The sequence below is a fragment of the Acromyrmex echinatior genome, chromosome 10, assembly GCF_024713525.1.
Source record: "Acromyrmex echinatior isolate Ae372 chromosome 10, ASM2471352v2, whole genome shotgun sequence".
NCBI classification, from domain to species: domain Eukaryota; kingdom Metazoa; phylum Arthropoda; class Insecta; order Hymenoptera; family Formicidae; genus Acromyrmex; species Acromyrmex echinatior.
Genome location: NC_141861.1, coordinates 3220515 through 3292603, shown reverse-complemented (window position 1 = coordinate 3292603; position 72089 = coordinate 3220515). Strand labels below are relative to the sequence as shown.

The 72089-nt window shown below is 37.2% G+C and overlaps 2 protein-coding genes across 6 annotated transcripts; one reads left to right on the top strand and one right to left on the bottom strand.

Moving 5' to 3' along the window:
• The first annotated feature begins 18751 nt into the window (after positions 1-18751).
• Positions 18752-47914, top strand: da (transcription factor daughterless). Of its 5 annotated transcripts, none has more exons than XM_087410535.1 (13): positions 18752-19237; positions 32833-32914; positions 35980-36116; positions 38512-38796; positions 39090-39248; positions 39980-40039; positions 40593-40736; positions 40842-40959; positions 42306-42459; positions 42777-42866; positions 45972-46117; positions 46207-46361; positions 46442-47914. In XM_087410535.1, exons 1-13 carry the CDS (start codon positions 18767-18769, stop codon positions 46484-46486), a joined length of 2046 nt encoding a protein of 681 aa, XP_087266661.1. In that variant the 5' UTR covers positions 18752-18766; the 3' UTR covers positions 46487-47914. The 5 variants fall into 5 exon arrangements, with proteins under 5 accessions (XP_087266661.1, XP_087266662.1, XP_087266660.1 ...); XM_087410536.1 differs by having other exon boundaries at positions 40584-40736; positions 42321-42459; XM_087410534.1 differs by having other exon boundaries at positions 40584-40736; positions 42780-42866.
• Positions 47915-50918: 3004 nt separating this feature from the next.
• On the bottom strand, positions 50919-60191 carry LOC105143673 (ATP-binding cassette sub-family G member 1). The gene is made up of 2 exons (XM_011052127.2): positions 59554-60191; positions 50919-55910 (listed from the first exon to the last, which is right to left on the bottom strand). The coding sequence occupies exon 2, from the start codon at positions 55115-55117 to the stop codon at positions 53324-53326; it is 1794 nt and encodes a 597-aa protein (XP_011050429.2). The 5' UTR covers positions 55118-55910; positions 59554-60191; the 3' UTR covers positions 50919-53323.
• Between the last annotated feature and the right edge of the window lie 11898 nt (positions 60192-72089).

Genomic DNA, 72089 nt, shown 5'->3' with positions numbered 1-72089 from the left:
GGCTAACGATACGAACGCTTTCTCTCTCTCTCTCTCTCTCTCTCCCTCTCTCGTATGCGCGCGTTATCCAATAATGCATATTAACCGTAAAATTGTTCGCGTTGTTTTAAGCTGTACAACGTAGTCGCGAGATTTCTCTTCATCGTCCAATCGCAATGAACGGCTAATGCGCTTCCTCTGCATACCGGCTTACCACTCGGCGCGTAAAACGCTTTAGCGAGCACGATCGCGAAAAGTGTGCGAATACGCAGCCACATCCAGTCTGCTACGAGGATCAAAAGATGGCGAGGAGTACTGAACTGTAAGATATTTATCTCGTGCCCACACGCGCCTCGTAAATTCGCGCGTCGCTGAACTTTTATACTTCGCCTTTAATACACTTTACGCCGCACGGACGGCCTCACCTCACCTTACTCTATCCTTACCTCGTCTTATCTTAGCGATTGGAACCGGTATAATTCCGAGACCGATTTTCGACGCTATTTACGTGGAATAATGCATTTCACACCGATCGCACCACGTTTCCGTTATCACGGAATAAATATAGCGTTTATTTATGGGTCTCAATAGCATTTAAATCGGGATTCACTGAAATTATGCAGGAATGAATTTCGCTGTCGAACATAAATTTACATTAACGCGAACTTTATCATATCCCATTTATATTTTGCGATAATTATATGGATTTACAAGGATTTAAATGTTAATACGCGTTTCAAATACGTGTTCAGTATGTAACTCGGTGAATTTTTGTGGGAAAATCAGTTTAGTCGAAGGTGTCACTTTTTCTTTGATTAACAGCGTGACATTCTTTAATATGCACTCGTTTTCCATAATTGTTGTCATCATTCTGGGCATTATTGTTTACCGCGCGAGCGAGTTTCTTCGTCGAAAAAGCGTCTTGTGCACACGACGATAGCGAAATAGCCATTAATTACCGAGAGTCGGCACTGGCCTTCTAATTAGCTCGGAAACCCGGTTTTGCTTTCGTCCCCCTGTAACCCGCGACTGCACCGCCCTTTTCTTCGGCGTTTCCTCGAACTTGTTAATTTATGAATGAGCGAACTGCGGAGTTAACGAGCAACGAAAATAAAAGTTGCGAGCGACGAGTGAAGTATAGTTGCGCCAGACACATTTTAATCATGTCTTCTTCCTTCTTTTCTTCGATTTCTTCTTTTCCGCAAGGTCACATCGCGAACGAGGAAACATCTTTCATATTTTTTTGCAGTTGTACTTTTGTATTTTTCGAAATGTCTTCGCGTTCAGGCAAACATACGCGACAACATTTTTCACGGGAGAACTACATCATTTTCACTGAAGGGTTATTTATTATATATACTTGCTCACTTTCTTACGAGTACTAGCAAATATTATTTGTATCGAGCAGAAAATTACATCTCAAGAAATAAGAATGATCGGCACCAAAACGGATTGTCAGATAACAATAAGACGGTAGGGCGAGTAAGGCAATTTCCGACACCGTGTATAATGCTCCTGCGGGGGTGCGTTGCGTCGTGGTGATCGGCTTTGTGTCCCGTTCCCTTCTAGAAGAAAAAGCTTTTTTTCATGCTCCTTCTACTACCCTCTCGACCCACCTCATCCTGTTTCAATCTAAATCCGCTTCGACGCGTATAATTCTATCGACCGATCAAATAATTGAAACGCTTTAATTCTCGGCTATGCACCCCCGCGTCACTCGCTCTGTGCCCCGCAGCATCTTTATCCACCCTATACATCTCGAAGGGTGGTACCAATTTCGTAGTTTTTCAAGGTTGAGGGCGATGAGGTCCGTCATTATTGCTAAACTTTTCAAATTGGAATTGTAACGGGGATGAAGCGATAATAATTACTTCTTTATTGTGTTGCTGAAAAGTAAAACTTCATAATTCATTTATAAAAAATAAATTAATCAATTTCTTTTCCTGGTCAAATTTATAATCAATTAACTCGAAATGTATTCTTAACAAACACTTGTTTCACCTTTAAAGGGCGGCTATTTTTAAAATCTTACAGCTTTTCTCCGGAGTGAGTTATAATTCATTATTTTTCATTATATTCCTCGCCTCAAAATATGACACTTTCTCTGTAGAGATTAAGTATTAATTAACTTTAAGATTAAGTAACCTTAAAGTATTTTGTTATCACGCACATGGAAGCAAATACATTTATTAAATAAAATGAGGATATTAATGCGTACGAACGTAAAGGGAAAGTAGAAGTCCCTGAATTTACCGACACTCTGTTTTCAATTAACATCTCTGTGTTGTCGGTTACGCAGGAAAGATCGGCGAGAAACGTCGACGTCACTCCAATGAAAGAAAGCAGGGACGAGAAGGTTGGAAAGGGGGAAGCGGTAATGACGCGTATTTCAATCCCGAGGGCGCCGTGGCCCTTCGGTAGAGGCGGCAGTTTTCGGGGGTGAACCTACCCCCTGCCCGTATCCACGAAGTATACAGTACATCGAGCGTGTAACGTCCTACTGTCAGCCCACCCTATACCGACCTCTACACACACGCACACACGCACGGAACACGCGCTCGCCCCGAGTGGGGGTCTGCCCTATGATTTGTAGCAGTGCTATAATGCCTCTAGCCAGCACCCTCTGCTTCACCCCCTCTCGCCCCCCCTCCCCCTGTTCCAGTCGTAACGCTTCCCACCCTCATCCTCCACGAACACGCTCGTAGAACGAAATACACGCGCAGCTTTGCCCCCTCGCGCGTGTAGCGACATGTAGAAACGGTTGCCGTTTCGAGAGCCGGCTTCAAAGCTAAGCGCGAGAGATGTCCCCGGCTTCTCGTCCACGTTCTGGGGCTTTTGCACTGGGAAAACTTTCAACCCATGTGTACTTTCGATCCATATTCTGTTTCTTGTCAATCGAAATATTAATTAATGTTAATAAATCATTACAACTTTCATGTATTTTATGAGATGTCTCCGGCTTCTCGTCCACGCTTTGGGTCTTTTCAGGGTTGCCACAGACCTGGAAAACCGGGAAAACCGGGAAAAGTCAGGAGAAAATGTAAAAAAATCTGGAATTTCGAAATTTGCTCACAATTTCCTGAAACCCTATTCCAAATAATTGTTATAATTTTTTAAATGTTATATCTGACATTTATAATCAAATACATTCAAAACTTGTGCGTTTAAACGATTTTAATAAAATAATTAAAATTTATATTTTATTCAGTATTTTTATTTCATCCTTCTTTTTCGTTATAACTGCATTCTTTTTTTTTCCAAAACTAATTTATTTTTTGTGGCTTGAATTTGCACCCAAAACAAATTGTACTATGATACTAAGCTTTTTTTGTATTGTTTTTAATAATAGACTAGCTTTTCTACAATATCCGTGAATCTAAATGTTAAAATTTACATATTTTTATTACTCATGGAAAATTTTCTATTTTCATCTGGAAAAGCTGGAAAAGTAAGGGAATTTAAAAATTCATTTTATGTGACAACCTTGTCTTTTGTATTAAGAAAACTTTCGACTCGACCTGTACCGTCGACCCATATTCTGTCTCTTGTCAATCGAAATATTAATCAATTTTAATTAATCATTGTAATCATTATAACTTTCATGTATTTTATTAAGCAAACAGCTTTCGATATACTTGTTCAATTAAAATGTGCGTGTCATGATTTAAAGTACAATTTTACGGTGGCATACACGGAGCTAAAATTCACCGTAAATAGTGGTGTAATATTTTAAAAATTTTTACCATGCACTTCAGTAAAATTAATCAAACTTATTTTATATTTTATTATAGTTTTATTAATGAAAAGGAGAAATTTACATAAAATTCTATTGCAATACAGTCTCGTCCCAAAACGAACTACCATATTTTCAAGATAAATTCTAAGAAAAAATTCTCTCCGTGTAGTAATGATAAAAACTAGTGGTTTGCGTCGCAGCGATATTCATTAAAATTGCAAAATACCCGTTGTTACGAGGATCGAAGTTTGGATCGCGGTCGTGATACACGCGAGTCTATCGCTATTCGAACGAGCTCATTCGGTGACATTATCGCCGACGCTCGTCGGGATGAAGAACGGAACGATGACATGCGACCGTTGCGATTTAATCAACGTGGAAAATTAACTGGTTGCATAATCCGAAATGCATAGCCATTTTCGAACGCGCACCATTATCAGCGCGTTTGTGCTTTATGATTGCGCAACGATTCGTCTAGATTTGACGCTGATATATCGCGCGAGTATTTGCGAGTCGACGAGGTCGTTATCTTAGCTGAATGACGAATTCATGGTCTCTCTCTCTCTCTCTCTCTCTCTCTCTCTCTCTCTCTCTCTCTCTCTCTCTCTCGGCGTGATATTTAAATTCCCAATCCGATGATTTAATCGGGCCGCGCTCGCTCGCGGTAATTATTCCACCGATGAATTTAATCGGCCGCTATCTCGCTGTTGCGCGATTAATAACGGAAAAACGTATTTCACGCGTTGCGAATTTCGCGCATAAAATTTATACAAATCGAGATCGAATCTGTGTACTTTGCTGTCTAACGGGAGAAGATTTAGTAAATGATTATCATTGGCTATAATAAAAATCAAATTTGACGTAAATAATTGGAGAACGGTTTTGCGAGGTTTGTTTTAACGACTATCCCGATCATCACCGGATCGCAGTTGAAGAATGAAAATGGAATCCGGACGATATTCGTAAAATCGTATGGATGCTGGCGTTTAGCTTGTAAATGTAACGCAAACCAGAAACTCGTGGTCTTCGACAGTTTGATCCGTACGACAAACGCACGACGGCGAGGTTTCCGTTTATTGGTATACCCGACATACGGAGCCGTAAAACTCCCGAAGATCAACAAGGAGACGAATTTATGGCAGTTTCGTAGCACGACTGCCGCGAAGAGGAGAGAAGGAAAAGAGGGCGAGGGCGAGAGAGTGTGAGGTTACTCGGAGAACGTGTTCGTGAGAGAAGTTTTAACCATATTGAAGAAGGCCAAAGTCGTCGACTATCGGGTGTCTCAGGGTTGACTAGGCTTCTGATGAAGTGAGAATAAAATTATTGAATTATTGAATTTAATAGGAGCTGATTATACAGTTTAAGTTAAGATTGAAATAGGATGATAGTTGGAGAGAGACTGGAAGTTTTATCAATTGAATTACAATGAAATATTTTTTTACGATACATCCGTTTGTCGTGAATATCGCGGAAATCGAGTTAGGATGAAACGTCCTATAGCGGGAGAGAAAGAGAGAGGGGTGAGTTAAATCGCGAAATGAAGATGGCTTTACTGTTGTTAAGCGAACAACGGAACGAAAGTAGCCCGATGGTGGTTGCGAGTAAAAAGGAGATGAATGATACGGTGATACAGTTACGGGACAAAGATGGCCATAATTCGATGGTACGCTCGTCAGTGTCTCTCAATTTACAACTTACTTTTTTATATTGATCTGTTTGCCGAATATATTCTACGTGATACAATATTTTGTTTGAGAGGAATGATTTAATAATCATTTTTCTATAATTATGCAATTAACAACATTCCTCATTAGAAGGGGTGTCATTTTATGTAATACATAATACAATATTATATGTTTCTTGCTATATTTAAATTTTAGTCTGACTTAATGTTTCATTACAATTTAATGGATTCTTCAGAGGAAATATATTTCACGTCAATTTCCGAAAGTACGTAAGATGTATTGAGTGTCGCTGAGTATCGCGGTGGGCTTCTGGATTTAAAGGGATTCTCTTCTTTCTCCTCTTTCTCTTTCTTCTCCTCCTCTTCCTCCTCGACGAATAGCTACGTACTTTACCGACCGACCGAGCGAGCCGAGTTATTAAATTTTTAATGTGTCTAAGTTGGTACAGTGTCTCTCTTCACCCTCTTTTATCCTTCTTTCTCCAACGACCGGACAATCAACCCCACTGGGCTGAGCGAGAAAAACTACCGTTGAGTCACAGGGGGAGGGTGGAGGGTGGAGGGTCGTAGAACGAAACAAGGAAGGGTAAACGAGGAAGAGAAATCGAGAGAGGGATCTGTGTGTTGTCTGTCGCAATAAATTTATGAATTGTTCCGAATTACACGGAAGCTTTCGGCCCATCGAGTTAACGCACGTCGCGTTGGGGGTGAGCCTGAATTTTTTTTTCGGTCAGTCTCTAAATTTGTCAGCCACTCGATATCATCTAAATTAACAGTCGCAATTGAAATTGAAACGCATTGTGAATATTAATTAAATCGATGCAAAGTATATTTTGCAAAATATATACGTAGCGTCTCGTTTAAGATCGGCGTGTTATGCTTAAATTTTTCTTTTAAAAACAATAGGGATACGTTACTCCCGTATCAGACTTGTTCGCGTAACTGAATAGACACAAGATATCCACCTGATGACTGTGCGTTCGCGTTAAACACTTGACGTCGGTGTCAAGTGACGGCTGTCAAGGATTGTTTGCGTGTCATCTACGTGGAACCCACGAACACCTTACCGTCGCAAGCTACGATCGTCTCGATGATAAATCGATAGAAACGCGCGTGCCTCAGCACATTGAATAATAGCTTCCGGATGTTTTGGAAATTCTAATCGTCTCCGATGCTAAATTATTCGCCAGAATGGAGGACTAGGTTATCGATTATTTAAGGATTATCGGCGGTCTTGCCGTAAATTGAACGTGAACCTATTTCTTGAAGCTACGTCTGTCAATTCTGGTAATTGTGGCATCATGATAATTCGTTTATCTAAATTTCAAGTTAAGAGTGTTCGATTCGTGACAAATGAAACATTAATTGTCCGTTTTCTAACTTTAAAGATTTCAATGCGCAATAATAAGGTGCAGGATATGAGATCATATCTAAAATAGACCTTACAAATTACGGACTTATCTCGCTCACACACCGAACCCCTCGAGTCTCATCCGAGCTCGTACATCGTGATAAAGCATCGTCGAAAAAGCACGCGATAGACGCGGACTAAGGGATGACGTCAGTCCGTCAGCAAGAGAGTCGTATATCTGCAGGCGAAACTTCACGGGAAAGACACCGTCGCATCAATTCGCGGAAGTCACAGTAAGATTCTCGACGTCCATCTATCTAAACGACACCGTCAGGATCCACCGCGTGCGCGGAGTTTATCCTCACATTACCTCGCATGCGTTTACATTTCTCGATGGGCATATCTTTGAAGCTGAAACGAACGGATTGTCGTAATTTCAAGCGCGTTCCGCGCTTTTTTACGCCTACGGCATTTAATTACGAGCGTGAACTACGGCACTTAATTCAAGGGAGCCGAATTTGAGCGACGTGAGAGAGGGAAAACGGCGGCGACCACCGTTAAATAACAATTACAGCGACAACGGAGGGAAAGCAGCCGCCGAAATGTCCGTGTAACGTCAACCAGCGGTAATTTAACTGCCGCCTCCATAAACAATCGTAGCCGGGACCATAATTATTATTGTGCAGCGAGCGCGGGCAGGGACACCACGAGCGACTGGAGCACATTGTATGCGCGCTGCGCGCAGCGACAGTTAAATCGCCATCGTTAAATGTCCGGCTTTACGAGTGTCGTTGAATCGACGTTCTGTTCGTTATCGCCGCAAACTGCCCTCGCCCGCCCATTCTCTGCCTCCTCCTCCTCCTCCTCCTCCTCCTCCTGTTCCTGTTCCTCTACCCCGCGCTCTCCTTTTTTTCTTCTATTCTTTTTCGCTATCGGAATCAGCCACCAGTACTTTTGCGCCACCCGTAGCGTGAGAGACTTCCTGCCATCGTTTTAAAATGTCACGTCGCGGAAGTCCGTTGCGAACGCGTCTTAACTTACGATGGACGTCGTGATTCTTCGAAATCTGTCAGATGAAATCTTTCGAGATGTCATGTGAAAATATAAAAAAGGATAGAAATTGGTGCAACGTTAATTGTGTGATACAATAAAATATATAGAAGATCGTAGAGGCGGGTTGGTTTTACGAAATTTATATTAGTGACAGGAACGACCGATATCCTACTGATGAAGGCTTGACATTTTCATTTTGATGAAGGCCCTGTACGCTTTTGTCCGCGCTGCGTAGAGAGAACAACGTTTTCTACCTTCTGCCTGCAAGTCGCGAGAATGACATTGATTGTTCTCTCCAGAGCGACGGCATAAAAAGTACGCTCACGACTCTTCCAAGTTCGGATTCTGCTTCTCGGCAGAAGTTGCTCGCCGTGTACCTAATGAATCTTTCAAAGTACGAAAGATGCTCGCGCTCTTTTCCCTTGCGAATACCATAAAGGGATCGGCTCTCGAGAAAACAAAAATGGACTGTCGCGTTATCCTGTTTCGGAAAAAGACTTGTCGCAAGTCATGGCGGCGCAATGGAATTAAGGTTTATTTACATCGATTGATTTCTAAATTATGTCACGTTAGATCAACTTTCGCGTAACTTGTGAAACAATTTGCTGGCGAGAGATGTAGGCGAGAGGAATACGAACAATGTTGTGCCAATCTGAAATCAATAGTTACTGTATTACTTATTGATTTATTAATAATGATTACACGTCAATTTTACTTCTCAAGGAATTATTTCTTCACATTTTATTTGATTAGAAAATCATTAATTATCGTTTTTGTTTTTTTACACTTACTTGTAACCGACTTTAAGAAATAGGGACGATAACAAAGAAATTGTTTCATTTGAAGAAGTCTTTACTCGGACGAGTGTTGAACCATCATGCGGACGTGCGGTCGAGTCACACGACCTTGGCGAAGGAAGGGCGATGCATTCTGTTTCCCTCTTTGTTAGTTGACGAAGTCCCTGATGTCCGTAGTCAAGTCCATTCCTCGGGAACTAACGCATCAATCGTCGTCGCGTAAATGGCTTCGCGCTGTCGTTTCCGGCCGCCGGAAGCAGCGTAGATGAATAATTGACATCTTCCGTGGATAATTAGTCTCTGCGAATATTCTACGTCTCTTTTGTCTCTCTATTCTCATATTTTCTCATATTCTCACAGAATCTATAAAGAAAAGTATATTTCTCTTTAAGCAACGGATGATTTTTCTCTCTCTCACTTGCAATATCAATAATTAATTAATGAAATAGGCTCGAGTTAAATTTTATAAAATTCACCGCTGACTTATTTCTGTCGCTTTTTTGTTTCAGGTAAGTTCAACAGTATCGAGCAACAACGAAAGCCACGAGAACGCTCCCGTGCGAGAATCGCAAACACACCAAGTGCACTCACGTGAGTCGTCCGCTCGATTCCTAATCGTGAGCGTGAAACGTACACGTGGGTAGTCGCGATCGTAAGCACCGGGCGTGCTTAATTCATTCAACTTTCTAACAGCGCGCTCAACCTACCCGGCGCTCGTCGTTTTCCACGCGGGCGCGGAAATATTTGTCATTCGTGTTTATGCCGCTTCTTTATACAGTTATAATGCGCAGTCATTTTACGTGTTTACTTAGCCGACCCATTAATCTTCGACCGCGCCTCGTGAAACGATCTGTAAATCTCGCCGGGAAATCGTGAGATTCCTTGACATCGTCGAGAAAGTCGCGGTGTTTTACAGGCGGCTCCCATATATTTACGACGCGACGTAACACAAATTTGAATATATCGTGGATTTTACAGACACCACGTAAATGTGCGACGTAACATTTGTAAGTGATTTTTAATATTGATAATCGATATATCGCGAACTCCGTGTCTTTTTTTTTTGTTTTTTTTTCACCATGATTTTAATTCTACATTTTCCCTACATTTCCTCATCGTGACATAATTTTAATTCTATATTTTCCCTAATTTTCTCATGACATAATTTTAATTCAACATTTTCGCTAATTTCCTCATGGCTAATTATAGATTGCAGAAACTTATTAATCTTTCTTGCGAAAGCTTATATCCTCACTTTCCTTTTACGTACAGCGGCCGGATTAATTTCCGGGTCGGCAAGTATTCTGAATCGATATTCAAACGGTACGGGATGCTGTTAGAGATCGGTTAAATACCTAAGCATTGTAACTCCGCGCAAGAGTGCTTATCTGCATTGTAAATCCTTTGTTTCTGTCACGCTTTGTTCGCGACAGATAGGATCGTAGAATGGCCGAGAGTCGGCGAAATTCGCGTGGACCGTCGAACCGAGTGGAAGTGACACTATTTTTTTCTGCGGTCTAAAACTATTTGATTCTCGAATAGTTCGGGCTTAAAAGCAGACCGAGAGTACTGTCAATCAAACTGGACTCTTTGCGCAATTTTGTTATACAGGGTGTCCCAAAAATCTCTCAGCTCTCTTATAGCATTAATAACGGAATACATTTGTGACACCTCAACCATTCGATATAATGAGACGTCCTTTACTTTCAAACGGGGGTAAACATCCCGTTTTAATCCGAAAATAATAGATTGCATTTCATTAAGCAAATTAATGATTACTGAAAATTAATAATTAATGATTGTAAAGGGCACGTTATCGCCGCGCCGTTGTTCCCTTCGAAAATGCGGCGAACTGTTCACACGAGGTACGTCAAACGCAATGTTCAACGCGCGTGAAATTTGCGGTAAATAACATGTTTATTTTATGCAACTGGTATACAACAAATTATTTGTTGCACGTGTGTCAAGATGTGGCGGATAGGTGGGAGAGCCTTGATTTTAATATTATGTGTTTATGCAAAATCAGAGAGATATTTAACGGAATCTCGACCGGGGCATTTAGATAAAGTGAACGGTTATTAATGACCTGATTGTAGATATTTAATACAATACATTCCCAAGGGGTCTATTTCTAATGAGGAAGATCTCTGCCCCTCTCTTTATTGTCTTTTTATTCTATCCTTTGTCTGTTGGCACTCAAATGCGCACGAAAGAGTGACAGGCGCCAGTTTTATTTCTCGATGATTAAGGGTGGAAACACAGAATCTTGTATAACACGTAACGTGTAAGAAAATGAACTAATCAAAGTCCTTTATTTCCTTTTTTTTTCCATGAAGTAAAAAAGACTCTGATTAAGGTTGATTTTTTTACGCTTTATGCAAAAGCCTGTGCTCTGGCCTAATCCCTTCGATCTTTTACGAATGTTTAGTTAGACATATCACCCATAAAAAGTGCATGTTACGTATATATAAATGCGCTGTATGGCCAGATGGAGTAACCATTGCGAGATCCTACGGATCCCGCTTCGTTCCATGAACCTGTCAGTTTTTCTCTCCTGCTTCGTCCCTTACCTTTTACCTTTGCTTCTTCCTGTTTTTCTCCTTCTTTCTTCAGTTTCTCCCTCTTCGTTTGTCTCCTCTGTGCGCGCCGTCGTCGGCGACAGGCCGTCTGGCTGGTTCTCAGGTCTCCTTCCCGGTATTATCACGTTGGATACAAAAATCGCAGACAACTCGAACGCACCATCGCGAGATGCATTCTACTGGGAAAGAACGTTTACTGCGTCGACGTATGGCATCTCTTGGACAACGTCGTCTCGTCCTACTCGCTTGTTCGATCTTAGCTATCAATTTCTGCTTCCCTCGTCCTCTCCTTTCCTCTCGATTTCCTCCCTCCCCCCTCTCTCTCTCTCTCTCTCTCTAGCAGATTGCATTACGTTGTGTCGGCGGCAGGCAGTCTGGCCAGTTTACTCTTCAGTGGCTAGTTCACCTCTCTCTCTCTCTCTCTCTCTCTCCATCTCTCTTATTCCTTTTCTAGCCGTTCATTCTTCTCTCGCGCACCTTTACTGTCGCTACGCTACCCACGGACACGTTTCGTACCTGTCCCTCTCTCGTGTGCGATACCTGTCTTGCGTGCGTGTGCGATACGTTCCTCGGCTCTGACCGTCTCCTTCGCTGGCCAGTCCTTTAAAACCGGTACAGTACCGATAGAAAATATATATACCGCCACGAACACGCCCTTTCGCCGTTTAATCGGTTTTTCCTCTTTCTCGCGGACGGTTAGATATCGATGCAATTAAGCCTCGAATTCCTATCAGGGCAGAGTTCGATTAAAATGGATGGCGGACCTGAAACTTTGTACTCCACCTTTTAAACTCTTTTTGTTTCCTATATAAATATGTTACAAAACATAGACATCATGCAACTACAAGATCGTTATGTAATTGCTTTTTGTTGAGAAGTTTTACTTTGCGCGATTCATCGTTCATTTCTCTCTCTCTCTCTCTCTCTCTCTTTCTAGAAAAAGAGAGGCAACGGCTGCTTTCGCAATGCGATCTCTATGCTCGATCATTCCGCGCCATACAGTCCGGCTCATTAAAAGTGAACGTTCTTGTTCCGCCTGTTTCCAGCAGAATCGTATACGTGATTCGATGATGAGAAAGACGATGACGATGATGACGACGACGACGACGACGATTATATGTTATGCTGGGCCTATATGTAACGCACACTGCGGCTAGATTGAAATCGGTACGGAGAAGAAACCGAGCCGAACTGGTTGCACATGAATGGGACCATAATCATGCGAGGACGACGAGTCGCATACGCTTACGAGGGTCTTTGAACCATCAGAGAGGGAAAGAGTGCGGATGCTTTTTCACCACCTTTCCCTCTCCTCAGCCGCGTTCGCGATATAAATTCGCCCGCCTCGAATGGATTGAGATTTTATCCGATCGTAAATGTCGGTCGATCTCGCAGCACTCTCGCGTTCATTTCGCGCGATCGCAGATCTGCGATCTTACGTTTCAACGCATTCAATGAATTATGCCGATTACGATCGAAACGATCATCGTGCGAACTCATCTGCGGAAGATAAAAAAAAAAATCAAATACGTGATTTAATAATTTAATCTCCTCAGATGTGGATGTAGGGATTCTTGCTTCTTATTTTAGTTAATCATCTTTTTTTCTAGAAAAACGAACAAAATGCAATTCGGTGCACAATTAATGCTAAAAAATATAAGAAAATAAAAGAACAAATAGATATATAGAGTAGCAATCTTTTTTTTTAACATATCAAAAATAATAGTCCCTAAGATAATTTATGTTTTTTAATATAATCATAATTAATTCAGAAATATAAATTGAATTATTTTTTCCTAAAAATATGTATAAGAATATTTGAACTTCCCACGTTGTTATCAGCAAGCAATTACACCGACGTGAATAGATTCACGCGTGTCTCGAAGAATCAAAACTATAGTATATCTAATAATGGGCATCACTGACACGCTGATTATTATTACACAATCCGCATAATATTTCATCTTGATTTTATCGAGAATCACTCAAGCCGGTTCGACTTCTTTATTATCACAATTTGTGGTAAAAGAAAAAAAATCAACCTGCCGTGGTGACGTGGTTGAGTTATTGCACGTCGCCGCAATTCGATTTGAAAGGACATGCCGTCGTTGTCGTCGCAAGCATCGAGATATCTAGGTGAAGGTGTGCGATTAGGCACTTCGCGGACCGCGGTAGTGGTACATTTACCAGTTTCGTTGAGCAACCGGTAAGTCGCGCATTGATCGACGGGAATTCTGTATCGCCCGCTCGCTCACTCGCCTCATTGCTCGATTTGCTACTGCACTTCACTTCGCGATCCGATCCGATCCGATCCGGATCGATGGTGAACCACCTACTTGTTACCTGCATGCGCGTTACCGCATCGATCGCGCGATTAGCACGTTCATTACATGGATAGAGGAAAAGGTAATAGGAATTCGCGCGATATCCCATCATGTCATTGAACCGTAAAATGCGACGTTTAATTCTGTGGCTTGAATTTTACAGGCGCAATATATTCCAGTGATACAAACACAGATTATTCCGACAATGTCACAGATTTAAAATCTTTATGTAATTTTCGAAAATTCATCGCGTAGTGTTTTAAATATCTCGATTGTCCTTTTTACAATAAGTTTCTGTTTTCTGTGGCTGAACTACTCTCTAAAATTTTTGAAGTAGAATTTCCAAAGAATGAAATCTCACTTTTAAAAATTGACAATTGGACCACTGTTTTTCAACACTGCACTGGCTCAATTGTCAATCTTTGTCGCTCTTTAGATGTAGATTTTACTCCAAAGATTTTAGAGAGCAGCGAAAAAGCGAGTTCTAGTGCAGTCTAAGGCGGGAATAAAAAAAATAGACCTAATTATCGTCAAAATTATAATAGATTTTGTTGAAAATTGAGATGTATCGTGACATGACGATTGTCGCGAATACCATGATTGGCCTTTGTTATCCTCAGAGGCCTTTGTTGACCTCAGACTCTTTCGTAATGTTCACCTTGACTTAAATCTCACTAGAGGTGATTTCGTCGCCGTCACTGTACTCGCGATGTCCGCAGCCCGCTCGAACTTGCAACACCGAGCCTCTGCCGTTGGCTTCCCTACCTGTTGCACGTCGGACCAGGCTGGTTTTTCCTCGGGTTTACCTCCCCGTTTCCACTTTGCGTCGCCGAGGAGCTCAGCTGCCACGGAGATCAGAGTCACATCTGGAATTGTGAAGGCTGTGGACATTCGTTTCATCGCACTCGCATCTTTACTCAGGCACAATTTTCCGAGATCTTAAACGCCCCCGCGCAGTTTCCGAAATAGATAACTTCGGAGTTGTACTTTAGTTATTTCTCATGTGTTGTTTTTACATTATTTTACTACTACTACTATTTCCAAAAAAAAAAAAAGAAAAATCAATCAAAATGAGCAAGATAAAAAATGATGACTCTCTTTGGAGTGGAATCTAACACTAAAAAAATGAAATCTCGGTCTTAAAAATTGACAATCGAGCCATTCTTTTTTATAACACTGGCTCAAGTTTTTTTCGCTTTTTTAGAATTAGATTCTACTCCAAAGATTTTAGAGAGTATATCGATATAATAAAGTAACCAACATCTTTGTCCTTCATTTGTCATTCATCTATAATGGACAAATAATTAGTAGTTACTTAGGAATACGTATGGATACTTTCATTTCGCACAATTGTGTTTCAAGCGATCGCCTTTGTTACCATCTCGAATTCCGCGGCATTGTTTATGAAAAATCGACCTCGATCTTTTCTCTCCAGGCGATTCTCAAGCTCTTTAAACGTTCGCACGAGAGAGTATAGCCAAAGATCCATTGGACCTTGACGCCGCCGTTGATGTAGCAGCAGATTCCACCAGCGGAGAATCGATGAGCCGCGGAAGTCGGAACAAAGGAATCGATTCACCCGGTGGCGGCCACCTAATCCTCACAAAGCGCCTCACGTCGCCACGAAGTCGAAGTTTACTTTTCGTGCTCAAACATAACTCGGGGGCTTTCGGAAGCGCGTTTGCGCGACGGCGAACGTGGAGTCGACGGCGGGACGTGGGGTAGGAATGAAAGCCGGGACGAAGAAGGTGGGTGGGCGGGCCAGGGAGGGTTAAACACACATAATCCACCGTTTTCCGCTGTAACTCGTAACTCTCGCTCGTATTTTCTGTCGTTTCTCTCTCCGGTTCTCTCCTTCCTTCTCTTTCTGCCTTCTCCCGTCTCGCTCTATTCGGCCTCTTCTCCCGAAATCCCTCCGCGGATAAACTATTTCTGTATTCCCGCAACGGTGCCCAACGAGAGATGGAGAGAGAAAGATGCAACGGCGTATTGCAGCGAGCTGCATCTTGGAAACTTCGAGAGAACCGAGTACTGTCGTGACTTGATGGGCGATGCGGGCCTACTCTTTTACGAACTAATGACGAATTGCTCTTGAGACAACGAGACTTTTTTCTGCTCGATAGAATTCATTCAGGCGAGAGCAACCCTCTCCTAAACTTAATATATATCTCTTCGGTGAAATATAAATATCTCACTTGTCTTTTATTTTAATGCTTTTAGGTTCTCTGCCAAATTTAGGATTAGTGGATTTTATTTTTATTCCAGGGCTGCCACAAATTCCTCATTCTAAAATTCCCAAATTTTTCCCTGATTTCAATAATACTTGAAATTTTTTCTATTTTTATCCTGATTACAAACGTAGATTATTAATACATTAATGCTTACATTTAATTATTAAGTTGATAATACTAAAAAAAAAACTGAGTAAAGTAAGTGTGATGTTAATCTTCTTTAACGCCAAGAACTTTAATTTCTCTGAAAATTTTGCAATATTCTCTGACTTTTCCCTGATTTCTCTGACCGTTTTCAATTTCCTTGACATTTCTCTAATTTTTCTAATTTCCAATTTCATGACTCCGTTCATCGCTCTTCGGCAATCATTTATTTGAAGAACAATTCTAACGTTGCGAAATTATCCTTCAATTTCATATTAGGCGCAACGTAAAAGGGAATTTTTTCCGATTTTTTATAAGGCGAACAATTAAGCATTTCGCAAATCTAACGAGTCGCAAATCGACTGCGAGAAATACTGGATCGATGGTATCGTATCACGGCCAATGCGATGGCTTGGAAATAATGCTCTGATGCTGCGCCGAGGTATTTGACCCCTTTCAAAAAAAAATGAAACAGAAAGTAAGAGGCGATTAAGATATCGCGCCGATCCACGATTAATGATCTGGCGTGAAACGAGGGGCAGATAGGCACTGTTGTAAACAGCGCTCGCCCCCTCGAATCAATATCCGATTCGGTTTACATTTTTCTATGATCTACATTATTATCGAGCGAGAACGTTGCGCTATTGAACACCCAGAGAAAAGATTGTTTCGATTTAAAGGAATTTTCTTTGTTATACGGTTGAAGAAAAAATTTCTTTCATTTAATTATTTTTTTTTAAATCAAATAAAATTTATTTGACATTTTAAAAAATAATATTTAAATCAAAGAAATTTGTTTCTTTAACCTTATAGCAAAGAAAATTTCTTTAGATCGAAGCAGACTTTTCTCTGAATCTAAGATACATTATATACAAGCTTTTGAGACTTAACTCTAGTAATCGTGGAAGCGTTCGAGTTAAATTATATCGAAAATCGATAGAAAGAAACGATAGGAAGTTGTGCGTAAATTCTGTAATTTTAATCAATATCGGAAACATATATCGGATCATGAGAGAGAGCATAACAAATTTATAGGGACAATTTATCAGGAATAAAATAGACGTCAATCATTAAACGCAATATTGAATTTTTTTATTATGTTATTACGCGATAAATCGCAATCGCTCGCCGGTTTCGTTCGGGGCGGTGTCCCGAGCTTAATTCCCACGATTTTTTAGCGCGCAGACGTTACTTGACTCTCACCCGGAGTGCAACGCTTGCGTTTCGTCTGCGACGGAGTATACGCGCGAGAGATTGCAAGCGTCTCTTGTGGGGTCTCTTGTCGGGCTGAGAGAAGCGGGAAGGAAAGAGAGATAGAAACGTGTGCATGCACGGAGCGAGAATGCATCGATGCACACACATACATACACGCACGTAAGGACTTCTACGTACGTATCGCAGGAGGGGGGGGGGAGAGTAAGCACACTTGCTCTGTGTATCGTCTGGTGGAAGGGGGTGCGCTGGACCCCAGCCTCCTCCGTGCCGTGTGCGGTGTGTAGCCTACGAGTCGAGTAACACAAAACCAGTCGTCTCTCTACTGGCTAACCAGCTGGCCGTTTTACCTTCTAATCCTTTCTCTTTCTCTCTTTCTCTTTTTCAATTGTTTCCGCCGTGGGACGTTCCATGCGCGAGTGCAATCCTCTGTGTACATACTATATATCGCTGTTTGAGAATATTGTGTATCAATAGAAAATACTCTCCGATGTGGAGAGTCTATAGCCAATCGAGGGTTACACCGCACTGCGAAAACCGTGTGTTGTGGTAGATTTCGTGCATGACACCGTGTGATGCAATTGCATTCGTGTCAACACGAGTACGCGTATTACGACGGGTGGGATTCGACCAGCCCGAGAAAGTGTCGGGGAATCGAGTGCGTGTATAGACACGATGTTTTGCAAAAGTAGCATTGGTCTCCTTTTAGCGTCATGATTCAACGTATTTAATTATTGTTACGCGGATTATTTATTCTGAAGACCAGACTTTTCGATGTTATAATTTGTGCAATCTGTTTCATCAATATAATTTGTTATGGACATCCATTGCGACGTTGAACGTGTCAAAGGCGATAATTCGATCGTTCAATGAAATGGATTCCGTCGATTTGTCGAGCCATCAAAAATTCCATCTCGTTTTTCACGACCTAAAATCAAAGACGATTCTTCCATTGCGAAACTCGGGCGTTTCGCCTCGCGACTTTCACTAGTGATTAACGATTATCGCGAGCGAAGAGTATAACGAAGTTGCGCTGATCCACCAATAATCGTCGATCGTTGTTGCAGTTTCTGATCAAACGCCACGCGAGCTCTCGAGTTTCACTAAATTATTAATTCGTCGTGTGTCTGACGTGATAAATAGCGACCGTGACGCTCGATGCAAGGCCATTTCGTCGTTACTACGGTCACTATTTGGACGGTGACAGAATCCACGCGATCGCCAAGCGCGGTTGGATATGCCAGCCGAGTAATAATTCGACTCGCGAATATTGGAAGACGTTCAAAGGTGTCCGTTTCGGATACGCCGACGACGAGTCGCGTCGGCAAATCGCGACGGATTGGAAGAATTACGCGCATCAACGCTGGAACTGTGTCAAGGTGGCGAGCGGTGCGTGATCAGCGGTGAACTGTCAAACCTATCACCGTGACAGTCACCTGCGATTAATTTCATCTCTCATTTCACTTAACACGCCGTCACCGACCGAGAGGAGTCTCCTAGAAAACATTTTAAACGACGCGAGTAATGAACACCGCGGATGTCCCACGTGATTTATAAGAACCCGATTTTGTAATTCACGAGGATAGATAGCTGGTTGCAAGTCAGGTTTTATTTGCACGGCGTCAAGACGTGTCGAGCGGTGGTGAAGGAAATTACTGATTACGAGCGGAATCGAGATGGATCGGAGTTTCAAGAACAACGCGGACTTCAAGATGAATCAACAGAATTTCAAATTGAGCGATTTCGGGATCGACGTGAAATCCGGTCATGAATCGAAGACGACCGGTCAGAATAATCAGTGTAAAGCTCGGCGAAGTGCTCAGGTCACTCAGCGGTACGTTCACGCCGAAAACACGCACGTGCGGCAGATTCCGATGAGTCCAGGGCGACTCGCGAGCGGCTCGAATCTGCTGCAGGTCGTGTGCAATCGTTCTCGCGCCAGTCCGCTGATGACTTCCAACGGTAACCAGCACAGGAACAGTCCAAGTCAACTTGGACAGTTGCAAAACGTTGCTGCGGCGACGGCGGCGGCAGCGGCAGACCGATTTCTGACGTCCAGTCCGAGCAACCTGTCCGGAACTGGTCCGATTATGCAGCTCAGCTCGTCGCCCAGTTATTGGAAACAATACGGGGGGCAGGAAAGCGGGGTAAATATTAACGAGAAGAATTGAAAGGAGGTGTATATCGTGATAGCGAGTGTATACCGTGGGAACACTCTCGATCGCCGTTACAACCGAGAACAATGCGACAAGCGGAGAGATTTTGCAGCCTGATTACCTTCGTTGTTGATTAGAATGGATTGATTTCGCGATCGGCAATGTGTGAATATTGTGTGATCGGATGGCGTGTTGCGCATCGATCACGTAGCATCGTAATAGCTAAGACGCGTTAACCGCTAACGATAAATTCCTATCGACGTTACCGAAATCGCGTCTATGAGGGTGTCCAACGCGTGTTGGAAATTTCACGGCTCGTAAATCTTAGGGCGAACCAATGTCTTGCCACGAACGCATTTGATATTATGACCAGCTGAAATTCACGTGATATTTACCACTCGGCCACGGACATTGCGTTTACGACCAGAACACCTGTTGGGGGAGAAACTCTCTTAATCTTCAATTCTTAAAAGGATTAACTTATATGTGACTTCGAATTGTATCATTTATCGCGCTTTATATACCGCTGCTAAACACAGAAGAGTAAAAAATGCCATATTTCATCAAGGCTTCAATAATATTTCTTGTGAATTTATTTACAATTTTCAGTTCAAGTAAACTCTGCATTATTTACAAATTTTAGGATATTGGCATAAAATTATTAGGTGTTGGAATTAATTCGTAGCGTTTTACAAGTGATGGGAAGTACTTTCATTAATGTATTTTTTAATGCTCATGTGAAATAAATAACATTCTTTCATTAAAAAACGCTACGAATTAATTCCAACACCTAATATTAAGATGTGTTTTTGCATCATTAATATCAAATTGTTTGCCAATTTAATAATTATATAATATCATTACTCCAATTTCGGTTTAGGATCGTGTTTCAAGACTGACAAATAATTTGCACAATTTTCTTGTATTGAAAATTGCATAAATTCACGAGAAATATTATTAGGCACACGAAGGACCACTCTGACCGAATATAATAATAATAATAATTTTATTGAGATGCGAAGAAATACAAATTAACAATTTCTGAAAGCAATAGAATATATGGCACTTTTTACTCATCATTTAATTTTCGCTTAATATTGTCTATTATTAAACTTTGTAAATTTATCTTTAAAATATTATACAATAGCGATGCACGACTTCTCGCGAGGGAAAGCGGGATGTTACTTCGTCCTGGCGATCGCTGAGACAGGAAATGTCTCTTGAGGTTCAACCTCGACCTGGCCTCAAGTACCGTGGCTGTCGTGGCTCTCGTATCAAATGTTTGTCTCTCTCTCTCTCTCTCTTCACGTGGAGTTGTATTCATGGCGCGTTTCGCTCACAGAGCTAATTAGTATGTGCCGCCTTGCCGCGTATTAGACGGTGGTCACAGTTGCATACGAAAGACACACACGAAGGGGAATGTCTCGTCCACTGTCGCCACCTGTGAAAGAATATCTCCACGGAATTCCAAGAATCTCCTGTCTCTCGTTGTCGATATCCGTTGTTTATTTCCGCTTATGTTTTTTACATTTTTTTTATCTACGAATATTATTTCAACAGGAACAATCTTCTTATTAACTAGTTAGCTTTGTGTTAGATGGAAAGAATTCCGAACAAATCGAAGAGTCAGCTGGTGCCAATGAATTAGATTATATCCTACTGTCAATATCCATTTGTTGTTAGGTAATTGAAAATTCTTTTTATGACGGAGGAGCGACATATCATCGTGGTTGAGCATCCGGTTAATTTACTGTAAGCGGATACAGCCCGTTATCGCGATTCAATCATAACTCATCCGACGTATGTATCTTGTCTCTCTCTCAATTAATGGGAATTAATTGATCACAGCGATCGTTAATGCTAGCAGGTGTATTCTACTGCCAGAGTTACAAATAAATAAGAGTAGCTCTCTCTCTCTCTCTCTCTCTCTCTCTCTCTCTCTCTCTCTCTCTCGATCAGAGAAGCTCTTTGATGCACATCGTCGTCGGGATAATTATATTAATTAGATTGTGAGATCGTTAAAGTGCCTGCGATACCTTAGTGCACATCGTAGATACGTTCTCCTAACGTCGACGATAAGATTTATGACTGCCATCGAAATGTATATAGCGTTTGAATAATTATAGCTTGGGAAATCGGAAGAAGTTAAATGTTTTCAAGATGGGAGTTTCAAGATCTTTTTAAAAGAAAATTTTCCTGAATCGTATGAATAAAGAAATTGCCTAATTATAAGTCTCGAGCAAAAAGTAATTATGCAAACTGTAAGAGAATTAACCCTCTGTCTGCAATCTGAATCTTTTTTGTCCAGCCCGTTTTTTTACAGTTCTAGACTTTCAAAAAAATGAGGAAAAATTCAGGGTTACTTTTCAACATCTTTATTACATTATCAAATATATATATATATATATATATATATAAAAGATACTTTAAAAGGAAGAGGCGGTAACTAAACCCCGCTCTTTTTTGTTTCGGAGAAATTTGAGATGAAAATTTCATCAAAAAAAAAAACCTTTACAAACAGAGGTTTAATATATGTAACATAGAGACTATCTATGAAAGAAATATTTGATATATATGCGCGTCGTCTCTTTGTAGAGAGTTTCGCCTTTTATTTTTCTATTTTTTTTTTATCACAATTTACAGAGCTTTTAATTAACTTTAATATCGTATGGTGTAAAAATCTTAAAGTCGCGAAAGTTTTTAATTATTCATAAAAAAGAATGATGATATTCTTCCCTTTTACAATAGCAAACATTTTAATTAATAAACTTTAGTCCTATGTCAGATGGTTGTATGGTCCTATGTCGTATGGTCACAGCCTGTTTGCAATACTAATTGAAGCCATTAGCGGCTGAACAGGAATAAAATTCTGAAGGTAAAGCATGAGAGGTATGAAGTTTGTGTGTGAAGTTAAATATCAGATAATTCCAAATGTCGACGCGTTTATAGGAAGATACGAAGGATTCGGCTTGAAGGACGACGTTGGCAGCCTCTCAAGACTGGTTTCCGCAGTTAATATTGGGCTTTCGCAGATTTCCGTCTCGATAACTGTAATCGTAAAGCGAGCCATTACAATAATCTTAGCCTCGTTCATACGGATTTGCTTCTCGCCGCCGTGCTGTTTCGTTGAGCTTAAATTCTCGTTCGTGCTTCCCAGATTTTACGGTGTAAGAATTAACGACGAGGGATGATCGCGCGCAAATTCTTTTTGCGGGTCGAATTTTTACAGCGTCATAAATTTTTCGGTTATTTAATAACGAATCATAAAGGGAGGAAGATGTGGTGTTTTCTCGAGCAACCTTGAAGATATTGCCATGTTTGGCCAAACATGGAAAGACATTCTGTCGCCTAGTTAACATGTCGAAGGAGCAATTGCAATTACGAAATAGTTCTAGCAAGTTGTCGGTCACGGAAAAGCGTAAACTATTATCGCATAACTAAGCTGCACGCTCTTTTTCTCTCACTTTTTTCTTTTCTTTTAACTTAAGAGTATTTATCTGATTTTTTTAAATATAAACAATCACACGTGAAGTGTTTTTATACTCCAATTAAAATTATTATTATTATTATTAACAACATATTGTCTATTACTGATTGTTTGCTGATTTATTAATATTTGAAAATATTATGGATTAAAGAAAGAAAAAAATATGTTAAACAATATCCAAACGATTTCCCCTTTTTTTTTATCATTATGATAAAAATACGTCAGGTGATTCCCGATTAAGTAATGACATAAAATGATCTTGCAAACTCGCATTCTCTGCGGCTTTGGATACGGGACAAAATTAGATATTATTAAAACAAAATTAGACATTATTAAAGCCATAATTTCCGATATTTGCTTCAAATACGAAGTCATATTTGGAATGAATCTGGACATATAAATGGCACGCTTCTGCGCTGAGTATTTAATAGATGCATAACAATGTAATAACGGCATAGTTGTACGCGTCCTGTTTCGAGTTTGACATTACTACGTTACTCGCGGTCACATAGAGGAATGCGAGCTGATCTCGTTGCGACTCGCAACGTCCCAGCAACATCTCTGTTGAATGGCCACGCGGATGTAGGCGATCGTTCGGTATTCTCTACACGGTAACGCAGGAGAGGATGGTTCTTCGTTCCTGTCGACGTATCTTATCGACCGACGGAACTGCGTGCCGCTTGTAATTCTGCGCAATGTCGTCTTTTATGCGAGGACTTAAATCACATTCTTGAGAAATGACTCGGTCCCCCCCCCCTCTCTCTCTCTCTCTCTCTCCCGGTGACACGTCGATGTATATTCTCTAACGAGTGATCCGAGAGAAGCGGGCGAACAAACGGAGCTCGTAGTCGCATGCCGAGAGAGGCCGATTCCATGGATTTGATCCTTTTGCGGCGGTCTGACTTTACATGGGCTCAAGTCGCATTCTCGTCGAGTGAGTCGACGCATTATAGTTGAGAAAGAAAACCAGGTTTGCTTGCCTTCTCCCATTGTTCCTTATGAACTATTGTTTCTATATCGCTGGTGGATACGTTCTTCTAGCGCGTTTTTCTTCCCTGTAACGAAACTGTCGCCTGCTTCTAGTTTGATAATTATGATATTATAATAACAGCTAGGATAATTTAGCGACATTTTGTCATTGAATGATTGAACTCAAGAAAAATAAATCTGAGTCGTATATTATTAAGTTCTACTTGCTTTGAACGAAAACGATATATTCTTCCTCTTATTTGTATTTGAATCCAAGAAAGAAATCTAAAATTTTTTTTTAAATCTAAAAATGAAGTAGATTTTTACAATGCAAATTTTGGGGATGTGACTTTTTAATAGCACTCAGCTTGATGAAGCACATCGCCAATATTTATACTTAATAACAGTTAAAAGTGCTATTTCTCGAAAAATAAACCATAAATTCGTTCATTTTACAGTTGATGAGTTTCTCTTGGAATTCGATCGCGCGGTGTTTCGCGATTTTGAAATAACGAAGTTTTGCAGCGGCAAATTATTAATGATACACAATGACTGGGACGACGAGGTGAGAAAACGCATCTCGCCGATACAGACGTGTACAGCGTTCGCTCGTTAAAAACTATCACGTAGCGCGTATCAACCGGCTAATTGTTGATTATGCAGTCGTTTGTCTTGGCTCTCACTCGATGTGTATGCGCGTTGCCGGTACGTCTAATAAATAATGTAAACCGCCGTGGATCTCTGGTCTCTTTTCACGTGATGTACCTGGCGGTGGTGGCATCCATACGGAATTACATATGCACACCTGCCCTATGCGTTATAACGTTGTAAACCGATCGGCGATGGTGTTGGTGAACGCTTGCGGAGGCGGGTTGTACCCGTCCAGTGTAAATGGCTTTAAGCCTCTTACGTTAGGTTTCCGCGGGTGGGTACTACTGATAATTAACAATTAGTGGGCACCAATTAAAATGAGGCTCGTCCGGCCGACCGGTTATACATCCGGAATGATCGTCGCCTTATTCTAAGGAGATTTGTATATCTTCGTCTAGAGCTCGTGTCAATTGAAATATAAAAGAAAATTTAGAGAAACAATTTATATTTTTTAAAAAGTTTCCATATTAGATAATCTTGCTTGAAATGAAGGGTTTTGCTGAAATATTTGAAAATGTAGCTAGAAAATGTAGAATCATGTTAAAACTTTTTACAGAATTGTTAGTAATGTTAAGCGTTTTACGTAATTATTTTAATGGTCCTATAAAATTACTTTCAAATCTGTACTAATCTAATTAAATTTTTAGATACTTTAGCAAAATCGTTCTTTTCGTGTGACTTTAATGACAATTCTTTTTTATCTGTTTTGAGTTAATCTAGAATTTTATTTTAGTCGAAATTTTATAGCGATTCGTAATTTTGTCAGGATTTTAAAAAAAACTTGTAAATATTTTGTTATTGCGACATTTTGTGGCGTTGAAGGTAATCGTTTTTTGACTCATGTATTTATATTGCTTTTTGTCCTCGAGACATCTCAATTCAATTTTTTTTTTGTTTACACAATTAGATCTGATGACAACGTATATCATTTCCTCTCAGCTGTGATTAATTCGAAAAACCATGTATCTAAATGAAACCGCTTTGTCTTAGAGATTTTCGAGACAGCTCAGCAAAAATTACACGCGACTGCGCGTTTAGTCATCCGACGATTATGGCGTGCGCATAAAAATATCTTCTCAAAAATCATGAACTCCACGATTCTTCAATGTAACCACGCGACCAGAAGATTTCAACTTTTGACGTATTCTACGAATAAACTGTCGTATAAGTTTTCAAGAATAACAAAGCGTAATTTATAGTACACGGTTCACTGAATCCGTGAAATATAAAAGAATATTCTGAATATTTTATACGAGAAATGTACGATAAAATTATGGTCGATAAGACAAATATTATTTTGATTGTCGCTAAATTGTCTTCTTATCATCTCTCCTGGGCTAAATAAAAATGTGAAATCTTTTTCATACTACAGCGTAAGCACAACATCCGATCCGGTGACGGATGAAATAACGTCTGCTAAACAAATCTCAAATATTGCCGTGACCGTACCTCACTCGAGTTCTCGTCTCTCCCTGGTTGTTCCCTCGGTGATCGTGCTATCTTGATGCTCGCAATGATACGATAAGTGCGATTCTGTGAAATTGGAGCTCTTAATAGGTTCACGGATAAGGACATCAGATAATTTGATATAGCATGTAATCAATATTTCTTAGCATCCCAAAGTTACTATTTAAATCTAATATAATTTCTTTTCTATGGAAATTACGACTAAAATAAAATAATGTTAAAAAATTGAGACGATATTAATTTTTAAATTATAAATAACAAAAAAGTATGTTGATAAAAAAAAAACAATCTTTAGAGGAGAGTCTTATATACGTAGTTTCAGATTCAGGATATTAAAATGTTAGAACATTGGGATGTTAAGAACTTTTGTGAAATAATTTTTCAAAGGAGTGAAATATGAATGTTTCTTTATTGTCAGCGTGACGTAATCGACGGTATTGCATAATTCAGCATGTGTTTAATTCAGTTTCGCCTTAAGAAATTATTCAAGGCATGACATCTTTGTAACAAGTGCAAGTGTTTGTACGGAAAGACGTTCCAATTCCTTGCAGCCGTTCGAAATGGCGCAACCGGAAGTCGTCCTGTGTCGTGTACATGCCTATTCCATCTACGGGTATTTCCTTTACGACCGCCCGCTTCTTTACCATGGGAACCCATTGCGATCTTGTAACACACGAGGGAGACTATAAGAGGCATAAATTTAAGAAAAGAAGAAACAGAGTCATTACCATAGCGTGCTAAACTGCTTTTATTGAGCCACGAAGTTCCCACATTTCTCCCCGTCGTTTTATGCCCCTATGGATCGCGAATTAAGATTTTGCACGAGCACCCAGTGTGCCAACAACATAAGAAGTTAGGATGACGACGCAGTGTCATATCCGAGTATAAATGCTGAACAGAATAGATTCCAAAGTCTTGAATAATTTCTTAAAATTGTAAAATTGAATATTGCAAGTGTCGAAGATAATTTTACGATTAGTCGTAAACATGAATAAAGAAATAAAAGAAATAATATATTATCTTATTGCGAATAATTTATTTTAGATAATTGTTTTTGACATACATAAAATTTTATGACGAACGGAATGGCTTGTAACTTATATTGCATAATGAAGTGATATGAGAAGGAAGAAACGGAAAAGCGGAATGCCGTATTTTAATGTTTTTATGAATATTTGTGTGAGTAAATCGTCTCTCAGCTGGCGGAATTCTATCGATTCGTTCGCTCGACGAACGCACATCTTATCGCGCAACTGGACAAATTTTATTTTGAATTGTCTGAATTATTCTCTATTACTGATATCGCTGTACTTCTGCGTGTCGCTGGCAATTTGTGTTGGGGGGGATTATCAACACGCGTGACACGGCGAGTCGGTCTCTGTATGCTCGCGTGCGTACACGCGTGTATGGGAGCGTGAGGCTGTTGACTGAAATTATCTCATCGTCATCTACAGCACACGAGGCCCATTAACTACGACGACCGTTGCATCTATGCCTTTTTTTTTTACAAACGCTCTGCTATTAACCCATTATGCCGACAAAGGGGAAAAAGTGGCGTGTAGCGTGGCGAATAAACGGCTCCGCGGCCGATAAGGCTTATCGATTCGTCAATTACATGTGGATTTATTATCGAGGCGTCTGTTCGGGCGTAAAATAATAAATCCGGTTTCTGTGCGTCGAAAATTAGCAAAGACAACGAATTGAATAAATTTCAACGATATTTTCATGACATCTTCACATGAGGCGATAGATTGTTCGACGATAGGAGACGCCTTCATGGGAATTCTCAGGATCCAGCGTTTCGATGAAAAAAAGAAAAAATTCATTACTTCGTTCGAAAGAAGCACCTGGTTTCGTCTGTCGCTCCTCAACAGGCAAACGTCTTACCACAGTAATTAATAAGAGGATAATCGACGATCAATTATCTTGTTGGTAGTGATCCTCCGCCTTTTATATCTTCCCCTATCCTTCTCTCTCTCTCTCTCTCTCTCTCTCTCTATCTATCTATCTCTCTTTCTCTATCTCTATACCGCCCCATCTTGACTACACCCTTCAACTCATTTCCGCCCACGTGTACATAACAACAGTTACAGGGAAGAGTCAGTGCGAAGAGAAAATAATCGTAGTTTCAGTTTCAGAATTTATTAATTAAAATTATTATGGTTTGATCAGCAAAATTATTTTTAATTATTATTTTATATTGTTATTAATTATTATTATTGCAATCACATTTCTAGTTTTTATTTTGAGAAATGTAATTATTACATTCTCTATCTCATAGTTACAAAGTGACAGATCGCAGTGGTTAAGTCAGTTTGCAAATCGATCTTGTACAGTATTAAGTAAGTCAAGCGAGGCGAACTGTAAATCACGACTATGGATGTAAAATTTCCAGAATATATGCGGGGATGAACGACGATGACAATGACGACGCGGTTGATCGAGAACGTGAGGTGGCCATCACGTGCTCAATTTTCCAAAGGTTTCATAACATCCGTCTCTCGAGGAGGGTACGCGGTGCCGCACCCTTCTGTCCTATTTCGGATCCTCGAAGACTAATTTCCCTGACAGAGACATTTTCGTTGGTCCAGTCCGGCTTTCTCTGCATCCTCGACTCGACCACCGCTGTCTTTTCCGTTTCACCCTCTCGATAGATCGTAAGACCCACGGGGAAGAGGGGGTAGGAAAGGAGAACTAAATCAATGTAGGACATTTATATTGGCTGGAAATCGCTGACTCTCTACGGACGACTGTGGACATCCGAACGGGACATATTAAGATTTCTGATCCGCCGTGTCGACCGCGGCGACATTTTTATCATTGCGTGTCCTTCCTTTCCTGCACGTCCTGCCACGAGAAGGAAATAAAACGTGAATTATTGTCCATGCGGTGTCTCTCTCTCTTGCCGCTCCGCGCACGTGGTTCAGCTCCCAGTCTCTACAGACCCGGGTTAAAGTGGCCGTTATGGTTTTCGGTGAATAATTTAATGGCCCGTTTAGTGATGTCGGCTCGTGAATATCGAACGACATCTCGATACGCTTAGCAAACATTTTTGTCCGTTCAGCCGAATTTCGTTTCGTATCCATCGCTAACTGAGAAACTAACTGAGAAAATTCAAGTAAATTTATAGCGATTAAATATTAATCTGTATAAACAGATGAGTGATCTTCCTGCTCTGCCCGTTAAAAATATTAAATGATTTAAATTTTTTTATTAACAAATTATTTCTATCACGCGCTTTGTTTACAATTTATTGATTAATTTTTAAACGTTGTTTAAATTTATTTATTACCTATTGTGATTTCATTTGTTACGACTATAAAGAATAAGAAGAGCGACGATTGAAAGAGAGGAAAGAAACATGATGTACGAGATCGGATTGTCGAAGTTCCATGTTCGACCGCGGGTGTCAAAGCAATTCATTTAAATTAATAGGACCAGAGTCCGTACAGCGCAGCTTATCAGCCGATTAGTACCAGTTTTAACCTCCCTCTCTTGATCGGAGAGATGTTCTTATTTGTAAGGTCGTTATCGACCGGTTTTGCTGATAAAGCTCGATACTTTTATCGGATCGTGATTATTTCTCTATCTCTCCCAGATATTCCGGTGCCAGCGTTGCACGCTCTCGAAAACCATTTCATTTGTCACACATATGTCAGCAATAGCGTTCGTTCCTTTTTCTCTGTTTCTGTTCCATGTTGTATCATATCAATACAAAGAAGAAGAACAACAGAGACGGAGCGAATACATGTTTTCTATCCGCGTTGCTATCGAAATCCGCGAGCGTTATGGAGCTACCTACAATAAGCCATTACCTAAGTTTTAAATCTAAAATCATAAGAAATTGATCTATCGCAGTCGATTATTCTTCTCACATTCGATTTACGTGATTGGTCAATTTCTTACGACTCGAGACTTAAGACACAGATAAAGGCTTATTGCAGAAAATCCACAATAGATTGACCATCAATCGTTTGTGCCTCCTCCGAGAGTCAATCAATTCCCAGTTGCTCCGACGAATGGAAACGTACTCTTCTCGTAAAACACGCGTCCAAGAGTCGCTTGCGACTCAAACCAGAGGACTAGAGATCCTCAAGTGGCATCTACAATGAGATTTTAAGGTGTAAAATTTAAATTTAACCTTTAAGTAAGAAATTGACCAATTACAGCCAAAGAGGAAAACAATCAACTATGATTGGTCAATTTCTCATGGCTTAAGGCTTAAAGCTCAAGTTTTACGCCTTAAGATGTCATTGTAGATCATCGCTTAAGAGATTGGACACCATACATTTGATTCGCGATATTTTTCAGGATCTACTCAAGATAAAATGAGATAGATTATGCTGACGCATCTCATCCTAATTCTCATTCTATCCTAAGCATGAAAAATATGGTGTACACCAAAATCAGAAGTTGTCTAAACGATGTTCAATCTCTCTCTTGAGGATCTCTACCCCGGGCTTATCGTCCATGCGGCAGCACGACTCGGAGATATCACTCCTCTCCCGAGGAGAGGATCCCTCCGACGCGGAGGGATCCTTCTTTCGCGAAACCGCGCTTCCATGCAAGCGTCACGACGATTGGATCGCGCGTCGCTCCCACCTCGACCACGCGCTCTCGATCGACGTTGGTGAACGCGCGATACCGCGTAACCGCGGCCGACAGTCGCGCGTAGTCGGCCGCATCGCTCGGTATTGTTTTACGTCAAGTCGAGTCGAGTCGAGTCGAGTCGAGTCGAGTCGAGTCGAGTGAAATCGAATCGAGTCTCGTCGTTGCCACACAGTCTGAATTCGCACGTGGTCTCACGACTATCGATCTATCGCGAGAGTCTCCGCGCGTAAGCGTAGTTGCGAAGTTCCAACGTCGGCAAAGTTGTACGATTCTTTCATGGCCCAGAGAAGGCGTTAAATTTCGGCCTGGCGCCCCATAGTCCTCGCGTTAGCAGCCGAAGTTTATTCTACCGCCGCCCTCGTCCCGCGCGAAGCGGAGCGCGCGGCACTTTTCGACGTGTTGGAAAAGCGGGACGAGAGAGAGAGAGAGAGAGAGAAAGAGAGCGAAACGGGAGGGCGAAAGAAGACCGGCATCGTGCGCGAAAGTTTTCGGCGCGGTGCAAGCGGATAAGGCAGCAGTGCCGTGGAATATTTTAACATATATCACGACGAGAGAGAAAGAGAGGAGAAATTGGGACGAGGGGAGTTGTTATAGCGCGCGATTGCTGCTGCCTCCATCTCGTTCCTCTTTACTTGGCCAGCCTCCTCTTCCGCTTCATCTTCCTCTCTCGTTTTCGTGCGGCAACTCCTCCGCCCGTCGCCGGATCTACGTACCTTTGTGGTGGTGATGTGCCGTTCTGTGTGACGCGATCCGTGTGATAGGACAGAGTCGGTGTATCGTTCGAATCAACGCTCACACACCTCCGACCGCCAACATGTTTGTCTGTCACACGGACTACGGCAGCTATAAAATGGTAAATTTACCGAAAATGCGGACTACGCAAAGTAGTCTCTCGATTGTACCTTTGGTATAACCAGAACGATCGATAGATCTCCGTTTCTGTCGCGTGCACTCTCTGTGCATCATCCTCTTACATTGTTTTTTTCCATCCCGAAGTCCTCGTATCTATCTTGGTTCAAGGAAAGGGACATGGAAGGGAAAGGGAGGCCAACCATAAATCTATAACTTGGAGCTGAGAGCACGAATGTGTTCTGTATGTAACTCGCAGTTCGCATAATCCGTCTTCGGTCCGCGACTCTTCTCGAGGAGAAGAACATTTCCCGATCTATGTAGTTTCTAGTCTCTCGGAGAGACGTCCATAATGGATGAGTAATCAAGTTATATTGGGTAACACCGTTTGCTCCGATAGCGCGCTTTATCCTTCATTTAAATGATTGGAGTGCAATATCGGATTAGACAATCGAAGACTTCACTGCAAATCCAAGTGTATAAAAAGTGACTTTGTTATACGTTATTTAGTATTCCATATAGAAATGATACTATATATATTTGTATATTACATATTTGTATGCAGTATAGTGTTATTTAGTGGAAAACTAATCACTTGATTTTGCAGTGTTTTTATCATGGACCTACTTCCGCTTTATCATCAGCATCTTGCCTTACATTCGACATATCTCTATATTAACGAGCTCTCAAACTCAACGAGCTTCTAACAATTATTTTTATGAACGCCGTACTTTCTGACCTTCATCACGTTCTAAAAATTGAAGCACTGTATATCTACCGAGTAAATCTAAGTGTCACTGAGACAACGCGTTTATCATCACTGGCATTTTTAACACATAAAGTCTCTCAGTTTAACGATTTTTTTTTATGAAGAATAAAATTATCACAGCGCAACGCGACGAATGTCGTTAAATCAGATCTTCTACTCGTCCCTGTGAAGCTAGTGTTAATTAGATCGAGGAGGATGACCTAATCTTAGATTTTTATTGATGTCCCCGTTGCGCAAGGATAACCGTGTGTATGTATACGTGTATGTACGTGTGTAACCATTTAATGACTCCATCATACCGATTTTCTCTCTCTAGAAGCGCGCGCACGTTCTTCTTTCGCATCTACGTCGCTGAATTAATGACTATTCTCACTACGAGCCACGACGTTGCTTGATGTCGTAATAGTCGACCGGGTCTATCGTAAGATCGATGGAGAGATGCGCTACAATACAATGCACAAAGATGTCGCAAGAAACGGAGATGCAACATCGTGCTGGTGTTCGCCTGATAGCTGATGGTGGAGTCCGTGTGTCGTCGCAATTACAGTGTAATTTTTCGCATTACACCAGAAATGCTGAAACGCCGACAAAGTCGATGAAAAGTTTCGCGGTTCGTAAAACAGCGCGATGAGAAAATTATATGCGCGGCATTTCCGTTTGTCGTTGCACGTTGATTCGCGAATCAATCGTTCGAACGATCATAGGATTTCCCCGTTTTTTTTTTAAGTCTTCTTCGTTTAATAATGAATTCTTAATTATAAATATTTGCTTTTTCTGTTGCAGTATGGCTCGGATGAATTCGGACAGGACTCGCCGAGATACACGTCGCCGAAGGGTGCCCTTTACGCGGATTCCTATTACATCGGTAAGTAAATAAAAAATAAGAATTATCAAAAATAAGAAACATCAAGATTTCGTTTTTTATTTCAAAAGTGACATGAATGAAGAAAAAAATGTGATTTTTTTTTATTTATTACCATGAATGAGTTTGGCAAAAATAATTCTGTTAATCATCAAAAATAGACTAACTTAATTGCACATTCCATCTTTGCCAAAAGAGAACTTAAGTTTTTAAGAAGAATAAGAGTTTACAATTTAAATGTAAACTGTGATATTTTATGTAATTTTCGATTGATTATTCCGGATTTGTTACAATTTTGTAGAATACGAATCAAAATCGTTACAATTCAAAAAGAGTTCTTAAGGGTTGTAAAATAAAAGTGACATAATATGATTATGGTTTTAAAAGTATATTTTTTGCTAATACTAATACTGATTTTTTTAGTTTTTATCACTTTTTTTAAGAGTATGACGAGTATGAAGAGTATACTTTTACTAACTCCGATAAGAATAAAATGGAATTTTATTGAATGAATCATTGCATCTCTTCGGGCAAACAGACATCACGTAGATTAAGAACGAAATTAGAGCGCGTGGTAACAGACTCGTTATCGTTACTAATTTCACGAAAGTAGTTATGAAATAGATTACTGACTTATATCTGTTAATAATCGATATCAGCGGACATGGATGTAATTAAACGAGATAGTGCGAACCTCCTGGTGGGTTCGATAGATCGATGGTTATCTGCGAATCAGCAGCCATCGGCATAGGCGCGGGTATGTGTACGTCGCGTACGTATACGTACGTATACGTACGTATATATCATTTGGAAATCGCATAACGATTCGAATAGACGATAAAAGGAATTTTACGAGCGCACTAATATTCAACTGTTTAACGTTCGCTCGTAAAATTTTGCCGCTCTGCCTGTCGCGCGTAAAAACAATAACAATCTCGTTATTTGTTCAAGCGGCGCGGCGGGGCATCGAAGTTCGTCGCTGGATTTCGCGGATATATCCGACACACCGCTTGTCGAAAAAAAATTCCACGGAAAACTTCGTCGACGAGATATTGCCAATAAAAGCAATTCTCCGCCGCTTGCTTCGCTACCGGCCACTGCGAATGTTACTTTGTTGCTGCAATGAACATTTATCGAAGCGCTGGCGTCTTAGGATCGCTATTTTAGTTATTTTTCGTCACTTTTTCGTCAGCAAAAGTCGCTCTTCTTTGATGTGCTCACTCTCTTACGTCATACTGTCCGTAATACCGATTTGTTGCTTTAAAATTGATTTACGCGCAGGATTGTTCGCGTCGTAGGAACAATTATTGTGTCGTGCGAATTGCTCCATTAGTTGGAGCTGCTGCTGATTTTTATAAAGCTGTAATCGTTTTACGGAGTTTATTTTAGATTATAACGGATCTTTGAAAAATTATTGTCATTAAGACAGGTGCGATGTACATCGTCACGCTCTGTGCTTCGCGGATATTCGTCGCTGCTCTTCAGATTCGTGTAAGTAAGAAATCGTTGGAAATTGTATACAAAACTTAATAAAACTCCGGTCGACAATATGAAATTTCCATTCGTTCGTTCGTTGAATCTTCAAACTTCAATACAGATTTTTATATTGTTCTGTCTTATATTGTTCCGTTATAAAGATTTAAAAAAAATTATATACTTGTGAAAGTTTTTTAACAATAAATTTTTACTATCACGGAAGTTAGATTGTATTTTACTAATTTTTTACTGATTTACATTTATCTACCAGAATTTACAATCAAAAAATCAACTGTGCTTTTTTTAAAGTCCAATGTTGCCGGTTGGGGATTAACATTTTAAGTAAAAATAACAAAGGATTTATTTGATTAAGTCCCAAATAACGTGTAAAAGAATGCAGAGCACAGGTAGTTATAAAAAAAAAGGCCACGTTAATGGAACAAATGATCCTTGGAAGAATTTTGCATGCTTAAATATGCAAATATTTTAGATGATCTTTACACGATGATAGATCTATGAAATCGAGGAAGTTTTCACCGCAGGGCTCGTTATTATGGATCAGATGAGAAAAGTAGCAGTTTAAGTACGCTTTCGAAATACGTGTCGGCGCTCGTGGCACCCGGTAGCTGACCGGAATGGCTTATAAATGGGAGGCCACGACGAGGGGGCGAAAAAGTTTTATCAGGCATCGAACACCGGTAGTTGGTAGGAACGCCCGAGTAGTTTGGCTTAGTTTCCGTTTTCTCGTCGAGGAGCGCCCGGTACGGGAATTATATCAAGCAAAAGTATCAAGAAATACGTTCCCGAAGCTTATTGCTGTTGTTTTCAACTGAAATAATGGTCCGCGCCGGGTACCGCGCGTCTATTGGCCCTTATACCGGGTGTGTGTGCGATTCCACCGCAAACGACACCCGGGAACCGAGTGAGACGTTGGAAAGCGCGAAATTTCGACTTGGCGAAAGTCCAGGGAAGTTGTATCATACCGTGGACTCGTTCTCGAAATAATTACTGCGGAAGGAATGACATCGCCGCTTGATTAGGAAGTTTGGCGCGGCGTTTGTTCGCAGCGGAACGTCGCCGTTGTGTTAATCGGCCAAAATTGTATAAACATTATGAAGTGCAAGGCATCCCTGACGAGTGGAAAATTCGATTAAACGCCGCGAGGATGCATTTTAACTCGATTTGGACGCCCATTATCTGGGCACGTGCGCGATATTCTACGCTCGCTGAGCGTAGAACGCCACGTGCTCTATTATTTATTATTTCCCGCTCCAATGACGTAGAAAGTGCTCGGGGTAGTCGACGAGATTCTATTCTACATTGCGATACTTCAATTACATCGAACGAGAAAGAATTTTTACGAACACGACGAGTCGATGTCGCGTTCAAAAGGAAGCACGTTCCGAAGGTATCTAATAATGCGTCGCGCAAAATTCTTATTTATTACTCCATAATCTATATTATCGAGATATTCTGAAATTTCCTTTTTACAAACACGTGGTTGCTCTGAATTGATTATTTAGATCTCGAATATTCGAATAATAATGGGATGACACATGATTGATCGAAACCGCGCCTCTCTCTTGTTGCAGATGGTAATACTACAGGAACCGGTCCCGGCGACCCGTGGACGGGTAGCGGCGGTGGTGTCCAGCCCCCATACAGTGGATATGCACCCTCTCACCTGGCGCAGCCAGCCTATCCCATGCACCTACCCCACGACCCCATGGTAAGTGATTTCTCTCTCCCTTTCGCATTCTCTCGTTTCTATCCCGACTATACCCTTGCCACGGCTGAATCCGAAGAAACGATCAATCACGCGTGACTCGACTGCTAGTTCCTACGGAGCCGCCGTCGCGAAAACGACGTCTCTGGAACTTCGTAATAGACACAGGGATATTTCTTCTTCCATATTCTCTGTCGTCGAATACGTGAGTTCGACGAGGAAATCGACAGATTAAAACCTAAGCGGGCGACCTAATCTTGGTGCTACGGAAGATCGATGTGCCTCTCGAGCAGCTTTGGTGGCTCTCTCTCTTTCTCTCTCTCTCTCTGTCCCAAAAATCGACGAGGTCCGACGAAACCCCAATTGCGTAATCGACGTATAAAAATTGAATTCGACGATGAAAGATCGATTCTTCGTATCGGAGAACTTGAACGCCGTAATTTCACTACGAGCTCTCGCATATCGCGAATTCCGTTAATTCGTGAACTTTTACCCCATCGACGTCGTTGTACGTCGAAGCGAACGGATGGCTGCTCGAAATGCACTCTTCCCGGACGAAATTCCGAGAAACGCGGGATTCTCAACGTTTTCAACGATTGTCGATCGAGAGAACATCTAATACAAATATACTTTTCAGAGATTTATCGTATCGTTTAATGGTTTTCCACGGAACGTGATAAATTCCTAAATGCTAAATCTCGCCGACAGTCTCGGCGATTCATGAATTCACGCGAAGCACCGGGGGTCGTCTCGAGGACGAGCCGCGCGTCGCTTCTCGGTCGGCCATTACTCTTCAACCAACCGACGTCGGCTCTAATCCTCTTCGTCAACCATCGTGATCCAACGGGCCAGCTGGTGGTCTCTTCTGGCTGTCTTATTTCGGACCACCCGGTTGATTGTCGCGTGTGCTCGAGGAGAGACGCGTTCTCTCATCGTCTCGCTATGGTTGAGAGACACTGTTGACAGTGCTCCACGTACCCGGAGTAACGTCAAATGACTCACTGGCGTCTATATATAGTCCCGACCCTCCCGCTACTCCGTGTTTCTAGTCAAGTGCAGCCTTCGTTTGATTTACGCCGTTCATGGTTACCACGAAATCCTCCTCTTCGTGGCACCTCCGTCTCTCGGGTAGCCTCTCTCTCTTTGAGACAACGAGAGTAGGCTTCTGCTACCGGCATATGACGTCGTGGTCGTGATGTCTTCGATCGGTAATCGCCAATAAATGGCGAGATCGCCCCTCCCTCCCTCAACGTTGGTTTCATTTTTATTAAAACAACGTTCTTTTTATATACATATGTATATATACAATAGATTGGAATAAAAACTTCCGGAGCTCTCGGATCATAAAGTCCAACTTTTAACGTAAGACAAACCATTTTATTGTCGTTCGCGTAGCTACAGTGAGGCCTTTTGACTTATGTGATATGACAAGAAATATCGTACGATTTAAGATGAACGCGTCTAAGAAGAATAGAACGTCATAAAGTTTCTTTTGGTTACCAAAAATTAAACATTTACGATCTTCCAGTTTAATGAACCCATCTTCTGAGAATGCCGTCCGCAGGTCCATCGAAAAAGAGATTTCGCTGGATGGCTAAGTTTTTCTAATATATCCGTCAACATGTCGAAATTTCTCGGTCTCGCCACGATATCCATCGCTATGCTTCTTCATAAAAGCGTTGATTAAAGGCGACGTTTTACGTGCGGCACGTACGTCTCTGTAGGCGTCTTCCGGACACTCTAATTTGTTGATAAATACCCTACGCTCCATAGACCGTCGGCAGTGGCTTAAAATTAGACTTTTACGAGCGGTTTCAGTAGGTGCGAGAGAGCTCTATCCCACGCTCGGCGTATCCGATATCAAAGCTGGTCGAGGTGATCCATTATAACCAGAAAGACGCGCTTGAAGCTATCGTACAAATCGCGAGCGCCACGCGGCTCCTGGAAATCACTCGGAATTCTTGTAATAGAGATCTTTATCGTTTGTAACTAGATAGGATAAATCAATCCGACGTTTCGCGCACGTATGAACGCACTCGAAGAAGACATCATCCCTTCTGAAATCCTGCAGAAATCCCTGACATCCCGAAGTCCTCCTACGACGAAATTCACGAAGATAGTGATTGAGACGCTTAGACTGAAACATCAAATAGAGCATAATGACTGTTGGTGTCGTTATATCTTCCTATTTCACAAATCAGACAACGTTCCGGCGAACCTATATTGTATAGAATTCCTTCTATACAACAGAGAACCTCCAGGGACAGATTCTGAGATTCCGACATGCTGGACGCAAGTTCGATAATTAATGTTGAAGATCGCGTATTCCCACGACTTCGCCCCCAAGATGGTTACCACAAGAACCGAGCGTCGAACCATTTGCGCTTGGCGGTTTCAGGCATACTCAGCGATGTCGCCGAATGGTGAATCTGCAGCGCCGATCCTGGGCTCGGCGGTGACCAGTGCGGCTTCCCTGCCGCCAATGTCGACATTCCGGGGTAGTGCCGCGGTCGCGGCGAACAGCGGCACAGGGGCGCCGTCGCCGGCATCGTTGCAATATAGCCATAGTCCTGGTGCACCGACGACCGCGCCTTCCGCGTCCAACACTGCGCCCACGACGAACCAGCAATCCACCACGGACGACACCCTCGGCAAGACCCTCGCATCCGTCGTGAGCACTCGAGTATGTGTCCGTTGAATCATTTTTTTTTTTTTTTTTACGCTAATGAAATAAAAGATAATTAATAGAGATAAAACGTTATAAAATAATGGATATTATTCGTTAATTTGAGACAATGTTTGAACGATTTAAGTAATCCACGTAAACATCTAGAGATGTTCTTGTTGAAATTTAATGTAACATTTGTCGCAACATTCGGATACATCTTACTTTACGACGCGACGTCGTCACTTCGCGAATAATTCGGACCTTCGTAATATTATGTTACGATTGCGTCGTTATCACATTTTTCACAGATTTATCCCACGGACCAATCAGTATCCAGTTATAGCAGTAATCCATCTACACCCGTCAGTTCGCCACCACCTTTAACCGGTTCGGCACCAGGTTGGGCACCTGGAGCCGCGCCAGTATCTCCGCATTTTACGGCGGATCCCAATCGTGGTATTCACATGGTATGTATCTCGTATTTCTACGATTACTAATTACGATTGACCCGGCACAAGCTGCAAGACCTTTTCAACGTTGTCCATTTTCAAATTCTTTTAGGAATTTATTATTTTGTGATATATGGAAATCTCTCTTTAATAAATCAAACATCGTTGAAAGGTTTCTCAAACGCGTGTATAATTTTGGCCGCTTCAGAAACATGCACGGGACAATTTTTCATTTTTACAAACGCTGGAACACAACAGTTATATTTTTCCAATGATATTTCGCTATACCTACACTACATATCGACGATATATTATCAATTATCACTCGCGCAATTTTTATATTTTTTTGGGAAGGGGGAAGGATTGTTACGAGCAACGGAGGAGCGGTATACAAGCGGAAATATAAAAAAAAGAATTTGCTGTTATTTGTGTCATCAAGATTAATTTTTTTATTATGAGAGATTACAGTCGCTATTCGCACATAATCACGCAGTACTGAAGTTGCACAAAGTGCATGATCGCGTTTGCACCAAGAAATCACCGTTTATGTGCTTCCTTTATAAGCGACTATTTATTTATATCCTCCCCTCGCCCCTATTTGCGTACAAATTATTAAGTTTATCGTCCCTCCCGTTCATTTGGCGACACACTTTTATTCATTCCGCCCTGTTTGTTGTGAACGTTGTGTTGACTTGGTTGTTTCTCTTTTTTTTTTTGGTTTTGTTGTTGCGTTGGTGTTGTGTGTGAAGCCGGCGCCTGAACAGCAGAGGCTAGACGATGCCATCGGCTTCCTTCGCGACCACGCCGAGGTGAGGACCGCCGAATTTCAGTTTTTTTACCAACCTTCTCATTCTCTCCTTTCTTTTCCACATTTCTTTACGCATGTTTACCATGTTTACACCACGACAAATGCCACGAAATGTCCATTGCACTTTTTGCTAATTACGCTTTCAATTAATTTTGATTATATATTGTGATAAAGTTTTCACATTGTGCACAATATATAATCATAGCTTGTACTTTTCCATTAACAAAACTTTCGATAATCAGTCGGCATTAAACCCTTTAATCAATCTAATCGGTCAGACTCTTTTTTTTTTACATAATACTTTTATAATTCTATTTTTCTTCCAAGATGCTTTTTCGGTTAGTCGAACTATCTCTCCTGGAAACGAAATAAAAGAATCCAATATTGATTTTCTCTCTTTGAAACTTTTCTGGAACAAACCATAAGAATCTAAGGAAAATAAAAAAACGTCAGTGATACGGCTTCCTATAGAATTCCTCGAATAATAATAAAGTAGACAATTTCGAGCTATCGGCGCGTAATCGAGTCGCATTTTCGGTATTCTGTTGGTACAGGGAGCACGAATGGAGGAGCGGTTAGACGATGCCATAAACGTATTGAGGAATCACGCCGAAAGTCAAGTAGCCCTTCATCTTGGCCCAGTTGGTCCACACGGCGGGATATACTCGCATACCTCACCACCGCAGCTAGAACATTTGGTAAGAAACTTTGTCAATCAGCAGTAAATAAATAAGTATCTGGGCAATCATGATGGATTGCTCCTTTTATTTATTTCGCGATATATAATATTATGACTCTTTCAGGCGAGTCCACATCCTGCGGTAACGGTGACGCAACCTCAGGGTTCCTATCCCGGTCTTACGCCTACGCCTGACACAGATGGTTCCATCAAGATCGAAAGGTTACCTGTGACGAATGCCAGTAAGTTGAACCTGAAGTGATGTAAAGGATGAATCGTAATATAATTTGCAACATAGGAGAAATCAGATCACAATTACGGCGGCAATCCCTATAACAAAGTCTTGATAGTAGTCTTTCCTCGGTTTATTTTTGCGTTAAAAACATCCGATGATTTTTTTCATAAGAAGAATAAGAATCGCGTGATTACGCGTTTACTTTTATCATGCTGTTCTATTCTTGCATCGTCGCATCATTGAGCAGTCACTTTTCCCATGAATTCTCGCGAAGGAGAGAGAAAAGGGAAGGAGCTCCCAGGTGTTCCATACAACGGACTCGCGGCCGAATAAGGAAATATTAGATAAATCACGCGAACTTTGCTGTCCGGTGATCGTGCCTGCATTATTCCCGTGAGTACATTCGATTATCTCACTCTTCGTTTCTCTTTCCGCCTCGTTGCGTCCGTCCCTTTCGGCCTCCCGCACTCTTAGAGTCATTATGCCGATGGAGAACATTTAGTATCCTTTTACTACGGATTAGGAGATCCTATGTTAGTTTGTCGAAGGAATGCAGAACACTCTTGTGAGTTTAGAAACTATTTGTGTGCGCGCTTTGTATTGTAGAAATATGTAGACGGAACCTCTGCGATAACTTCCGTGAAAAAAAACAGTGTATCGAGAACTAAAGAGCTCAAATCCTTTAAGGAAATAAGTACATTCAATTGCGCAGATAGCTGCATCATAAATATTTCGTTTGTAGTTGCAAATGCGTCACCGAGCGCGATATAAAAGTGATCGCACTTTCGCACACAACCGTGCGTCTGATTTATCCGCCGCGATTGTCCCGCGAAGACTTTTAAAGAGATACATTCGCGGCATACGTGAGTATAATACTATTCGTAATACTCTCGCGAATCATTAGGCGAAAGAGAGAGAAAACATTTATTGGTCTGCTGAATCAGAGTTGAGCGAAATCCCATAAAGCGCGCTTCCTGCATCTAATTGGACGCTTTTCACGGTTTCGTGACTAAGCCTCCTTGCCTAAAGCTCTGGGATAATCGAAGATCGTGATCGCCATCTTCGGCGAAGGTCAGTCGCGTTTATTCTTTCTCCATTTCCGGAATAAGTCCGTGCCATTTTTCCGCTATTGCATCAGATAATCTGGCGACAATGCTCAAATGAGGCTGCTGTCATAGTCTGCTTTTGAAACTCCTTGAAGAGATATCTTTTGTCAATTACCTTTAGAATTACGAAGAAAAAGAAAATATACATTGACATAAATTTTACCTGATTTTTTCTGTCTTGCAAATTGTATAATGTAACAATGCAATTGTCGCGGAAATTTTACGCAACAGTATCAATAATGAGCAGAATACATCCCCTTAGAAAAAAGGAAAGATCCGCCCGATAGTAGCGGCGGCGAAACGAAACCATCAAGCAGTGAACTCGCAGCGGCCGGTGTAATCGGGGCTGCTACAGTTAACTCGACGTCGCAAGGAAAAGGAACGAAGAGATCGCGTAGATAGTAAGTATCTGAAGATTTTTCGAAAATAAATTTCTAAATAAATTCCTCGGAGGATTAGACATATCGAGCGACAAAAAAGATAAAAGCGATGACAAAAATAAGGAAAGCTGCAATCGATATACGCGTATTAACGTCCGTCATTTCGCTCCAAGACTCGCTCATAGATATTAAAATAAATAAATAAATAAATAAAACATTCTCTCTATATTAATTTGAAAGTTTACTTGAAAATTAAACGAATTAATAATTAATTGGAGATGCGCTCCGATCTTGGAAAATTTATTTTTAAACTAACTTGCTGTGTCTTTGAACAACCGTTGTTCGAGCGCCGATGAAGACTGCGACGATCCTGGCACCAAAGCGGTGCGCGAGAAAGAACGTCGCCAGGCCAACAACGTGCGTGAAAGGTTAGTGAACACACGCAGTACGCACTTCGTTGCATCTTGATACAAACAATTTCTTCCGCCCTGTTCTCCGCTCCCACAATCCCGCTAATATATACACGTCTCTTACGATGCGGATGATATGCGTATGTATATTCCCATCGCCAAGTGTAACGTACATAAAAAAAAAAAAAATCTCTGTACATTTTTCTGGGGAAAGTTCCTGACCACCTAGTCGTATGCATGCCTAAAACGAGGTGTTATTTGTGATGAGCAATAAATTGTGAGACGATTAATTCATGAACGATCAGGGGAAAAACGCGCGGCATGTTTATGACTTTGTTATAACATGAGTACAAGTCCCGTAATCCTTTACATCCGTTGCACTGTATAAGGCCCGTATTCAGGCGTGATAATTAAAATGTTTCTGGTTAAGAGGACAGAAATGAGATGAGACAAGATGGAATGTTAACGGCTCTCTCGTGCGTACCTGCAAATCAGTCTCATTTTAATTTAGCTGCGATTCGGTCCCTAGGCATGCCACTTTGTTTAGAATATTCCGCACTTATTCTGCATCACTGAACGTTGCATCAAATTGCTCAATTGTATAAACTTTTCTCTTTTTATCCCTACAAGCACATTTTTTACTACCTTTGTACAAATGAAAGAACATGTCGTATTATTTGTAAACTGATAAATCTCACTGTGTTGGACATACACGTGTCACATAAATTTTTATAAGGGATTGTCATATTATTCTTCAAATAAAAGTCGATCGATATCGATCTTTCAATTATATATAATCAAGTATTTCGATGTTAATTATCTTTTTTTTTTAAATCCGCACTGTTTTATTTTTATTTTATTTTATGATTATTTTTAAATCCTTCCAAATTATACCGTTCTAAAAAAAAAATGATAAACAATTATATAGATGTCATCTGCATTCTCTAATTTTCTAGGTCAGCATCAAAATAGAAGATCTACATTTTTCGATCCGAAAGATCACTGTCCCTTGACGTGATTATTCGCCATCGATTGTTTGTTCTGTGCAAAGAATACGGGCCTTTAAATTCGTAACCTACTTATCCACGATTTCAAAATTATGAAATCATCTGCGTGTGTTCATTATTATATCGCCTGTCTATTGCAATAAGAAATGTATGTATTTATACGAAATTCGCTCGAACAACAATTAGGTGATTAGACTCCAGCAAGTCAAAAGCTATTTTCTTGCAACTTGCGACTATATCGCGTGTCGCTTATGTTAGTAATTCAATTGCCGTTAGGTAATTTAAGCGATATAGGCTAGAGTAAGTTGTGACGTAAGCCAGGTGATTAATCGCGTATTGTTATTGCGCAACTGTTGTTCGAGCGCTGAGGACGAGGATGATGATCCCGACATGAAGGCACAAAGGGAGAAAGAGAGGCGGCAAGCAAATAATGCTAGGGAAAGGTAAGATCAATCAATGATATACGCAGCGGACATAAAAAATATCAAATTTAACCTACAGTGATATGACAATTCTGGTCAGTAGTAACGGCGGCCCGTATTCTATGTATATGTGACATAATAATGTAAGAGAATATTAAAAGTATTTCTCGATTACAATGAAAATAAATGTGTGACATAGTTCCCCATATACAATATTTTACAAAATCGGCATGTTCTCGTACATATCTATGCATGAAAAATTTACTCCTATCACATGCTTACACAGTTGCATTTGTATTAATAAAGAATTATAAGATATGCACTACCACTCAAAAGTTTCAACATGTTTCATGTTTCAGCTAACAATTCATATTTTTCATTTATAAAAAATATGAAATTAATTTGATACACTCTCTTTTCGGATTCAGTAGAGTCGTGAATTTTCGACAAATATTTATAAAAACTATATATAAATTGTAAATAAATCCTCAAATAGATAAATATCATGTGTATACAGGGTGATTTTAACATATTTCGTTACCCATCATGAGCAGATAGAGTCGAACTGAGTCGAAAAATCCTCTACCATTTTGCAATTTTCGCAATAGTTAACAAAATATTAATTACTAAAAATTGTCAAATATTGGTCTTGAATAATTTTTTACTCAAATACTGTCAACTTTATAGAAAAGCTGCAATAGATAAAAATCATTTATTTTCTTCTCATAAAGTTCCGAAAATTTTTTCAGAATTTTTAAATATATTTTCTCATGTTGGTAAAAATAAGAAAATACAATACTAAAAAGTTGATAAAAAATTCTGAAAACATTTTTAGAGTTCTATGAGAAGAAAATAATTTTTAAAATGATTTTTGTCTCTTGCAATTTGATAGTATTTGAGTAAAAAATTATTCAAGACCAATATTTGGCAATTTTTAGTAATTAATATCTCGTTAATTATTGCGAAAATTGCAAAATGGTAGAGGATTTTTCGACTCAGTTCGACTCTATCTGCTCATGATGGGTGAAATATGTTAAAATCCTGTATATCAATATAAAAAAATATATCAATTTCATGTGCGATTTAGATATCGATAAATATTTAGATATTATGATGACTAACAATAAGAGAATAGAAATAATATATATTCTCGCAGAAATTAAGCATCAGAATACAAGTCTTTGTCTTAAGACATTTAAAGAACTCGTCGGCAAAATGTCAAGATTTTGACTTCTGTTATGAAAACTCAAAAAGATTTAAGCTTGAAGAAATAAAAAAATTTGAGAAAAAATAAATTCATTTTTCTAATTTTAATGAAAATATGTAATATATATTAAATTAAAGAATTATAATGTATATAGTTATATTTATATTTTATTCTTTTCATGATATTACGAAGTTTCCAAATGGAGAACTGAAACTTTTGAGCAATAATATATATGATATTGTACAATTATATTTCTCTCTATAATTTGCTCTCTGCTGTATTAATTTTTTCTATTGTAAACATATACAAGAAGAATATTGCTTAATGTGATGAGTGTGTAAGTAGATGTCAAAAAATGTAATATTACAAAATTATTACATATAGTACGTAATCAAGAACTTATTCCTTTCTATTTAACATTGAAACTTAAAGAAAATATTCTCGTATTTTAATAAGATAATTAACATAATTTCATTTTTCATCATAGGATACGTATCAGGGATATCAATGAGGCTCTAAAGGAACTTGGCAGAATGTGTATGACACACCTAAAGACGGACAAACCTCAAACGAAGCTCGGTATTCTCAACATGGCTGTTGAAGTTATAATGACACTCGAACAACAAGTCAGAGGTGCATATACCAACATGCGTTTTGATTAATTGTATCATATTAATCTGTATAAATATTCGTGTTTAATCTATTCTTTTTTTTTTATTCAGAACGGAATCTTAATCCGAAGGCTGCGTGTTTAAAAAGAAGAGAAGAGGAGAAAGCCGAGGATGGTCCGAAGTTACCAGGTCATCTTGCAGCGCACATAGCACATCCGCATTCTCATCCACACGCGCACTCCCAACCGCCCTTTCCCGCATTACCTGTAAGATTCTGTCAAAGTTAAATTCAATACAAGTGGAATTATTTTGGGATGCATAAATAAAATATATATATTTGTTTTAGGGTCCACAACCTTCCCTTCAGCACAATCCACCACAGCCGCAGTAGCAGCGGCTCAGTGGCGGTATCATTCTGTGTTAAGGGGTAGATACATCTTAAAATCAATAAAAAAAAACAAGTTTATGAACATGACTTACATACCTATATAGGATTTTTCTCTGCTCTTATAAGTTGTGGGAATGTGCAAAAAATTGTGGATATTATGTGGTGCGTTATTAGTAGAAGAAAGAAAAGAAGAAGAGATAAGAAACTCTCAATCGTAGTTTTAAAATATTTTGTTCGTTATTTAATATTTATATATTAATTAATATTTGTAATAATTTTTTAATAATTTAAATTTGGCCTGGAAAACATCTATTGATTTAAGGATATGTATAGTGTTAAAAATGTCACGAAATTTAATGTATTTTTAAGTTACACAAATTAAATTCAATTGTATGACACTAAATTTAATTTTATGCATCTAAAAGAAAAGTATATTTGTGTACATGAAATTTAGTGTACTTTTCATAAAATTTTACGAAGTAACATTTTGTATTAAATTTTATGTAAATTTACAAAAAATTTAATACAAGTAATTAAATTTTTAAGTTACTTATAACTTCATTTTCATTGATAACATTAAATATTCTTAATGTACCTGCTTAAAATTTGCTTCCATTACATGTAACAGAAGCAAATTCCTTTTTTTTTTTAACAGTGTATGTATGTTTTAATGCTGTAGCAAAAACGACACAGGAATACCCATAATTTTTTTCGCAGTACTTCAATATGCAATTAATAAGGGAAGAAGTTTCCGTATGCGCTCATCCAAGCGTAGGGCAAGTAGTTTTAAGAGGCATCTACCCCCTCAAGGCGGCTTCAAATTATTTTTATAAATAGCGAAAAGAAAAAACAAAGGAATATGGTTCCTCTTTCGAGATATATAATGTGTAGTACGATCGAAGTTTTATTAACGATCGAACTTCGCTGCTGACTCATGTTAAATTGCCCACTTCTGTGTATACACTACCGACACGGTTTATGTTATAACGCGCAATAGCTAGGAAGAGAACTCGAGTTGGCGAAAAAATGAAGTCATTGACTAGAGATGAAAATAAAGGCAGCATATTTCCGAATTAGATAATATTTAAATATACTTTTTAATTTCACACATTAACAGAATCAGGCAAATCGTTGATTAACAACTTTATATTCTTAAAACATCCTATTTCAACTCTTTGAATTTAACTCTTTGTCAATTTGGCACATGAATTATGCCGCCTTTATGTTGATCATTAGACGTTGGCAATATTGTATATAGAAACTATTATTTACGAGCGTTCAGAATGTGAATTGAAGATGCTAGCGGTTCGTTCACGCTCGCGAGAACATCATTTGTAACTGGTTCGCGGTATGATAAGAAAAGCACATTCCGATGCTTGCAGTTTCTTTTTTGACATACAGCTTGATCAAAGAAATAAAAAAAATGAAAAATATCTTCGAATATATTATTTCTTACAAAATTTGCTTTTGTAAGAAAACTGAAGAAAGATAAAGTGTATGTGATCCGCGATGTGTCATTCATCATGTACAATTCATTTATGTACATATGTACAAAAAGAAGCTGCAAGGAACGTATAAATAATTATGAACGTTTCTTATGATACCGCATCGTTAAAAATACTCTTATTTTTAACATCAATACCACTATCTCAGAGAAAATAGGAAAACAATGGCCGTGAAGATACCCTACTTAACGAAGTTATCAACATATATTTATTTTACTATTCTTCAAGTGTTTTTTACGGCTAGAATTTGATTGTGTATGCCATTTAAGTGCCATTTTTATAGAACTCTCTTGGTTTTAATATCGAGATGGATATTATTAATGCATTCAGTTATAGTTTATATTAAGCGTAATTTGTATGCAAATCACATCTCATTTTTATTACATGCCATTTTAATTATTTCGGATTTTGTATAAAATATTTTTATAATAATCGTAGGAAAATAGCGTGAACGATCCGTGCCCAAAACCGAAAGCGTATATTGTAAGAAATAACATAAGAGATAACATTTGCATTACTTTCAACGAATGATTTGTTAATCATTTTATTATTTACACTGATCGTTCGAACGATTTTTAATTTAAGAATAATGAAGGATTTTTAATTTAAGACATTTTAGGACATTCTTGAATTATACATTAATAATTTTTATGTATTATGTCTTTTATTGTCCGTGTCTCAACACGGATACAAATTGCAACTCCAAAATGGATTATCCCAAATATTATTGTGGCATTGAGAAAAACATTGGGCAGTAAAAACATGAAGTAAAAAGAAAGAATTAAGAGATCTCTCCACAATTATTGATCCAGATTGGAACGCTTTATGTTTCCGCAATAATTTGCTACAAGACATACATATATATTATCAGCAAGAATTGAAAAGCATTTATATGTGCCAAGACGTGAGCATTGGGAAAAATATTACATACGCTTCATGCGAAATATATCCTTGTTATGACAATGTTTACGGATGCACTTCACAAATGCGTTTTGCAGTGCTTTTTTTTCATGGTGCTGCATTGCTGGAGAAAATACGATCTTTCGATGGCATCGACTGGTTTTGGTACATCGTCGAATCACTCTGGACCTTCTCAAATCTTCAGGGGGCTCCTCTTCCTGCGCTACCTTTGCCCATCGATCATTCGGGCAAAATTTTCTGTACTTATATATACGCGGTGAAGTGGAATGTAGATTGAGCGAACGAAAGCTTTCGTAAGGCGTGATATAAGATCGTTATGAATACGATTTAACTCGCACAAGTACGAGAAGAGCCAAACCAATCAATTTGTCATAATCATGATTAATTATTATTAATTATTATTATTATTATCGATTACTTACCGTTGATAAGATCTTTCGTGAGAAGTAAAGAACGGGACATTTTTGTTTTTGAACAAAAATATAGCTCAAACGTATCTGTACCCAGTTGCCATGTATTTTAATTTATTTAAATTCTTAAATAAATTTTATTGAAAAAAAAAAGAAACCAACGCAAATACATCGAGTGCCCGTGTTTATTTCGCCTCTTTTCTATTCTATTTTCTTTTTCCTTTCATCTACTAAGTATATCTTCTCTTGAATAACATACATTTATACAGCTATATTTTTCTTCAAAGGCAGTATTTCAAAGAAATTACGGAAGATCGTATAAATGTTATATATTCTTGCTCAGACTCTGACAGGCTTTTCCTTTACCACTTTTAAAATCTAAACTCATATCGAAATAAATCAAACATATCATATGTATATTTATTGCAGTAATCTGCAACATATTTTCTCTCTTTCGCTCAATTTTTAACTTGACTTAGTTTGCATATTTTTTGTAATGATATTCTTTTGAATTACATAATTTTCTCATTACACAAAATTACACAATATTTAGTATTATATTTAAATTATAAAACTATTTTGAGTGAAATGGTATAAATTAGAAAGTTTTTGACAAACCGTATATCAAATTTTCTTTTTTCATTTATAATTAGCTACAAAATGTTCATATTATTTAAATTGAACATCTGCTTCAGTTGTATGATGTATGATATTGAAATATATTTTAAAGACACAGGTGAACATGTACGCATGATATAAATGTAAAATAAAGATCTCTCTATGATTGCGAATCAGAATGCGATCATACAGTACTAAGTACTGTTAATACTCTGTAATATTTGATACAATATTAACATTATAAATATTTTAAAATATTTTATTTTCCAAACCAGTTAATGATACGAGAAGAATTGAAAAGATCCCAACGCTGATTTTTATAAACTGTAAACTTACGTATTTTCACTAGATCGTAGACCTATCATAAAATCACTTTCGTTCTCGATCAGGATCTGTAGGCAAGCTGATCGGCAAGAACTCGCACAACCTCGCTCCACATTTAATTAATAATCATTAATCATGCTCCGTCGCTTCGGCGACGCTTTATAAAATTATATTTAACATAAAAAGGGAGAAGAGAGCGAAAAAGAGGAAGAGAGAACGTAACGATAAATGTATATTGCGATAAATTGCAGAAAGAGCCGCTCACAGATACTAATAAAATACACGATCATACATCTGTATTCGCGAAGGTAATCATGTAAAATAATAACGACAATAAATAGCTCGTAAGCCAGTCTAAGCTAGACACGTGTCGATAGTCGTAGATAGTCAAAATGAAGCTGAAGAGCGAAGAGGTCTACACAGGGGTGTTCGAAGTCGAAATTGTCGGCCATAGTGGCCCCTTCACACAGACCTTTGTACATGAAACGAAATAATTATGCTCTTATAATAATGATGTTATATTTTCAAGTACGTGCATATCAAGAATACCGGGCACCGCACTTTGGTATAAGTTGGTTGTAAACTGATTTCAATTTATTGATTACTGTTAAGCGTAAATATCAATGAGAACATAAGGAACTATTTGTTGCGGTCTAATTGTGTGTAAGGGTTCAGTTTTATTGGTACAACTGCGAATCGATAATTATCATATCATATAAGGGTGTAACTATATTAGATATATAATATTGTATAATATGTAATAAAAAAAGATTAATGCGTAAGTGGGTTGTAGCCAGTTTGTGTGAATGGGCCTAGAGGATGTTGAAACCGATTTCTTCGACCCTACATGCGATTAAGAAGAATGATGCGATTATTAATATTAATGAAGTACGAGATGAATATAAATATCTAAACTGAATAAAAAAGAGAGAGAAAGAAATAAACGGAAGAGTGCAAGAGAGGGAGAGAAAGAATATGAGAGAGTGAACAAGTGTATCGATTGAGAAAGAAAAAATATGTAATTATATCATTAGTAATATTATTATCACTAATATAATAAATGTGCCATTTTTTCCATAATCACAGTGTCGCTTGACGTGGATCCTATAGCGATCCGTCAAACGTTTCTTTCTTTTTCTCTAATATAATTTATAATATGCGCGCTATTTTTGCCATTATTTGCTTTTTTCTTTCTCATTCGTTATTTTATTTGTATATTATACTCTCAGTATTTTAGATAATATTTACATTACGTTTTACGTTTTGCTCCTATGATACACATACTGATTTAAGTTTCAATTGTATTTCATTATACGAGTATCAGAATAACGATTAGCTATATGTATGCACAGTATGTAGATACATTTAGACATTAACAAGTACAGCACGCCACGATGCTGTTCTTGCTCATTCTTAATTGATACGCCGCAAAATTTCGCAAATTATTGCAGTACATGCAAGCATTTGTAATCCACATTTTGAAGTTTATATTTCTCGTACCTCATGTTACATACAAGACAAGATCATCGCATTACACTTTTGATAAGCCATCGATTATCTCTTCTCGAAGAGAAATACAGCGGAAATAAACTTATTAATTTAATCTCTGCGAGATCGAATTCAACAATAATATTATTTCTCCCAATCTTTACTGAGGAATTCATTATTACGGTAATTTCATTTGATTGAGTGAAAGGCTATTAATTTCGTTATTTCTCAACTTCTATTGCAGATGTGTATGGTATAGCTTATATAATGTTATTACACAATTATGTTTACACGACCGCAATATTAGTGGTTCGTCGCCGTTTTCATCCTAATACGAAATACATAGTTAACCTCGGTTAAGAAATCCTACAAATTCCTTCTCTTAGTGGTTTTTGACCTATAATCCGTATCTTTACATTACCTAACTGGCAAAATATTTTATTTAAGTACGAGATTTCTTCGTCGATGAAAATATTTTATTATTACATGATTCCTATTAATTTATTTGATAATATATTTTTGTTAATTCATTTCATTACCCTTTATAACCTTTTCAAAATAATTATGCTTAATTTATCTGTGCATATTCTTATGTGAAACTCTGCAGTAACAATTTACAATATACAATATCGTGTATATAAATATTTGCTTACTATTCAGGTATCAGAATATCAGATATTCCAATCAGTTGAAAGGTTATTATTTACGAGTATAATTCATGGAAACCCTCGAACCATGGAAGCTCTCTCGTATAATAATATCTGATATATGATATCAGATATGCACAGAAATATTGAAGAATATTTATAAACTGAATAAAGTCTAAGTCATTTTCATAAATTATATTATACGCGCAGCAATTGTAATTCTATTAATAATGATAATCTGATTTGCAAAACCTGAATTCATTACAGAAAAATTATTATTAACATAAAGCTTGAAGAAAACGTTTACAAAGCAGAATTGTATTTTCTTATCTCTTCTATAACTTCTATAACGCGAAATAACCATGATAATATATTCATTATCGTCCTAGCACGTACCATTGAACACGAGCGTGAAAGTCATCGCGCACTTAGCGTCCACAATGTCACAGTTCACTTTCTATAACCATACTCCATCCTCCATATTCTGTATTTTATCTCGTTGGTTTGCATCAGATCAAGTTGCAAAAATCGACTCAATAGAAGCATTACTTTTACTTCCTACCGTGCACGTAAGTTGCGTAAGCATTTATTTTGTTGACGTCTCGACATTATTTAGAAACTATCACTGTCTTCTATCTTTAAGACTCAGTGGAAAGATCTCATTACAAAGAAATAAACATATTATATTTAGAAATTATCACTTTAAATCTTCGCGAAAAGATTTTATTACGAAGCTATAAATATGTTCTCACAGCCACGCTGACATTACACAATTTTTTCTTCACATTTGCGAATAGATCCTTGAGGATCTTGATCATCGATTAATGTGTCTTTCCATCTTCGATACGAAAACAGCATGAAAACAAAAAATCTATGCTTCGTTTTAAATGCAGCTGTAATACCGAGCAACATACAGAATTATCAAATTCATATTTTCGAAAGCTTTCTTTTTAACGTCACATAAGCCACAATCCGAATGACCACGAACCAGGCGAGCAGGACAATGACGTCGATCCAGAATATAGATTTGGTCATACTCAGCTCTTCTAATATCAGCGACGGCATTCGTAAATGACAGTACTCGATGTTACTTGGACAAGGTATTGCCTCTCGTTGAAAACCATAAATCGCTTGTACCAAGCCATCGAAAGCGAATCTGTAGTAGTTTATATAACTAACGTAATAAAAAATCCGCGGCATGTGATTGAAAAATACCAGAAAGCCAGCTAACGTCACCATCATCGCTATAAGAACGGCTCCGAAGAAGGTGCCATTGATAGGATTGAAAATAATTCCTAAACCTAAGCCTATGCTTTCCGAAGTGAAACACGTCAGGGTCGTAATGAGTAGAAACATGAAAAACCGAGACCATTCCATAGGTTGTTTGGTTAGCCCATAAGAAATGATTGAGAAAACAAAAGTGGATGATATGGTCAACGGTAGAGTGATCACCAACATGGCTATATAGTAAGTCTTCAGTTGATACCAATTGTTGAAGCGTTCCTTTTTTAAAATATCCAACTCCAAAGGGAATTTCAAAACGGCTGGCATCAAACTGATGTAGATGAAGTATAATACAGTTAACATTAAGAAACTAACATTGCTAGTGGTTCTTTTGGCATTAATGCCAACATGCTCGAATATCAAGCCGATTAAGATAGCTACGAGAAAATTCATGATTATCTTGACGTAGTACACCGACCAATCTCGATATATTATCAGGGCGGAACGATATAACAACACTTTGAATTTTGCCATTTCGGAAGGTGGGTCCATTTTCGTTTTCTCGTCGTAGAACGTCGCTTCTCTCATGATGTGCATCTTGAGAGATGTCTCCTCTCTCTGACAATATTTCTTCGCCGCTGCGACCAATTGATTGTTATAATTCCCATATTCTTGATTGACTACCTCCAACATATAGTCCGCAGGATTATGATACTGTGGACACTGAAAATCTTGCTGAGCGAAATAACTCACCGTATTATCAGGCATGCCGGCGTACAAACAGTTGCCGTCGACTATCAGATAAATATAATCAAACATTTGATAGATCGCGGCGCTGGGTTGATGTATGGTACAAATCACCGTTCGGCCACTTTTTGCCAGAGTCTGCAACGTGGAAATGCATTGCAGAGACGCTAACGAGTCTAGACCGGTAGTCGGTTCGTCTAAAAACATTATCGGCGGATTATCAATCAATTCCAGGGCGATGCTCAATTTCTTCTTCTGTCCTCCGCTGAGCCGGTCGACTCTTGTATCCTTCACTTTCGATAACTTCAGCGTGTCCAGAATGTTGTCGATCAGTATCTGTCTAAACATTACCGTCGCATTATCGATCTTCAGATAGGTCACAATCATCATGCTCTCCTGAACAGTAAGTAAACCGTACAGATTGTCCGTCTGTTGAATATAGCACGATTGCTTCTTGTACATTTCCCAATTCTGTCTACCTTCACTACTACTGTATTCAATTGTACCAGTCAAGTGTCCTTGTCGAAATCCCGTCAAAACATTCAGCAATGTAGATTTTCCGGCACCAGACGGTCCCATAATAGCTGTCAGCTCCGCGGCTTTGAAGACTCCATTTAGATTCTTTAAGATTTTCTTCTTAATCTTACGATATCCAATTTGAACCTCAAAAGACAGATCCTTGAATTGAATGTCGGCCATCCGGGCCCGCGATATACGCATCGCGTTCGTTGTACGTTTTCTTGTCGACATGATTAAATTTTATTGAGAGAAATATCTTTCGCACTGCTTATCAGCTTTCTGTCTATCTCTTTAACGTTTATCAGGTTATTGGGAACGAAAAGTTTGTCTGACAATTGCGTAGGTCGGTTGAATTATGCACATTTAATGCACATTGTGTGAGTGAAGATTTATCCTCGACTATAATACTTATCGTTATAGTTGCAGTGAGAAGAGATATTAGACGCAGTTAATCTTGTTCTAAAGAACTCAGAGAACTCTTGTTCTAAAGAACTACTCTTGATAATTTCCTTGGCTAATCAACGAATATATTAGTACGCACACGAAAGTACAATTTGTGTATAATCTTCTCTAAATTTTTACGTCTTTTATAAGCGTCTTTTATAAAGTATTTTGCGGTTTATAACAAATCGTGATAATGTATTCTTATGCAATTAATAATCAATGAATATGCACGCGGAAATATAATTTTAATATCTCTCTTCACATTTTTACGTTTATTATAAACAGTGTAAGATATTTCGCCATTTATAACAATTCGAACTGTGTATAATGTATTTTCATATCGTAACGTGATTATATTGTGTTACTTCTTACATGCGATCGTACTTTTTGTTATTTATATTTAGATTACGTATGATTTATATCATTCATTCTCGAAGGAACTTGAAACAAAGACTTATTCTTTGTACATAATACGTAATATTTCTTCAACAATTGTCATCATTATTAGCAATCATTATGCAAATCAAATCTTTTCTTATTCCAATTTCTTCTTAGAAGATTCACTCCGTCTCTCGTTCATCTGCAACATAATGTTATATTATTACATTTACATTTCGATTTATATTGATATTTATAAAAATTACAGTCGCGACTAATATTTAGATGCAGCAAGAAATAACTGATTAAGATTACGTTATGCAACTATTAATTTATTAATAAAAATAGATAACTAGCACAAGCAATTATATGGCAATTGCGCAAACGTTGATTATTATGTAAATAGTCATTACTTGTGTGTGTTTTTAGATTAAAGAACATTTAAATAAAAATTGACATTTATATGAAACTGAACCGTACGAGAAAATCTGCAATTGTCGATTAATTCGTCTCCTCCTAATTAGATTTTCCTAGAAATTAAACTTTGTTTTATTATAAATAGATAATCTATCACCGTTATTATAAAAAATGATTTATTTGTTTGCGCTTTCCAAGTGTCTAATTAGTTTGATCAGTTCGATTTATCAATTATGTCAGTAATAAAAATAATGTTACAATAGGGAATATGCACGATGTATGCTCAGATCGAACAAGTAGCAATTAATTTGCTACATTGAACAGATTTAATTACGTTTGAGCGCAGAACAGATAGTCTATATCTATGTTGCAATTTAAGTAAGAAATCATTTTATAGATAAATTTACATATATTTGTTTTTATTTTCAATTTATATTTATTGTATTTGTATATATTCATTATAAAGCTTACAAAAGAAAGAAGATAATAATTTGAGAAATAGGTCACCACACTCATCAAAGATATTTGTAAGTAATTTATAGTGAAAATTAATCCTTTTTTTACTCGTATAACTTCTAGTATAGCGTATATTGCCACTAGTCTATTTAGACTAACAATAAATAACTTGTGAAAAGGCTCTTAGTAGTTGAATGCCACATGTGTTACAGACATTACTATATATTGTTGAATCACACGTAAGTACTAGGTTATATTATCATACAAAAAATCTTCCAACAGTTATTAATTAATTATTTATTAATATTCTTTGAAAGTATAAAAAAATAGAATTTCTGATATTATATGTTCCATGAATACAAACACATTTTCATGTGAATAAATTGGAATGAATCCTTAACGTTACGTCAGCATGACAAATAATGAGAAGAATGACTAAGTAAACCTCTAAAGTAATCTGCAATTCTCGTGCTGATAATTTCATTGTATTTTTTCATTGTCCATTTTTTGATGCATATTACATTAGTTGTTTTTTTTTTTTCTATGTTATTATCTTTTGTATATTAACTTAATCTAAATGACATAAGTATGAGAATTCTCCATTCTACTTTACTAATCTTAACGCTCCATCGCTCTCAACATTACATGTGATTTCTTTTTAAATATTTAATTGTCATGCGACAAGGTGATATCAATTATCTTCTTTCTTGCATATCTTGTATGCAACACACATATATCTTTCTTTACTTTTGTACAGCTTTCGAATTATAAGTTTCCACATTGATGCTATTTACATTTCTCAAGATAGGTCATGCAGTCGACAGTAATTCATTCCAGTATATAGCTACGCAATGCATTATACTTCTTATGTAACAATAATAAACCGTAATTTATAGTCAGTAAGAAGCTAGTTAGTCAAGATATCGTTCATTTTATATCAGATCTTATCGTATATTCATGAAGGATAAAAAAAAATGTTCCTTTTACAAAAGATGAATGATATAAGCGACATATGTATTAACACATTAAAAAGAAAAGAATAAAATGAACAAAGTTGAAGTTAGGAAAGGCTTAATAATCTTCATATTACGAAATTAAAAAAAAAAAGGATATCTCTTCATATTTAGAGAGTCTTAAGATAGATATCTTTTTAGACTAGATTTTCTTAATACATCGTTTTATTAAATTCCGGGCGAATAAAAATACATTTTATATATATATATGTATATATATATATATATATATATATATAAAATATTTTATATATATATATATATATCATATATTTAAATATATTTTATACTATCAAAATGGATGACATTACCTCGGCCTCCTGTTAAATGAATTCCTCCTTTTCGATCATTGGAGATTGTGTCTCTTATTTTCATTTTTATATAAAAATGAATTTTCAGTGCAAAAATGAAAATAAGAGAAACAATCTCCAATTACCTCAGTTTTAACAAATGTTATTCAGGACATGATCCTGAACCACATTCAAGAGGTTTTAACTGTCGGTTGGACACCTTGCGTAATGCTAGTGTCGGCGGTAACTTACTGTAACTTTCAAGCCTTATAACTCGCAAAGTACTTAATGAAAATGAATTTAATTATAGTGCTTTGGAAAGCTCTCGAGATAAGCTACAACAATATGTAATGAAAAAAAGAGGTTCCATTTAAAAAATTCATGTTGACCTGACCTTGACAATCAATCATCCTAAGTCAAATTACTATCGATGAATGCGTCTTTTTAAGCCTTACAACTTTTATAAGAAATAACATTACAATCCGAAGCGCCACTACGGTCTAAGTATTAAGATGTTGAACTAATATATATATTATCCAAACGAATGAATTAATTTCAGAAATAATAATTACGTGTCGATATGGTTGTCGACATTAACGCAATTAATCTGAAATGTAATAATCACCCCAAAATTCCCCAAATTAATCTTAAAAAACTGTAATAAACTTATTGCGAAAAAATATTGCCTCGGCCGGGAGTCGAATCCGGATCTCTTGCATTCTTATAAGAAACATTTTTTTCTAAAAAATGCATCAATTATGAGATATTTGAAATGTATCTAGACTTTTTGCTCATCTTGCATATATAATCCTGCATTTCATGAATTTTTATGTTATCAACATTACAAGAAGAATCAAGTCGGTTCTATAATTAACTACGTCTTTTGAAGAGAATGATATCATTAAAAGGAAATTCAAACAAATTTCCTGCTAAATTTTTTATATACTTTTTTTGGATGTAATAAATAATAAAATAACAATTGTGGAAGAATATTAATGAATCTTTCAATAATACGAATGCCTTTCTCTCTCAATGCTGAACTTGCAGTTATATATGCCTTGGTCCTTCATGGACAAAGTTAATCTACAAGGACGACAAGTTTCATGTTTTTTTTTGTTTTATTGTGTCATTTGTTGTGTTTTTTAGCGTTTGAGTCACTGTTACAATGTATTTAATCTATAGCTAATCTAATAGCTTTCCTTATTAAATTATTTGTAGTTTAATAACTGTTATTGGTTAAATGCTAAATTATTACGACTGTAGGTGAAATATAAAAAAAAGTGCATGCAACATTACAGCAGTTTGAAATTAATGAAACTAATCTATAGTTATAGAATAAAACATATATTTTTTTTATATAAATACAGTGATTAACATTGCTATCAATATATCTCTATGTCCGAGACAATCAAATAATCTCACTAAGGCCCGGTTGCACCAACATTAATTTAATTTTAAGCGAGGCTTAAAACTCTCTTTGTTCCTGTCTCTTTTCGGTTTTAAAATGAGATAGAAAGAGTTTAAAATTTCGTTTAAAATCAAAGTATTGGTGCAATCGGGCCTAAGAGTAATATCTTTTGTTTTCTAATTAATTTTCCACTACTAGATGTATCTACATTATAGATCTACATTTGCCATTTATAACGAAAATAAAAAATGAGCTACTTACCATACAAAGACGTCTTTTATCAACGTCTTCTTATTTGTCCGACACGTTTCCGCGTCTCGTCACAATTAATGATCTCCGTGAACCTGAACTAAAGAAAACTTTCATAATTCTTTTGGCACCCAGTCAAATAATCTCAGACAATAGACAATCCGGACTAATAATAAGCAGAAATTGTTGATTAAAATTAAACGCGGTTAAAGTTACACTTTGCGACCGTGTAGGATCGATCAATCGATCGCGTCCGCGAAGCGAGTGATCCGTCAGACCGCACGTTGCATTATGTCTCTTGCGAGGAGGCCTCTGTATTTTATGTTATACCTAGTTATCCATGGACAGACTGCCCCCGCCGACACGATAATCTTTCCTTCTTCTCTTATCCTCTCTTTCTTGAAAACTTCATATGGTATGTTTCGCGAAACCTGTTCTAAATAAGTACGCATTTATCAACCTGACTTCGATGATTTATCAACAAATTATTTTCATTATCCTTGAAAATATTCAAAATAAGTGAATATATGATGCAAATATGAAATATTTTTAAGATGTCCCAAATTGATTAAAAAATAATTAGAGCATGATGGAATTTTTAAAATAAACTAGTATATTATCATATTTGTATATTATTTTTGTTACATAAAATTACTATTTTCTCAAATTTTATAAAGTATAAACATGTTAATTATAATGATATTATATAAAATGTTTATATTATAATAATATATAATAATAAATAATATATAATAATAATATATAATAATAAATATATTAAATATATTAAATATAATAATATAAATATATTAAATTATATGTAATATAGAGATTAAGTGGCTACTAATTAAAAATTATTCAAATTAAAGGACATACTACAAACGTAGGATCTTGGTAGCGAACTTATATTTTATTCTTAAAATATAAACGTTTCGGCCTCGAACGGCCTTCTTTAGCATATATAACAATCAGAAATAAAAAACTAAAATCTTTCAGGCCTTCTTTAGCATATATAACAATCAGAAATAAAAAACTAAAATAATTATTTACATAATAAAGTTTACACAAAAAATATGAGAAATTGGAAACTAATTAGTCACGCATTTATCAGTAATATATAAGTCTTATATAAGTCTTATATATATATATAGTTTTATATAAGTGAACTTAACCTTGGAATTTATTATGAAATTATTGTATTATATAAATATTTTTAAAACTATATATTAGGTGTTGGAATTAATTCGTAGCGTTTTACAAGTGATGGGAAGTACTTTCATTAATGTATTTTTTAATGCTCATGTGAAATAAATAACATTCTTTCATTAAAAAACGCTACGAATTAATTCCAACACCTAATATATGAATAATTTTTCAAGAATATGAAAAATTCAACAAGCCAGTTTATTTTCTATTTTATCAATGGAATGTGACTTTAATGGATCCAAAATAAATCGATATAATAGACAATAGATAAAAAAGTAGAAAAAAGTAAAAAAATAGAATTGATTTATATTATTATGATCAAGAATGTTTTATTCTAAAGAAAATATTTCTCTCTCTCCCTATGACAATTTCATAAGATATTGATTATTTTGATTGCTTGCATGTTTATGTATATGTGAAGGACAATGATATTGGGTCATTTAAAAGTATCCGCGGTTTTTTTCATTCAAAAATTGAACAAAAAATCGCGGATACTTTTTAAATGACTTAATATAATATTATAATAAAAAAATAATTAATCTATAATAATTAATAAATAATTAAAATAATGAATTTTTAATAAACAAATTTAATTTTCGAAAAAAAAAAAACTTTAATTAGTGACATCAAAGAACCAGAAGGTTTACGAATTGTCGCACATTTTTATTTATCGCTATGTTAACATTTCGTGAACTTTGTCGAACTTTGTTGTTCACTTCATTAAGGCGAGAAGCGCACTGATACTATTAAGATAAAAATATAGCGATAAAAATATAACACGCAAATTTTTTGGTTTTGAAGATAATACCTTTGAAGATAATACCTATGAAAGTTTAAACAGTGTTATATTAATTACACAATCGAAGTGTATGCTGTCGATTAAGCGTTCATAGAACGTGATCGGTTCTACTCTTATTGAGATATGATAATCTTGGATAATCCCCCGTAATTCGCTGGTTCGCGTAAAGTAGCCACGACAGTGTCGCTGCGCTTGGCTTAGCGCCGAGTCATTACTGTGTCTCCAGATAATATATAATAAAATTTTTTTAGTAATATATATGCTAGGTATCCCAAAATTTGTGCAGTAACGAAAAGCATAATGAGATTTTCTGTGCAGAAAATATCAACTTTTTCTTTAACAACAAAACAAAATTCCAATTGAATAATTTAGCTTTATAAAGCTAGCAAGACCAAATCAGCAGAATCAAATCGGAATTTTTAATATTCATTTTATAGTTAATTATACTATTAATGATAATTTTATACCATGCCATTTCGAAAAAAATCGTGGCGCTGCTGGTTTAATATTAAGCTAGCAGGACCAATTCAAAATAAAAAAAATAAAAAAAAAAATAATATCAGAAATCAATTGAATTTGTACTATTTTGTATTGCCAACAATTTTATATCATGTGTCATTTCCAAGAAAACAGGCGCTGATAGTTTAATATTTAAACTGGCAAGACCATAAAACAAAACAACACAGGGCAAAAATTAACGCAACTGAATTTGTACTAATTTGTACGTACTATTGAAAGTCAGTAATATCTTACATATTTTTTCCTTAAATGACTTTATTAGCATACAGGGTGAATCAGAGTCGTTAAATCAGCTTTTTACCCTATGAGAAAGTAAAGACTGCACACATTATAATTCAATTAGGTATGAAGTCGATAATTTGCTCAGAGGGTAAAAAGTTGGTTCGACAACTCTGATTCACCCTGTATCTAATGCATACTTACAATCTATGAGGCTTTCCACGTTAAACCGGGCACCTTTAAAACATCATTTTATTTTTTTTTAAATTTACATATTTTACAGGTAAAAATATGAGACACGTGATTCGTGAAAAACATGTGATATCTTTTTTTGTGTATTGACGCAAGTTAATGAGTTGCAGAAATTCATAAAAAACGTTGCTCATGCATCGAACATTCAATTATTATATTATTGAAATTATTAATCGCACAAAAAATGCAACAGATTGATTTTAAAGATAGTAAATTGTTCTATGGATGGATTATTTTTAATTTGTCATTTTCATAAATAACTTATTTTTCATAATTTTAGCGACGTTTTTTTAATGATTTTCTGCAACTTGTGTACATTTTTTTCACGAATCAAGTGTTTCATATTTTTATTTATAGAATATATTGCTGCGAGATATATTCTTGAAATGTTTTACATTTTTCTCTTATCAATCTCTCGCGACTGTGACGACAAACGATAAAGATGATGACATTGCGACATTAAAATTACCTTCATATTAAAAATGAGTAATTAACAAAGTACTACTGTAAAATTTTATCAATTTATTTAGTAAACAAAAAATTATTATACAATAATTTAATAATCAAATTGATTGCTTGCAACGCTATACATCTCCATCTAGCACCTACAACTCAAACCCGTTCTATGCTGTCTTAAGATACTTTCACCATTGAATATCCTGCAATATAATTAACAGTCGGTCATAACAATTTTTAACATAAATATAAAATTATCCATTCGTAACTTTTTGAAATGATGATCTTTTGAATAATCTATACACTATCCACAATTTAATTAAAATTTGATTAAAATTCTTGTAGATTTAATTAGAAATTTAGAATAATTGTAGCATGATTAAACAGTATTTCGTAATTTCTTAATGTTAAGATTGTATTATCTATATTTCTTCTTTTTGATAAATTAATATGCGATATTAAAGAGTTTTTGCAGTGAATCCAGATATGTTAAAGTCACGTTATCCTTTTTTTTGTTGTATTTAGTATTAAAAAGAAGATAACTTGACCTGTTCATTTATTATATCTAGATAAATGGTATTGCAAAAAATCCTTGATGATATAAATATTTACGCAATATTCAAGATAATTATTCCTCAATATATTTTACAGAAATAATCAAGCAATAATAATAATAATTATAAAAATTTTGAAGATTTATAAAACTGAATTTATTGATCTTACTCTATTTTTTTCTTCTTACCCGGGTAAACCGCTCTTTGCCCCTCGCTGAAACGATAGAGACCGAATTAAAGATGGCGGTACTTTTTCCATTGTTTTGTCCCTTATAGCTACCCCACCATCATCGATTCGATGCTTTTCTTTCGAAGGGTGGACTGCGTTGGTGGGGCGAAAAATGGCCGGGAATATTTTCAACGGAGGCCGAAGAAGAAAGGGGCGTTCACCGAAGAATCTCACCAATGTCCTTCAACATATAGGATGTGAAAGAAAAAAATAAATAACATTTAAAAATATTATCTCTAAAAAAATAATGACAATCTCAACTCTACTGATATTTAAATTAAGTATCGATAGTATTTGTGATTTAGTTAGCAATTATATATTAGCAATTATATATTATATATATATATATATATAGAGCAGGAGTAGCATGTGAAAGGAAGGAAAAAGGAAGTAAGAAGTATTGGAAGAAGAAGTATTGGAGGGGAGAAAGATGGAAGAAATGGACGAAAAGAGAAGTTCGTGGGAAAGGAAAGGTAAACGAAAATGAGAGAAGAGAGATGAGGCCAGTAATGTGAAAGGTATGCAGGAAATCGCGGGGCCGTCTCTGTTTTCTCATTTTCTACGCCAACCTTTTCCTATCTTCTTGCGTGGGAGCTAAATGCAAAAATTTACAGCAGTTCCGCCAGTTCATAAATGGAAACGACTACAAATATAACAGGAAATCGTCGATCGGTCATGTCTGCTTCCTTTTATACCTTTTTAAAATTTTTCAGCACAAATTTTTCTTAATTTCGCTAAACAAACAAGAAATCTTTTTTTTTTCTAAACAGTATAAGAGTGCCAACAGCATTTTTTCGATTTACATTAAATATAAAGAAATGAAATATATATTTAAATTTCGCAAATATATCGAATACTTTCATGAATTTTTTGCGTGAATCTATTTCTGATATTTTTATACAAAAAAATAGTTATTTTTAAACATATTCAATCATAGGCGATATTAGCAATCTATTATTGCAAGATTTGTAATATAAATTCTTATTAATTTTCTAATCATTAATTTTCTAATCATTAATATTAACTCATAAAATTATCTTTTATAATAAAGCGCTCGCTTTTTTTGCAAAATATTTTGCGGAACGACAAGTCTAAGTTGAAGAATATTAAGAGATATTTTCCAGATTAACGCGGATTTGAATTGGAAATTTGGATAATTTGACGATCATGTTAATGAGACGAAACGGCCGATTACGCAAAACGAGCCAAAGGCTTTCCGAGCGCGCGGCTGGAATTTAATTAATTCGCGCATCAAGTTGCTCGATCGCACGATCCGCGATCGAGGGGATATTAAATTACGGTTGCGGGTAAACGCGCGTACTACGTACACGTGACATGATGCAAATACGAACTGCTACGTCTGGGATCAGCTGGTAAGCATGATTTTCCGGCAAGCATAGATGCGATTCGATCATTCCCAGGATCATAAAAACTTCATTTACATTTGAATTATTCAACTTTGCAGAAAAATAGCATTCAGTTTGGGTCAAAGAAATGACCGTGTATAATTATTTTGTTAATGTACACGTCAGAAGAAAGTATTGTATTATATATAATACGTAACATTTGAATATAAATTTAAATAATATATGATAATAATATACAGGGTTGGCCATATTCGACGGAAAGATGTTTTTTTTTTCAATCATGGGAAACGTCGTTACTCGATCTAACATCTCTGTCAAAAGTTACAGTGTTTGCCAGATCTTTCCGTCGAATATGGCCAACCCTGTACAAGATGTATATTTAAAAAATTTTTTATTTTATACTCGATGCTAATGCACATGCGAATGCTAATTCACATTCGTGAATGACGTAATGTAGATGTATCCACGAAATAATTGAATAAAGAAATCTCAATATCCATTTTAATTAAGCGTATTTACTAATTTCATTTATTTTGCTGCCGTTAGCTTCTTTTATTCTTCCAGAAGTTGATAAATTTCCAAGCTCTGTTGGTTGACACTACATGTTTCACAATTATTCCGTAATTGTTATTGCCTTGTAATCAAACTGTACGTGACACTGATTACTCACTTGAACACTTTTTTCTTTCAGTGAATGATTAAACCGACTTTTTTTTGAAGGACGCTTGGACGTACACTGAATCCATTTACGTAAGTATGTTAGATTCGACACATGTTTCGAGCATACGTGATCGTAATGTTAGCGGACTCGTTTGACTGGTATGCAAATCTTACCTGACCAAAATGTCCGGAAAAAGATCCATCACGCTTTAAGGGTCGCCACATCGTGCAGCTGCTCGTGGATGATCTCTTTGTTCCGCGCAATAGAGAGCGGCTGTTTTCTTCTCTCTCTCTCTCTCTCTTTCTCTCTCTCTCTCTCTCCTCCTTTCCTCCCTCCCTCCCTCCCTCCCTCCCTCCCTTCCTCCCTCCCTCCCTCCCTCTCTCTCTGTGCGTGCGTGCGTGCGTACGCGCGTGTTGTGTGTGTGTGTGTTTGTTAGATACAGATTAAATACCTTCAGATTGTGTAATAACTTATTTCATTTATATCAATATATGTCACAGAATTGGTATTTCTTTGGTCATGTATATTGCTCAACATCACCGTTAATTATGTATTCTCGTTAGATTATGCCATAATGTAATAACAGGTTTCGGAGATAATATATGGTAGATAAATATTATATATCGATTAAATCACGCGGAGACATTTTGAATACCTCTGTTATATAATAAAATCACTTCTGTTAAAATACGTGCGAAGTAGGCGTGAGATAATAATAGCTCTGTTATTATCCGTTAATCACTTTATAATGGTTGAAAATATAATCTTAGAAATCGAGTACTTTATTTCGCAGACTAAGAGAGAGACTCAATTGTGGAGATAGAGATGGAGTGTAACGCGGGAAACTCGGTAGCCCTCTGTGTGTAAGCGGTATAGATCGAAATAGTTTTTCAATTTTCACGGACGATTGGTCACCCTCCGATCGCAATTTTCCCGTCGCTTAGCTTTTCGATTATCCACCGATCGCCCACATCGTGATAGAAGCATGCCACGACACTAAAGAGGAGAAAAAGTCCGTCGCTCCGTTCACATTAATTAAGAGATATTTGCATTCCGCGGCGCTACAATGAATTACTCGATACAATTGCAGTACGTATAACAAGCTACTGCACGTGTAATTACAATAGGCCGATTTCAATTCAAATTAATGTTATTGATATGACATCATTATGCTAAAATGTTTCATCTTTTAATTTGCATCACTTAATATGATACATGTTTATTTACATTTTTATGTATGTAATTATTTCGAAGAAAAAATCTGCCAGACTAAAAGACTTACAAGATCAAAGATTAAGTTTGTGATATGTTCGTAGAGAAATTTTTTGTCTGGATACATTTTTTCAGTTTCAATTGTTTATTTGCAACAACTACAAAAGCATTAGTTATTGGAGCTTTAAAATTATTCTGTCATGGACTCGGCATAATTACGTTGCAATGATTAATCGATCACACAAAAAAATGGTTATAAATCTCTCACTATTCCGCGTTTGCGAAATGGAGGGACGCGCGAAGATCTCGTCCTTTTGATAATGTCTTGAAAGGGACAATAGTCGGCTGGATAAATTATGACGTCATAAGGCAAGGCAGAGGGCAAAAACAAAAGATGGCGATGCGGCATCACTGGGAAAATAATAAAGACTTTTTGATTGTACCATAAATTTAAGAACTTTTGTTTTTACTTCGTTTGTGGCCTGATAAATGCTGGTCATGTTTTTGTTTCGCCGTTTTTTACTATCATTTACATCTTTCTTGTGATTGTTTATTTCAGAATAAAATAGTCTCATCACGAAAGTTGCAAAATTTGTTGAAAAATTTAATTAATTATGAGAAGTAAAGTAGTTTAATAAAAATATTTTAAATAAGATTCTTTAAGTAGTTACTTAAAAAATACAACATCAATTTAGATTATTAATTTATATATTTTTTTAATGAATTCATCATGCAAAGATAATTTTTTTATTAAAGTGTCGTTTAGAAAACGAAATAAACCTCTATTTCGTACAATATATGTTATCTTGAGCGCAGGAATTAAATATTTCTCAGGAGTCCGATAATTTCTTACCCCAAAGGTTACTGGAGCAAAAGGGTGAGAGGAGTCGATGCAAAGGGGACGAAGGCGGAAGAGAAAGGGCTGAAAATTAGACTATCGTAAAACAGGTTTTGCAGCTCGGACACCCGGAAGCCCTTTCGGTCAGCATTTTTTTACGAATTTCTAATCAGCGGTCCTTTCAGAAGTTACACAAAGCCTGCGCCCTTTCGTATAGTTTAAAGCGTGGCTTAGAAAATCCCAATTCTTCCACACGATAAACATGTTATATTATTAGACTGTAAATGTAGCGAGAAAAAATCGAGCAAATATATTCTTTTAATATTTTCATGCACGTTTTTGATATACATTTTTGATGGACGCAACTTTCTTAAAGCATTTAAGCAAAATCCTAAAGCAAAGGAATTCAAATAAAATTTGTTCAATTTTGCAACTATAAGAAAATGTTGTAAATATTTAATATATTCAAAAAAGAAAAATGTTATCGAAATAGACTAATTATTTTATGACAAAATAGTTAAGCAATGCTCTCGAAGAAATATTTTTAATTAAGCGGACACTAGTACACCTTGACTGGTTGGTGACAAACTCTTACGAAATAACTACTCCCGTGGGTAGACGTAGATCGCTAGACTACTAAAAAGTCGCTACGTTTTAAGCATTATACGATACTTTTACGCCTTCTCAAAAGTGCGAGTGATAAAGAATGGCTCCGGAGGACAGTCTCGTAAAGTCGCTAAAGAGCATGGATACAACGAGGAGTGGTTCAAGTTTAAGATCCGTCTAGTCGTAAAAAGGTAAGCAGGAAAGACCGAGAATACTATCCAAAAATTCTTAATCACCGGCAAAACGGTATAATCATATTTTATCTAATTATTTCAAAACAAAAAAGAGTTCACTATGAGAGTTCTTAAGATAATGCAATGTCATATTTTTGATTGAATTATATTTTATTCAAAGAAATTTTTATTGTGATTTGATTAGGATTTATTACTTCAGATTTTATTGCCTTTTTGTTACATAAAAATTTAATGTGCATTAGTTAAGGCATCACAATTTCTACTCGTCTAATCTATATCTATCTTCAATTCTTTGTAAATATGTATTTATAAATTATACATTATTACATTGATTATATATATATATATATATATATATATATATATATATATATATATAAGCTACAATCCTTTAATATTTGTAATATTAATATTTGTGATAAATAACGTTGCTATTTTGTAGTGGAGATTTAATGAACAAATCGATGTATCGTTTCTTATCCAAGAGAGCTAAGTATCTAAATACAGTACTATATCTGACTCTTCTGTTCTCCTTGCGATCTCTGTCTCGAGTTGCGAGCGCAAACAAACCTCTAAAAATAATCGCGAGCTTCCCCACTACCGGGTCAACCCCCACTCGCCGATCTTTCGCTTCTTTCTGAGCTTTTTGCTCCTTCCTTGAGAGAAGACGAAGTTGAGGTGGAAGTGACCCACCTCCTCGAGCAGCCCGAGGGAAGAAAGACTGCGAGTGCTTCATTGGGGGTGGATGAGGAAGATAGAGGGTGGCGGCGAAGCGAATCGGAAAAGCGGGAAGAAAGAGCGAGGAACGACTATCTTCGCCTCTCTCTAGTATTTTAGATAAGAATAAAGTAAACGGCGAATGGGGTTGCCGGAGGGGTGGCTGCTGCAGCACAAGGGTCAACGAGAGAGACGGCCAGGGAGAGTTGCTACGGGGGATGCGGGGAATGATGCTACTCAAGCCGGGACGTATCAAAACGAAAGGGGAAAGGCAAAAAGTACGGCGATCGATGTTACCGGCCACGCGAAATACAATGCCGCTCCACTTTGGTTTCCCGTCTCTCCATATCTCATCTTACGAATTTCTCAAGATGATTTGGAAATATAATTATGTTCATTTGATTAAGTAACGCCAATTATACACGTGGACTTGACATAATCTAAATAATGAATCTAAAGATAGTTAGAAGTAAACATTTCCTCGAATATTAGGAAACATATATCGTATAAGTTATAATTATTTAAATTGCTACCATAATGAATACATTATCTTAAGTAATTATAACATGTAATTATATCGAACACATAGCGATCGTTTGCAAAATAAAACGCCCGAAGCGTTTTCAGATCCAAGATCTTTTTCTGTCTTTTATGGAACGAGCAATAAGAAAACGGCGAAGAAACGAGCCGCTATTTTACGATCGAACTACAGTGTAATTACTTAATAACGCGATCGGAGAAAAGTTCGCCTCGTTATAAGTTCGGCACAATTTTCGTTACTGCTAACTGGAAAAAACGATGACCGTCATGCTTTTTTTGTATCCCTTTCAACGGGCTGTCACCTCCCTGCTGCCGCTACCGTCATCGCCACCGCCACCGCCACCACTGCCGTCGTTGCCGCCGCCGTTCATGGGGTTGGTTGAGCATAATAGAGGCGAATGGGGCGGTGGGATGAATTTCCTAATTAAAACTCGCGCGAAACTATTTAAAACTTAAAAAGGAACGAAGCTAGACCCAAAGCAACTCGGGCCCCATTATCGCCTACGCCAGAGGAACTTCGGCAAATTATAAATTTCATCGGACCTGCCTCACTCCACAGTGAATCTTACTTTCTTTACCCTTCCTCTTGCTCTACGTGCGATTCTTAATTATTTGATCGATTATATAATTATATATTATGTAAAGGAAAACTATAATATTTTTTTCCTTTTGTCGTTTTTGTAAAAATAGATGAAATCAACAGATTTTTAAAACATTGATTAATGATTTAGGAGTTTTTATAAATACGAGTATTATGCATCCGCCAATTATCTTCGAAACACAAACAATTTACATAATTATGTATACTATTTAAATTATGTAGATTATTTATGTATGGAAATTATAATAGATTATGTAAATTATTTAATTTATAAATATAATAGATTATGTAGATTATTTGTATAAAAATTACACAATGTAATGTTTTTCTCTTATTTAAAACTTGCCATGCCTTATTTAAATTTGGCCATGTCTTTATTTATATTCTTAGCTATTTATATTATATTCATAGCCTTCATTTATATTCGGAAATCGTATTGAGAACATTCGATAATACGGACGACGAAAAATTAACTTAACTTTTTACGATAATTAATCATATTATAACCTTGGTTGCTTCTCCTCCTTCTGCAATCGATTAAGAGAGAGTATTTCGTTCCTTTCAATTCTCTTTATATTCTTTTGTTTTTACGTTTCGTTGTACGAACGCGTTTCTAGTCGAGCCTTACTTTAACGGCTTCTGGCGCAATTAGAGGTGCCGCTCTTAAGCTGGGTCATAGATTTTTCCGTGTAGCTACCCTGCTTAAAGGAAATTTAAAGGCTCTTTATACAAGCTACCTGATGCATGTGATTGTTGCAATTCTCCATAGAATCTACCTCAACTTGTTCTCTCAACCTCATTTTCCTACTCTAATTGGGCAATTATTTTTCAAAGATATTTTTAAATAAATATTTATAGCGTGAAAACTTTCTTTTATGTGTATACAATTAATTATATTTAATCTTGATTCCATTTGATTTATCAATTCAATTTTAGTCTCCTTCGGATGTGGAATTGTAGGTCCCTGTCGTATCGATTTTATGGAAATCACAACTTGTGCCATCTATAACATACTATCTGTATTCTGTAGAAGAACTGTACTTTGGTTGCAGCAGAATGCGTCGGACAAGACGATTTCCTTTTTATTAACAATAGAGAAATAATAGAGGGCGATACAAACAATAAGTTCAATACTTGGGGCTTGTAGGACGGCATTTATGACTCTTATATTTAAGATCATATTAAGTACAAAATTTTATAATCATTTCATTGGCTAGATAGAATTTTAAGATTATTTAAAATCCGACTTAAGACGATTTCAAATGTAAGATTAATAAATAATATAAGAACAATAAACTCCATTCTCCAAGTGTACAATCTGTTTATAAACGATAGTGTAACAAATATTAAATAACTGAAAAAAGTGAAAGCAAAGAATCTAAGAATAATAAAAATAATAGAAATAAGAAAAAAAAAACTTATATAAGTTTGATATAGACGAAGCAGAATAATGAAAATAAAAATTAATTCTTTATCTTCCCTTAATTTAAAAACCTTACATAGACTTACTATAATTATAAATTGTTTTCAATTTATTTCAGATAAAAGTTAATAAAATATTTTTTTCATAAATTATCA

What these genes read in the sequence shown, in the direction of transcription:
- da (XM_087410533.1), top strand. Translation starts at nt 18,767, where the DNA reads ATGGATCGGAGTTTCAAGAACAACGCGGACTTCAAGATGAATCAACAG. An exon ending in CGCGGATTCCTATTACATCG is followed by an intron (nt 32,915 to 35,979) that starts GTAAGTAAATAA and finishes CTCTTGTTGCAG; the next exon opens with ATGGTAATACTACAGGAACC. An exon ending in CGCCCTTTCCCGCATTACCT is followed by an intron (nt 46,362 to 46,441) that starts GTAAGATTCTGT and finishes TATTTGTTTTAG; the next exon opens with GGTCCACAACCTTCCCTTCA.
- LOC105143673 (XM_011052127.2), bottom strand. Translation starts at nt 55,117, where the DNA reads ATGTCGACAAGAAAACGTACAACGAACGCGATGCGTATATCGCGGGCC.